Raw genomic sequence first — 72,089 nt, 5'->3', positions numbered from 1 at the left:
AAGAGATGTCTCATGAAAACCTTTGTTTCTGACTTAAGACACTTTCTTCAATTTGGAAGTTCCTGTCTTTACTCTTAGAACAAAACTTGGAGCACAGATAGGGGAGCTAACCAAAATGAAGTAGCAATTCCAAAACAATAGTTACTTGAACCTCCATGAAATCCAGCTCACTTTATTTCAGGCGAATTAAATCCCTAAGGAAAATATGGATTTCAGTTTTCACATGGTTTCTGCACCTTATTATCAACTCCTTTCCTAACTGAAACACCACGTTAAGATCCTCGGTTTTGGCATGATTGGGGTCATCCTTCCATGAATGGTCGTATTATACGAGTCCAGAGATTACTGATGAAGTGCTAACGGAGGATTGATGGAGGGTGAGCTAAATCTTACAGGAGAGGGAGAGAACATTGTGCAAATTTAGATGTTCAAATTATTCAGGACTTCAGATCACCTTAGCTCTCATTTTCATAAGAAATTGAAATAGTTCTTTTAGCTTGATTAAAAACGATCAAGTTTGCATTTTAAAAACATCTAATTTATAACTTTTTCTGATATTCGTTAACCTTGAAAAAGCCTTTCAGATTGAATTACATTTGTGAAAGGTCCTAAAACATATGTTCCATGATAATCAGGGCTTTTAAAATCTCTCTTCCACTTGAGTGGTGGCCTCTAACTTCTCTCTTGGTCTCAGACGGTCTTTGGAGCAGGAATGGTCCTTTGTCTGTGCTGTCTCCAATCTCCTCTTCACCTCGGGGAAATCTGTCTTTCTCAGTCTCTGTTAATCTAACATCAGAAACGAATGGAAAAAAAAAATCACTCCTATGCTAAAATAAAGTGAAAATGACCTTAATGAGGTGGCTTAAGCCCCTAAGCCCAGGGAATTCGGTGACTGAGAGCTTTGGCTCCATCCTTCCTGCCACGTCCAGACCTGGGTTCCCCATGGGGCATCCTCTCAGCTGGGGGTGACTTCATCCTTGTGGGAAACTTGATCAGGGTCAAACTTCCGCAATTTCTCATCTTTCCCTGCCTTCCTCTTCTCTCTTTCCTCTCTTCTTCCTCTTTCCCCAGCCTGTCCCTTATTGTCTTTGTATTCAATACAACAATAATGTAAAATATTTATTTAGTCGTTCTTAATATATATACATGTATTAAATGACAGTTTTGCTGGGGATTTTACTCCTTTTAACTCCTTCCCAAAATTTTAGATTTTCAAATTTATAGGCCATTCATTAAATCTAGGAGTAAATGATAACAATAATGTTCATTTTAAGAAGCCTGTAGCTATGTATAACTTTAGTATATGGCAATTGACAGGTATATTTCCATCTACCACCTAAATGATGTAACATTTCAAAGTGCTAGTTTTAGATAAGTTGTCTTCAGAAAGGGGAAGGTGAAATAGCATGACTAATCTGATTTATACAGTGTAAATTAGCATTCTATCAAACATGGAGTTTAATAATTTCCTTATGCTTTAGTTTGCCAAGCTGCTCAAAGGAGATACCGTGAATGTGTTGGCTTTAACTATGGGAATTTATGAGCCACCCAGTCAAAACTCAGCACAAGGCAGTGTCTGCCCCCCACTCCCCACTACAGGTTTTGAATCACAAGGTTTGAACCCAACAGAAAAGGAAACAGCCACACCTCTATCTGGAGCAGCTTTATTTGCAATAGCCCTAAAGAAAGAACCAAAATGTCCTTTGGAAAGAATCAAAATGTCCTTCAATAGGTGAACGGTTGAAGGGACTCTGCAGGCCCATGCGGTGGAGGGTGACTCAGCCACCACGAGGAACGCAGTGTTGACAGGCACGACTCGGCCGGCTTTCAAAGGCTTCATGCTGAGTAAAACAAGCCAATCTCAAAGGTCACATGCTCTATGATTTTATTTATATAAGTTCTTGAAATGAACAAATTGCAGGGATGGAGAACAGGGGCTAGGAAGGATAATCTGGATGGGTGGGCGTGAGTATAAAGGGATGGAGGTACGAGGGAGACCTTACGGTGATGGAAGAGTCCTGTATCTTGGTTGTGGTATAGTTACACGAGTCTACATGTATGTGATAAATGACAGAACTGCATACGCCCACTGTGCCAGTGTTGATGGCTGGTTTTCATACCGTGCTATAACTACATAAAGTGTAATCAGTAGGGGAAATGGGTAAAAGGTACATAGGACATCTCTGTACTATTTTTACAACTTCCAGTGAATCTATAGTTATTTAAAAATTAAAAAGTTAAACAAAACAAAAGTCAACATTATACTTAGTGGTGAACACTGGCTAACTTCCAATTAAAATTAGAAATAAGTAAATTTTATTTGCTATCAACATCATTCTAATTTGTGCTGAAATTCTAGCAAATGCAGAAGAATGAAAAAAATTTTAATAGAAAGAAGACACTATTTTTGAAACCTAGCAGTTATATATCTGCAAAACTAAATGAATCTTAAAAAATCTTAAAATTAAAAAGCAAACTGAGTAAGGATAAATAAATATAAAAATACATTTCCAAATTCTGGTAATAGTAATTTTGAAATATTTGTGGCAAAAGACTGACAATTTTAATCAAAGCAAAATGGAAATCTCACTTTAAGAAAATATTTTGTCAATAAAGAAAAACATGACTTTACTTAGTAGTATAAAGAGAGATTAAGCAATAAAACTGCATAATATATTTTTAGATACCAAATTATAAGTATAAATAACACAGTGTTCCTTAAATTTTAGTTTACTACTGATGAAATTTTGGGGGTGACTCAAATGATCCAAAAATAATCTGAAAGAATAGGGAGTAAATATGATTTTTGACAGCTTTATTGAGGTGTTTACACACCATAAAATGCTCTTAATTTAGGTATACAGATCAATGATGTTTAGTAAATTTACAGTCATGCAACTGCTTTCACAATCAAGCTTTAGAACCTCTCCATCACCCCATAAATAAATTTCATGCCCATTTTCAGTCATCTGTTTCCACCTCTGCCCCAGAAAACCACTAATCTACTCCCTGTACCCGTGAATTTGCCTCTTCTGAACATTTCATATGAAGGAAATCAGGTCTTTTGTGTCTGTCTCCATTTACTTAGTAAAATGCTTTCAATGCTTCTCCATGTTGTAGCATGTACTTCGTTCCCTTTTATTGCCAAGTAATATTCCATTTTATGTACTCACTGCATCTTGTTTATCAGCTCAGGTTGGGGAACATTTGGGCAGTTGTACTTTGGGGCACTTGTGAATAACGCTGCCACAAACATGCACGTGCTTGTCTTGGTGTGGATGTGCACTTTCGTTTCTCTTGGGTAGATCCTGAAGAGTGGAAATGGGTCATATGGTGAATCAATGTCTAACGTTTTAAGAAACTGGCAAACTGTATTTCAAAGTGGCTTAGCGTTTTCTGAAAATGATTTTTTAAATGTAAAAAAAAGATGGAAAATGATCTATCAGATCCTAAAATACAATATGAAGCTAAAATAATTAAAAGTTTGTCAATAGTACAAAAATATACAGGCAGAGTTGTAGCCTAGACGATGTTGCCTAGAAACAGACTCTGGGGTACCAGAGTTTGAAGGTGGAGATAATAGATTGCTCAACCAATTGTGCTATTAAATTGGCTATTTTGGGAAAAATCAAGTTAGGATCTCACATTGCTGTAAACACTGAAATAAGTATTCAGTAGGCTAATGAGTCAAACATTCTTCAATGAGAAGAAATTGTAGATGATCTATAAATTACCTTGAGGGGGTGAAAACTTTCAAAGAATAAATGAAATGGATCAAATCAAAAGATAATTAAGTGATAGATTTGACTTTAAAAGAATTTATAGCATACAAAATCTTTAAAATATCAACAAATATCCCATTCAAATTACAAGACAATTTAGAAATAGGACACATGAAGCACAGATGACAATAAAATATGTTACTCTTAATAAAACAAAGAACTCTTCTTAATCTGTAAGAAAAAGTGTTAACATCCCATTTTTAGAGGCAAAAATGCAGTTTACACAAGAAATTCAAATAGACTATAAATATGTAATAAAACTCTTCAACCCCAATTTCTATCTAGTTAAACTAACAATATAAATACTGTTTTTCACCTGTAAGATAGGAATATCTGTTGATAAATTTTAAGGATTATACTCCATGGTGGTGAAGGTGTAGTAAGGTAGACATTTTAGATACATGTGGGAGGGAGGGTAAATTTGCAATAGGGAGACCTTGGCTAAAAACGTTCTCTTTGATTCAATAATTTCCCTCCTAGGAATTTATCCCAAAGAAAGTATGAGGAATGTGTTCAAAGATTCATGTACAGATATAGTCATTGTAGTATAATTTGGGAGAGAAAGCTAGAAACAATCTAAATATGCAAGAATAGAGAAATAGGAAAAGAAATTAAGGCACATTCATTAAAACATATTTTATAGCTCTTAAAAACCATGCTTTCAAAGAATACTTAGCGATGGTACAATACAGCATAACATTAATAATACAGTATAAAGTATGGAATATAGTAAGATCCCAACTTTATAAAATAAAATAAAAAGTATATTCATAATTACCTCTACTTTTTCTTCCAGATCATGGAAATACATTTTCTGAACAAAACGCTGGTTATTTCTGGGAGGAAGAATTGTGGATAATTTTTATTTTCCTCTTTATATTTTTCTATATTTTTCCAATTTTGTACAATAAACTTGTGTTGTCTTTATACTTAGCAAACAAGTCATTAGAAAGAAAGACAAATAATCATTTTGCAAGCTTTTTTAAAAGTACATATGCCTTTTTATTCTGAAAACTTGGAAAATCACAAAGGAAAATTAAATATCCTTAAACCCCGACAAATAAAGAAAGGTACAGAGTATAAATATAATTGAGTCCTGACCACAGCTAAATAAAAGGTTGGAAAGAACCGAAAAGAATGAGAAGGCAGGAGGGAGTGACCATGTTCATTGTGTGTGTTTATATTTGGGGGACATTTTTCTTTCCTGAGTCCTTCTGTTGATTTCACTGCTAGTCGCTTTTGCTTTCCTCCCTGGCTTCACGCTGTGTAAGGTGGGTGGTGATGCTTACTTCGCTCCTGTGTTTCTCAGGTGTCTGCGTTTTTCCTGCCAGCTTCCCAAGTCCCGCGCGTGCCCTGCGCTCCTCTCCCGGCTGTGGCGGGAGTCCCCGGGGCCGCCCCGTCCCGCCCCGTCCAGGAGTCGCGCACACGTCCAGGCGCACAGCTCCCCAGCGCCCTCCAGCCTGGGGACCGCGGGGCGCCGGGAATTTACGGGAGGGCGGTGGGTGCCCGCGCGGCGTCCAGCGCGATGCCCAGCACGGAGCCCCCGCGTCCCGGCGCGTTCGCGAAGGAAAACCAGGCTCCGGGCCTCGTGGGAACCGGGCGGGCCTCGGGGGCGCAGGGCGCAGGGCGCAGGGTCTGGGACTCGCAGCCACCGCGGCGCCCACCCCGTCCACGCCCCGAGGGCCCAGCCCGCGCCCCGACGGCTTCCCCTTGGGCCTCTGTGTTCCGGCCTCAGGCGGGAGGGTCAGTCCCCCGGGAAAGGGCATCTTCTCCAGGTGCTCACCGATGTCTGAACAGGTGGGAGGTGGAGGCAGGGCCCTGGGACAGGTGCAGGGGGCGGAGGAGAATTCTCTGATTTTCTGCCCAGAGCCACTCCGGGCCTCCCCTCTCCACCTGCTTTTCCGTCCTCAGAGCCCCCGCCGCGCAGGGCTGACTCGGGGAAGGGCCGTGTTGGATTGGAGGGTCGTCTTGTAGCCACAGTAACAACGGAAATACATTTTGAAAAATCAGTTTTAATAAAGCCCCAGCACTGACCCCAGAAACGTAAGTATTTATATTATTGAGTTCTGTATGAGGTTATTTGTTACGAGGGAAAACCGTCTTTCTGCTCTTGTCTTCAGACCTGAGGGGAAAAAAAATAACTAAAATTAGAGAAACTGGAGACATAAACGCAGTGAGTAGAATATAGCAAAAATACCTCTGGGGTGTCCGCCTGCCCTGGCAGTTCTTTCTTATCTCATCTGTTATATGAATGTGATAGTTCTTTCCTTTTTGATAGTACCATTATGTAGACTCTACAGATTCAATTCCATTTACAAGTCAATGGTGTGAGATTTTATGAGAATTCTTTTTTAGTGGGTTGATTCTGTATCATCCTTCTCAGTAAGGAGGAGAAAACACCTAAACTAAATGGCTGCCTTTCCAAGCTCTCAGGAGAAGGGTCTTGACTCACCAGATGTTTTTTTGTTGCGGATGCCTAGAGACCAAGTCTGGTTAACCTCCCTGGCTTTCTGTGAGGAAATAATATGCAAATGTACAGGCCTGGAGCATGCAAGGAACAAACACTGTATGCTATGTAGGTAGCAGAACTCATGGCCCAATTTTGAAAAAGGAAGGATAAATGAAGAACTTCAAGGAAACTCTGATAAGGGGGACTTACTGATCCTGGGGTGCAATTCCCTAAAGGGCAGTGATAAAAACTTCTTTAAAAGGTGGGGAATTAAATCCCTCCACAGACCGATCAAAATAGGAGCCTCGAGAGTTACAAACCCAGTGTGCAAACTAAACTCTGAGAGAGGGGGAATTCAGTGATGAAAGAATCTGTCTTTGGGGTGTGGGGTGGGTGTGCAGAAATCCTTGTAGAAGAACGTAACATTTGAAGTGGGCTTTGCGGAAGAAGTAGGACTTGGCCAAGGGGGAGGGTGCCAGGTGGGGGAAGCCAGTGGAGCCTCTGAGGGCGTCAGGTGGCTGTGCTTGGGTTCGAATGCAGCAGTGTGAGATTGTTCCGGGTGTAGTCTGAGCTCTAGCTGGACGCTCAGGGTCTGTGTGGCAAATGTTCACGGAGCACCTGTGTTAGGTTTCACACCTGGGACAGAAACATGAAGCAGATAATGCTGTTCCAGCCATTAAGACACACACTCTAGTGGAAGACGGCAAAGCAAATGAATCCTGGTTCCCGGTGACAGGGGCTGCAGCAGTGAAGTGTCAAGTGGCTTCAGAGAAGATGAAGAGGAGGGCGTGGCAGGTCTCCAGGAATGGGCAGGGGGTTGTGGGGAACTTAAGGGGCAAGTGAGGTTCCAGAGAGGAAGAATGGTATGGACAACGGAAGGAGGCCCTGGGAAGAGTGAGTTATGACAAAGCAGAAGAGAGAGGCATCCGAAGGGAGGTGACTAACACTGGGGGTGGAGTGAAGGTTCTGGAAGGAAGGGCATTGGGTTCCAGGGATAAGGACACAGAATTCACAGAATTTAAAGTTGTCACAGTGACAAAGTTTCATTGCATTTTCATCTTAGTTAACAACATTGATCCCAAATTTAGTTTCATGACATTTAGGTGGATTTTAGGATGGAAAGAAAATTAAATAAAATGAATTCTTTCATTGTTTTATGCTTGTAGAAAAGTCTTATAATTTCCACAAAACTGGAATTTAAAATGGATCCCTATCCCCCCGATTTGGAGCAATAATAAAGATTGATGTTTTTCCTAATAAAAAAATAACAATATTGTTGCTTGTGCCAGAAAATATTTTTTTAAATGAATGAAGTGAGTACATTATGGAAGTCAGGTAGTTATGTGCTTCTATGACTAACAAATTGCAGTGTTGATTTACAACCCAATGGTCACGGTTTTCCATGCTTTTTCTAGCTATTAGCCTTTTTGTTTACGTTTTCCTGTTTCTTTTATTTGTTGGTCATGGAAATTAGACTAATGGGCTGCCAAAACTCCCCTCACCAGGCACTTTGAGGGGTGCAATCCAAACTGACAAGGTGTTTTAAAAATGTTTTAAGAAGCTCCTAAAAAGCATCTTTATACAAATGTTGGTTGTTTTCATTTCATAGAAGACATTTTATACATGATGAGTTTCATGTCTTTCATGTGCATTTCATACTCAGCATGAAGTCCCTTCTGTTTCCACCCCAAGCCCTGGACACGGCCGTTCCACACGCAGGGGCTGGAGTGGGGGTCCTGGAAGGCTGCACCCCCCTCAGCTGAGAGCCAGCAGGCCACGGCTATACCTGGGGGCCACCCAGGAACAACAGCTGGGCCAAGGAGGAGGCCGAGCAGAATTGGGGAGCACCCCGGCTCCAAATCCTACCCTTCGCTCATCCCTGGCTGCTCCCCGGCTGGTGGTCGGGTCTCCGGGATGACAGTGTTGGGGCGTTCCTCGCGAGAGGAGCGAAGCCACCGGTGGACTGGCTCGCCCGCTTCCCCTCCAGCACACCACCTCAGCAAGTGTGGAGACGTCCTGACGCACGGGGGTCCTGGGTGGAAGAGCAACCCCCACAATTCAGGTCTACCTGGAACCTCAGAATATGACTTCAGGTGGAAATCGGGCTTTTGTAGGCGTCTAGTCAGGGGAAGATGAGGTCCCACTGGATTGCGGTGGCTCTCACGCCCCTAAAGGATGGCCCCACTGCTTAGGGCAGGGAGAGCAGATCCCCATGGGCACAGGACATCATATGCAGCCAGGGGGTCCCCTTCTGCCGCCACCACCCCTTCCCCCTGACCACCGCGTGCCCCTGCTTGGTTCACTAGGTTTGGCCTCCCTGCTGTCGAGCTGGGTCGTGGGGACACGTCCTGGGATGGTTCACTTTATGTATTGCCTTGACTGGGCTCTGGTACCCAGTTAGTTACCCCATCAGACATGAGTCCGGCTGTTGCTGTGAAGGTCTGTTGGCGATGTGGTCAACATCTACCATCAGGTGACTTTAGTGAGGGGATCATCCTTGATAATATGGGTGAGCCTCATCTCATCAGCTGAAACACTTAAGTGCAAAAACTTTCCCAGAGAAGACGAACTTCTGCTTCTAGACTTTAGCATAAATTCCTCCCCGATTTTACAGCCTACAGATTTCAGACTTGCAAACCTTCACAATCATGTGGACCAATTCCTTAAAATAAATCTCTTAATGTATATACACATATATACATATAGAGACAGATAGACAGGCAGACGGATGGATGAGTGGATGGGTGGATGGATGGATGGATGGATAGACAGACAGACACATGTCCCAGTGGTTCTGTCTCTCTGAAGAGCACGACTGACACACATCCTTTCCTTACAGGGATCCCAGGCCTTTGGCCAGTATTTGGTGGAGGGTCAGGCACACTTCCCCACCCTGGCCGTTAGTATCATCTACAATTTCTTCAGTGTGTCAGACATTTGCATTACTTTATTCCTTACTTCTTAGGGCAACCACCTCCTATAGACCTGAGAGAAAGCCAGCCTTTTCAATATATTCCCAACAGTTGAGGATGGCTTCAGCTGCCTGAAGTTTACTCCAACTTAATTCCCCTTAACATGCCCTGGATGTGCCATCCTAGGGTGAAATCTCCTCAAAGAGGGACAAGTGTCAGTGCTGTCAGTGTTTATTTTTGATTTTGGAGCATCAGTTATCCTGTAGCGACGGTACCCGAATTTGGGACCCTCCTCTTGCTGTTGCCTTTTGAATGAGGCTTGAGCTACACTTGAACGAGGGCATGCCAAGATGGGGGGCTTTCTGTGCGTTCTGACCCCTTCATCACAGAAATGGGATCGGAGATGGCCGCCCAACCCAAGCCAGGTTGTTAGAGTCTGTGGCATCATTTCAGGACACTGGCTGGGATGCTCCTGGAAGAGAGCCGCCTTTTTCCACTGGTCTGGATCCCATCCAGCCTGCGACTAGTGGGGCTGCTGTCAGCAGGCAGGCTGCATGGACCAGGAAGGTCGCTCAGATGCCCGCTTGGCAGGTGGAGCCCTCGATGCCAGACCCCAGTCCCCAGCCCCCAGCCCGAGTCCTCCCAACCCCCAGCCTTGGACAGCCAGGCCTGGTAATCTGCTGTCCTGTCACCCCAGCACCTAAGTCCAATCTGGGGGTTCAGTGAGTCCCCTGCCATATGTCCTACACATGCCCGACTGCCTTCTCCTTCACCGACCCTCCCGTGGGGTGACACTGTGACACGAGTCAAGAGGGCAAGACCACGTGCAGATGGCACCAGCACCCACTCTCGAGAGGAGGGAACGGAAGATCGAGAGGGTGGCGTCCTGCACAGAGGCCACGTCTCCACGTGCTGGGTCCTCCTGGTGGCACCACTTCACCTGCGAGACACCAAGTCAGTGCAGGCCTCACTGCACTGCTGGGCAATTTTAGAAATGCATTTAGAAATGTCAACAATGGTGCCATGTATCTGGTATCTGACGCTACCTGGGGCCATGCCAGGCTTGAGGTATTTGTGTTTAATTTTCTATGCATGGCAACTTCTTTGTTGACTAAAGCATCACAAAATTTAGCAAAATAAAATATGTAAGGGACACTATCATTAGTCTCTGTACAACAAAGTTAAATCTTTCTACAGATTTTTCTATCTGGAGCTGGAATTAGGTCTGAATTACGTAATTTGTAATTATACTTTCATTTTTCTTTCATAAGACTGTTTTGCGAAAACATTGGGAAGTGAAAACATTGGGATGAAAAGTGAAAAATGTAGATCCGTTCTTCATTCCATTCCACATCTGTGTATTTGGAAATATCAAGATGGACTACAGTTTTCCTTTTTCTTTCAGAGGTTTAGCATTAAATGCAGTTTGTTTAATGCCACACTGTACAATGGTTCTCATTTAGTTTGCAACACCAAATTAGACATTTTTATCATATTTTGTCTTTAAAAATACAAATAAAACCACTAATAGTCTTACCAATAAGGTAGCTTAATTGTCTCAAACATCATATGAATTTTTAAAAGCCATTCTGTCTGGATATGTAAGAGTTAATGTAGGTCAAGCTGAAAATCCCTTCTATTGATCCATACATAGATTTTCTGGACCATGTTGGAAGTCTGTACATGAGAAGAGATTTCCCAGACACACAGACGTCATTGTCATGAGAACAAAGCTGCCCCCCCTCAGCCTGGCACTGAGAACTGAGACCCTCCAGCAGTCCGCTTACCGTGACTTTGCTGTTTTACCAGCTTCTTAGGCAGTACCTTGCTTTTCTGGAACTCTCCTGCCCAGGAAAATGGTGGGATTGTCCACTGCAGGAACTTCTTAAAAGACCCATCAACTCGGCCATGGAAAGCATCAGACAGTTTGAGTCCTACGAGTCTTCGAATTTCCCCCTTGCTGTTTCCACCAGTCTTTGGCATGGCACCTTGATCGTTACCCAATCTGAATCAAGGTCCGCCTCAAACCGAATTTCTGATTCTCAACAAGTTCTGACCCTACCTTCCCCCCTCTGAGATACTGTCAACGTTTTGTGTAGGTGGTGTGTTCCCTCACCGTGTTAAGCAGAAATACAGCTTTGCCTGATCAGCAGGTTGTGTTGGTGCTATTTGGGGAGCTGATTTTCAACAGCCCTTAACATCACCCAGAATCAGGGCTGAGCTTACAGAGCAAGATGCAGTCCTTCACTGGTGTAGGGGCCCTCGGGGTGGGCTGCCTGCGGGCCTCCCAGCCTCTGCCACTTTGCCTGCTTGCACCCCTAGTTCTGCCATGTGGAATTGTTTGTGTTATTCTTCTTTAGGACAAGCCTTTGCCATGGGGTGTCCTCTGCTCTCCTAAAGAACTGCTACTCAGGCTTAAGAACCCAGAACAAGTATCAATTCCCTTTTGAAGACTTTTCTGACCCATCCCACACTGAGACGGGGACAATCATTTCCTCTTCTTCACCACTGCTGTTTCATGCCCACATAGCTATCATCAGATGAATAAAACATCCCCTCTGTAGCCCATCACACCGTATTGTAATTACAGGTCCCTCTTTCCTTGAAGTATGTGAGATCTGAGACTGTGTTTTTTTTTTTAAATTAATGCCTATGTCCTTAATGACAGATATAGGAAATACACTTCAGTAAGTGATTCAAAGTAAAGAAAGATCAAACAACGGACAAATGAAGAAACAAATAGGATGGAAGCAAATACAAAGAAAGGAGGTGAAATGCTTGGTTGAAAATTCAATTCATTTTCTCCAACATTCGTTGCCTCATTTAATGCATCAGCCAACCCACTTTGATCTTCTGCTGTTTGTTTACTCTTCATAACAGACCTGTAAAGTATTCATTGTACAGTTTTTTTATTCCCCTCAAATAAAGCAGCTGTAAAACCTAGAGAGATTAAAATCAAATGCCAAAGGTAAAAGCATTAGTAGGTGCTGGAGTAGGGTTCCAAACAAACAGCATTTGCAGGTAAGTAATAAATCGCAGGTTGTTTGCCCACTTGTTTTTGTTCAGGCACTATTAGGTTTTAAGAAAAATCTAAGAATTGAAATGGTGGAACTTCAACCCATAGCATTCTTTGAAATTTGCTCTATAGCTACTTGTTAAATTTTAATTTGAAAGTTATCATCTTTTTGTTAAAAAAAAAAACCAATAAACTAAGGTGGTTTTAAAAGATACAAAGTGCATAACATATAAAGAAGATGAACGAGAATAAACACACACTCATCTCCAAATCGGGTGGTCACTGGGAAAGAGGGAAATTTGGGCCCTTACAAAATTCAATACAGTAAATAAAAGCAAAATGAATACTTCAAAGCCCTTCTGCCACAAGACCCCAAGATTAGAGAGAAGGTCTCCCCAGTCACCCAACCCAGGCAGTGTCCTCATACAGGGACCTTGAGAGATGCTCCCCGATGTCCTTATCACGTTAGCACAAGAGGCCCTCGGTTACAGCGGGACTCCGCTCTGCTCCAGGGTGTCCCCCAATACACAGCTCAAACCATAACCAAGGAGTGGGAGAGAAGATGTGTCTGACCACACCCCTGTAGGATAGACTTCCCTAATCCGGTGTCAAGTTTAGAATATCTGGAGAAATGGACACACTATGATTCCTTCACGTGTAACGGGGGAGAAACGAAATTCATCAAAATTATTCTTGGAGATGGAAAAAGTGTGATATGCTATTTAGGTGGGGGGAACCCCAAGGGCATACCTGGCTAGAAGACGGCTATTAGACACCTTTCTAGGAGGAGAGGATGCTATCTAGGAGATTCTTAGTTTCACCAAGCACTGGATGCATTTGGTGAGCAGAAGCTGTGACTTCAAGGACTGTCCCTGGTCAGTAGCCCGTCTGTGTCACCAGTTAGATGGGTCAACAGTCTGCCCAGGTCTGAGGCTGAAACAATTCACCAAGTGCCAAACGAGTGGCACAGACAAGAGGGGAACCAAAGGCGTGTAGGAAGGAGTGATCACTCCAAATGTGGGATTTCTGTGGGACACAAGATGGGCTAGGATTAAAGGTCCCCGTGGACAAGGGGGATGCTTTATGGGGAGTTGAGTATGGCCCACACAGATCCAAGAGTTGTCCATTTCTCTCATGAAATCCATTCAGTCTTGAATATCCAATCCGTAATCTTCCCGTGAAACTCTAGCTCTCAAATAGTCTGGTGCATTATTCATACATTTATTTTCAAGCCAGGGAAACACACAATCAAAAAAGTTTTAAATGTAATTCCACTGGCCCCACACACCACCTGTGAGTCGAGCGTGAGCACAGAAACCCGACAGTGCTTTTCGGCTGAGTGCGGCTGTAGCAGTCTTCAACCTGCCGCCCAGGTAGGGTATGGGAGACACTTCGTGTTCCAGGGCACCCAGCTTGACCTGGCTCCATGACTTCGAGGTGAAAGTATTGCAACTTTATTATTGTGATGAAGTTTCCTTCTCCTGTTGTAAAAATAACATTTGGTTTTCTAACACTATGGTAATTGGGAAGAGGCCCACGGCATTTTCTGGATAGTCACTCTAATAACATCACCACATGGAGAAAGGTTCTACGTGGACAAATGTATAAAGCGGTGGAAAGTAGGAGGGCATGAATTTGGAAGAAAAATTCCAAGTCTGGGTCGGCCCTGCCACATACTAACTTTAGGAAAGTCACTAAATCACTTACCCTTACTTCTTCATCTCTGAAAATCAGTTAATAATTTATGTCCTGACTACCTCATGAGGATATTATGAGAGCCAAATCAGAGGACATACATTAATGACATTTTTAAAGCTACAAAATACGATTTCAAAGCAAGGGCTTTTGAACTAATTTTGGATGAAATTGTTTGATTGAATTGCAAGATGGATTCAATTGGCTCGATTGAGATTGCCCATGTGATGGACCAAGTGTCTGGCAGAAGGTGAGCAGAACAAGGATGAAAGGTGATTCTGCCCTTGGGGGTTTAGGCCCCACCCCCCCACCCCCCAAGTCCCACTGAGCTGCCCCCCTAGGCATAGTCTGTTCTCTGGGCTTCTCTTGAATGACAGACCAGGGCCCTATGTCCTGTTTCCCTCCAGATGTTCTCACAAAGGGGGCAGGTGGCGTGGGGATACCCAGGCTATCCAGTACGCATGGTGCATCTTCCCAAAGATTCAGTGTTGTTTGAAGATTTTTGAGAAAACACACACACACACACACACACACACACACACACACATTACATCCACTATATATATATATATGGGCTTGTAAAAGTCTGTGAATTTACACATTTCCCTACTTCAGTTCTGGGGCTTAACAATGCCCAGTGCCTGGGCAAGTAGGTTGTCTCCTTGAGGGGGCAGATGGGGTACGCTGGGCAGTGCCAGGGCCCTGATGGGGACCCAGGACCCCAGCTTGGCCCCATGAGAGGGTAGATGGGGAGGGGGCTCTGGGCAGTCCCTGGTGAGCATCTCCATGCCCAGCTCGCGCAGGACACACAGCTGGCTGTGCGGGTGCCTGCTGGGTGCTTTTGGGACACAGCACAGTGCCCACCTGGGGTCTGGTAGCTTCTTCCTAGACCCCTGGACCCTGTTGGAAAGCCCTGTGGAGGTCCCATTCCTTCCCTCCGTTCTGGGGCCCCCTCCTTCACCAGCCTGCCGTTACCTCACCTCTGGGCCCGGAAGAGCCTCCCCTTGCGGGCGTCCATCCGATCCTTCCCTCGGGGGAAGGGGCCTTTGGGGTACACTTGTAAGAATGTGGGGAGCAGGCCAGAGCCACGTATAATACCTGGGGACACCATTCGACCAGGAATGCTGATGTTTGAGGGCTCATCTTCCAATGTCTTATTCTATCTCTCTTATTTTAAAATATTATAAACCTTCTTTCTATTATTATGAATAATTATCCATTTCAACCAACATTTTTGAGTAGCTCCCACATGTTAAGCTCTGATATGGACCCATGTGGGGATATAAAAGTGGAAAGGACGAGTGCTCACCCCGGGGGCTCCCCGTGGCAGGGGCAATGCACACACGGCGAGCGTGCGACAAGGAAGAGGGGTGAGCTGTCAGAGGGCCCACGTCTGGAGGGAGCCCGGGGAATGGACCGCGGATGGAGAGGCACCAAGGAGGGGGGCTTCTGAGGGGGGCCTGATGTTTGTCTCAATCTCTGGAATCTTTTGACCACTGACTTCCACTTCTCACGGAGAGTACACAACACTCTGCCGCCCTCCCTGCCCTCGAGCACCCCCCATGTGTTCTCTCATTGCCATCTCGCTCTAGAACACGTCACCGCAGAGCCTGCACTGTCCCCGGCAGAGACAGGCCATCTTACCGTTTCTTGCCTTTCCATTTGGTGGGTGGCTCAGCTGCACCCAGACTGGCTGCAGCGATCAGACGGGCTGCACGTCCAGGCGGCCTGGCAACCATCATTTTGGGGATAGAAGCATTGAAGGCCCACTCGAGCTACATTTAGTCCCCACACAAACTGTGCTGAGGAAATTCTCCTCTTCCTCTCTCTTCCTCAATTAAATTCAATGCACCAGCTCTGAGAATGCCCCAGTGTAAGCAGCAGTAAATCCCTGGATGATTTCATTTATAACCAGCGTTTCGGCAATCGTGGAGTTAGATTCTCCGTGTCCAAGGCGCCTGGTGAGCCAGGACTAAGCAGACTGGCAGCCCACAGGAAACGCGTTTTGGGCTCTCTGCCAGCTGACCCCTTGGTGGGTGCCGTGTCTTCGGGTCAGAGTGACGTGCAGCAGGGCCTGTACCACGGGTTAACATGAGCGTGGAAGGGACGTCGTATGCAGACGTGGACTTCTGGGCTACCACAGAATCCCCCTTTTCAGGACTTGCTTCTCAGCAGGGAGTCAGTGGACCAAGTTCATGGAGGCCAAAACACCGAAAAGTTCTCATGATCTCAGCACGAGAGCTCACGGAGCTCACGGAGCGTGGCGTGGGGGTGGGCTGGGGGTGGGCTGGGGGCTGGAAGGAGTAGCTGTTTCACAGCCTCACGGATGTAATACAGAGGCTGGTTGGCGAGTCGCTTGCCGTAGGTGGAGGAGCTGGCTGGCTTCTTCCTGAGGGGGTCAGGGGCTGGGTTTCTCCTCCATGAGACCTTTCCGGGGGGCCCAGCAGCTCTCTCATCTAGAACAGCCTTCCTGGCCTTGTTTCCTTAGGAACTCTTTTTTCCCCTCCTCACTTTGTTTTCCTGGCATTTTCCTATCTGCGTGGTAACAAATGAGAAAACTATTTCCTGTATCATATCTACAAAGCATAAGCCACAAAGATTCAAGCTCATATTTGCTTGGGATGACAAAACTGAAGTAAATTATATAGATCAAAAGAAAGAAGGAACTTAACCAAACACTCTGTGCTCACTTTCCTGAAATTCTGAAGACTATCATTTGCTATTAGCTTGAAAATATAGCCCTGCTCGCCTCAGCCAGAGGACATTTTGGGTCAACTCAGTGTTAACCGCCGACGACCATAAAACAGGAAGGCCGGCGTGTGCACACATCCTTCACCAGTGTGCAGAATTTTTGAATGTGCTGAAGAGTTATTAGAGTGTAGAGTATTTTAAAAATACAATTACAATCTGCTCCTCTGAGCAAAGCATTTTATGTCCTTGGGGTTGGTATCTATTAGAAAGACACACGTTTTTAAAAAGGGATAAATATAGTTGGGACTTTTACTTGTTTATGCTAAGGTTGTCATGGAGCACAACCCAGAATGAAAACATAGAAATTATAATATAAACAAGCCTACTAGCCCGGTGACAAGTTATTTCTAAAATCAAGATGACATTAATTTTGATCAGTCCTCTGAGAACTTTAGGATAATCCGAAGTCTCGTGGCATCTGCCATTCAGGTAGGGAAAAAATGCAGATTATTTTGACAGACTGGGAATAATGACCTTTCCTCTTGCCAATTAAATGAGACAGGAAGCAGAGGAAAGTAATTATAATATCTAAGGAAAAGTAACACTTTGAATCTGGTCACAGAAAGATCTGGACAAAACATGAAATCCCTTGGTTGTCGTCAACAGCAAAATTCCCCGAGTTAGTCATTCATCAAGTCATTGAAATTCATCAAGCCTCATTTCAGCGTGGTCCAAGGACCAATGAATAAGAATAATCCTCTTTTCAAAAATCCAAAGCATAAAATCCAGCTAATGTTACTGCAGCCAGCAAGGAACGAGGTCTGGTTTTGTTGCCGTGAGGGAAGAGGGAGGGACAGAAATGCTTTCTGTAAACATCATCTCATAAATTACCCCCAGCATCCATGAGGCGGTCACGGGGGTTTGGATTTCACCGGGTGGGGGGCAGCAGGACCCCCCAGCCCTCTCCGAGTGTCCCCATCTGGCAGCAGCTCCCTGGGGTCCCCAGGCTGCCCGGCCTGCCCGGCCACGCCTGCGGACGGCTCTGCAGGGAGAGGGAGGGAGAAAAGGATTTGGCTGGCGGTCAGAGCAGCAGGAGCAATTGCAGATGCTGCTATTTACACTGTTTTCACATTCTGAAGAACAAAGAGCAGGAGGCTGCCAACAAATCTTGGGGAGTGCGCCTTCGCCCTGCGCCCTGGCTCAGCCAATCCCGGGCCCCGACGCAGGCACAGCGGCCGCGGGCGCCTTTGTGCGGAGTCGGGGAGGACGGAGGCCGGCTCCCCACTGGCCCTGCCTGGGGCGCTCCTTGGGGAGCGGGGGTGCGGTGGGCAGTGCGGAAAGCCCCTGGGGCGCCCCTGCCCAGGTCCCGCACGACCCCTGTGGTCGGGGCTGCGTATTGCTCCCTGGGAAACTCAAGGCGCTGCGTAAAGACAGAAGGTATTTATTCTGTGACCGGATTACCACAAATTAGCTCCTGGACCGCGCCCAAGGGAGCCCACCCCCACCCTCAGCGGCAGCCGCCTGAGGACACTCCTGGGTTTGCAGACGGCGGCACATCCCGGGGGAAGCGTGTGTCCCCGCTGACGCCTGGCCCCGGTGGGAAACCGTCACCAAAGTGGAACCCCCTTGGCGAGCCCCGAGAGAGGCACGGGCGTCCGGGGCGCTTGTCCGGGTGTCGCACTGCTAGGTGGAATCAGCTTGTCCTCCCTGTTAGCAGATCTGTTGAAAGCATCACAGTGAAAGTTATTTAAGTTGCACGGTCTTTAATCTTCCAACAAAATATTGTACCCATGCCAGCAATGAATCATATCGTATTGTTGTGCCTTTTTATAGTCTGATAATCTGTATTGTGTGTTTATAACCCTTGCATGCTATATTTTATGGAGGAAAAAATAACAATCCCTACAACCAGCAACCCACAAACCATGAATTTCCTACCTTAACTACTTGGATTGATGGTGAGACATGGAACAGAGATTTAAATGCGTATGGTTAAAAAGTGATCTCTACCTCATGATTACTTAACTCAGAATAGTGGTGAAGGTCCTTTGCTGTTTGCTCTACACTCCAGCACAACAGTTTCCTTAAGGGAATTTTTCCCAACTCTAACTACTAAAAGGGGAGTGTTGGGTGAACTAGATATAAATCAGACGTTTTGGCTCACACCTAAGGGACACTGTCCCTGAACTACCCATGCTAGGTGTAGCTCTCTTACTTTGGTTTGGCTTAAACAATAGGAATCCATTCACTCACAGTTTTGAGGCTAATAAAAATCCGTATTAGTCAGGGTTCTCTAGGGAAACAGAAGCAACAGGAGATATCTGTAAATATGAGATTTTATGAAAGTGTCTCATGTAACTGAGGGGATACGCAAGTCCAAATTCTGTAGGGCAGGATGCACGAGTCCAAATTGCATAAGGCAGGCAGCAAACTGAGAACTCCGATGAGGGTCTTTGATGAACTCCCAGGAGAGGCTGGCTGGCTGAAGAAAGAAAATGAAAGTTCTCCCTTTTTCCTTAAAAGTCTTCAACTGAATGAATTAAGTCTAACTAATTGGATTCTCTTATTGCCGAAGACAATCCCTTGGCTGATTGTAGATGTAATCAGCCACAGATGCAGTCAATTGACTGATGATTTAATAAAGCAGCCTTCTGGTTTATTAACCAGCCATGAAATGTTCTTGCAGTAATGGTTAGGCCAGTGCTTGCTTGACTGCACAACTGGGCACCATCACTTGGCCAATTTGATACATGAACCTAAGCATCACAAATCCAAATCAAGCCGTCATCAGGGTGATGGATGCTTTCTTCCCTAAGTCTGGCCTTCTGGGGCTGGTGGCCAGTGGTCCTTGGTCCTGGGCTTCTCTGTCTCATGGCAATGCTCTTGGAGGCCTTTCCCTTCTCATCTGGGTTCCATTGATGTTTGGCTTCTTTTTTGTTGCTTCCCCTGCAGCTTTCTCTGTCTGAGTTTCATTCCACTTGTAAAGGACTCCAGTAATAGGAGTAAGGACCATCCTGGTTGAGTTGGGCCATACCTTAACTGAAGTAACCTCATCAAAAGTTTCTGCTTACAATGGGTTCACATCCACAGGGATGGATTAGTTGAAGAACTGTTTTTCTGGAGTGCATACAGCTCCAAACCACCACGGTCACAGAGAAGTCACTTCTTGAGGGGCAGCATATCAATTCCTCTCTGAATCTTGGTGGTGGGCTGTCCAGGAGAGGCCACAGTGGGCAAAGCTGCCCTCAACTTCTGTGTAGTTCAGCCACCATTTTGTTTTCTAGACGAATGTTTCTAGATGAAGATGAGTGACCACGGGTAAGCGCTCCCCTCCCCAGGTACTATGGTGGTAGCAGTTGGAACACAGTCTGTTTGTTCTCCTCCCAGTTGCTCCATGGCCAGCAGTGATAATGGAGACCCCAACTCTAAAGTAGTGGTCTCTACAGATTGGTCCAGAGCGTGGCAATTGAGGGAGTTGCAGAGGCTTGGATCTCCCAACTGGGAGTGCTCCCTGCTTAGCAGCACTTGGGATTTCTTCTGAGCACCCTTGGTGCCAGCTGGGTCCTTTTTGTCCCCTCCTAGCCCATTGTCAAATGGCAACTGAAAATAGCCTGGTGTCCCCAGGCCCAGTGTCTGTGTCTTTTGGCAGTGTGAACACACACTTGTCCCTCCCCTCTACCCTCACAGGACATCTCCTTAAGTATTTACCTGCAAACTATTTATGGGTCTACCTTTCTAGCAGCCTTCCTGGCCAGTTTCCTTGGAGAAACTTGAGTCTAGCTAGAGTATTTGACTCTCCAGCTTCTTTCCTGTGAGTGTGTTTTCCTAGGACTTTCACTTTCTCCATCAGTGCACTGATGCTTATAACTACTAGTTCCCACATCCCAACCCACATTTTAAAAGCCCACAGATTAGAGGTCTTTCATGTTAAGCTTAGTTTGGATGAGCCAGCCTATCCTAGGCTCAGCCCCTCACTGGTCGCGGCTCCTGCCTCCTTTTCGAGCAACGTATCAGCCAGTGCGGCTGCATCTGTATTTGGCCCACCAGCCTCTTTATCCACTACCACCACCTGTTGCCTCCGATCAGTTTCCTTCTCTTCTCCTTTCTCCTGCTTCAAGCTTACAGGAAAAGACACATCTTTAATAAGGTGGCTGCTTTGTGGATCCAGGACCTCGTAATACCCACCCACATTTGTTTCTGCTCGCATGTAGATGCATTTGTACATCTCACTTGTCAAACATTTATTGAACCACTACTGTGTTGCAGGCACTCTGCTAAGCACCGAGGTGGTTCACATAAATAATAACACCTGGTCCCTGCCCTATAGTAGCCCCTAGATTTGTAGGGAAGGTATATAATTGCAATCGAATGTGATGTGCTGATAGAAGTGTGAAGTGTGGTGAATTCTGGGGAGTCTGGAATATCACAAATGAAGCTTTCACTACAAGGAACAGTACACCAAACTAATGGGAATATATGATTTAACTTATAGGAAGTCTGCAGAGACAGGCTTGATGGGTCATCAGTGTTCCCGAGAGCCTGGGGTCTCTCCTTCTTTCCCTTGCTCAGCCATCCACCATTTTGCTTTGGTCTTTAGGTTTTGTCAGCTTCCAGCCACAAAATGACTATTGCACTATAAGCACCAGGCCCTCATGCAGCTCACTGAAAAAAGGGAAGGGGCACTTTGCTCTGTGCATTTCTTTTCCATAGTAAAGAAAAACAAAAATATCTCCAGCAGCTCCCACAGGCTTTTCTTTTGGTCTCCATTGCCAGGGTTAAGAGTTCAGGCCATGCTCTCACTGCAAGGGCATCTGGGAGAGTGAAGGCCTGGCAGGGTCCAGTTTTTCAGTGGAAGATCGGCCCAGCCAGGGGTGAGCGGGAGAGGAGAAGGCGATGAGATAGGCTCTGCCAGCTGAGAGCACTTCAAAGGGGAGACCTGCGCTGGCTAAACAACCTGGGCACTGGGTGAGTAAAAGGATGGGGATTCTGGAGGAGTGTGTGCATGTCCATGTATGTGTGCACATCCATGTGTGTGCATATCTGTGTGTGTGTGTCTCTGTGCGCATGTCCGCATTTGTGCATCTGTCCATGTGTGCATCTGTGTGTGCATATCTGTGTGTGCATATATGCATGTCCATGTGTGCATGTCTGTGTCTGCATGTCCGTGTGTGTGCATATCTGCATGTATGTCTGTGTGTGTGTGTCTGTGTGTGCGTGCATGTCCATGTGTGGGTCTGTGCATGCATGCCTGTGTGCATATCTGTGTGTGTCTATATGCACATCCGTGTGTGCATGTCCGTGTGTGCGTGTTGTGTGTATGCATGTCTGTGTGTGCGCATGTCCATTTGTGTGTGCATGTCCATGTGCATGTGCATGTCCATGTGTGTATGTCTGTGTCTGTGTATGCATGTCCATACATGTGTCTCTGTATGTGTCCATGTGTGCATGTCTGTGTGTGCATATCTGTTATGTATGCATGTATGTGTGTTCATGTCTGTGTATGCATAACCATGTGTATGTGTACATGTCCATGCGTGTGTCCGTGTGTGCATCTGTGTGTGCACATCTGTGTGTATATACATGCATGTCTGTGTATGCATGTCCATGTGTTTGTGCATGTTGTGTGTGTATGTCTGTCCATGTGTGTGTGCATGTCTGTGTATGCATGTCTATTTGTGTGTGCATGTCCATGTGCATGTGCATGTCTGTGTCCATGTCTGTGTATGTGTCCATGTGCGTGCATGTCTGTGTCTCTGTATGCATGTCCGTATGTGTTTGCATGTCTGTGTGTGTGTGCACGCATAGGGATGGGTTTGAGGAAATGGGACCTATGAGGGAAATGCGGGAGGTATGGGAGATGGGAGGAATCTGGAGCTGTACCCATGCCACAGCTATAAAAGGGAAGAGAGGAGGGATCTGGTGAGAATTTTCCAACAATGGCAACTGGGGATAGCAAGGGAAGGAAGAAGTTATGGTCTTTCTTAATATCGGGTGTACATAATTCATAATTTTCTTCAATGTTATATTCTTTTTCTTCCTTTGGCCAGCTCTGGAATGGAGTTAGTACGCCCATAGATAAGGTCTGAGACAGAGCAGTACATTTTAGCAGAGTTTCATTAGTTAGATTTAGATTAAAGTACATATTCTCCCTTACTTATCTACTTCCCTAATGCTGTCATAGATTTCTACTTATTTCACATGAAAAGATGCCAGTCAATTGGTTTATTATATTTTGAAAATCATCGTATCATCTTCATAAAAATGATAACCTGTTCGCTATAAAACTCTCAAACAATACAATGTAGAACGTAAAATAAGCTTAAAAGAATCCTAAATCTAACCAGCTCCTCTTAACACTTTGGTGGCTGCCCCTTAGGGCACATCTCTCTCTATGTATCATGTTCTCCCTCTGTCAAGCACCATCTATGTATCTGTCTGTCTATCTATAAATCAATTAGCAGAAACGCATTTATGTACTGAACAAATGCTGGCTGATCACCTGCTATGTGCTAGGCACAGGGAACACAGAGGGGAGCAAAAGAAACTACAGCACAGCCTTCTCTTGTGGAGGAAAGTCTTCTGGGGGAGCTGGACACTGATCAGATAAACACTGCTATGCAAGTGTCGTTGATCATTCTGAGTAAAGGTGTGAAGGGAAGGGAGAGATTCCAGGGCAACTTGAAAAAAAAAGGCGTAGCTAAACTTGGGGTCTGAAGGTTGAGGAGAAGTTTCCTGGGTGAAAGGGGGGAGGGCAGGAGCATTTAAGGGAGTGGGAAAATGTTTGAGGTCCTATGGCCTGAGACTGGAGCTTGCCAAGAATGGGATCTGTGGAAAAAATGGTGAGGCTGGAGCAAAAAGAGTAAAATAAAGAAGAGGAAGGGTGTACAATGAGGCCGGAGATGCAGACCCATGTGGGCCCTTAACAGATTTTGACCTTTAATCTGAAAGCAATTAGAAGCTATCAGAATAAAGTTTGGAGTGTAGGATGGGGTTAAGGGAGAGGATAGGACCAAAATGCACACAGAAATGTCCTGTGGCTGCAGCGCAGAGAGCAGATGGTGGAGGCCTCACTGGATGTGGGAGATGGACTGACAGCAGCTGGGGTTTGGAATGTGGGGTAGAAAAGCAGTGAAGAGATTCAAGATATTTAGGAGGGAAACCGATAGACTTGGTGGAGTATTGTATGCAGGGGGTGACGCGGAGGCACTGGGGAGCACAGTCTAGTTGAGACTGTGGGGTGGCTGGCGGTGCTACGTGCTACGACAGAGAGACTGGAAGAGGCTCGGCTGTGGGGAGAAGACCACGAGTGCACTTTGGGGCACGGCTGACGTCCCACTAGGGTGTCCCTGTGGGGGCCATGGAATCAGGAGGGTTTTTGGGCTGGAGCACAGAGGCCTCGCCAGGGCTGGAGTGGGACGTGGGATCCATCGGTCTACAACCAGGACTTGGGCTTGGCTGACCACTGGGAAAGAAGGGATGTCTGAAGACTGACCCTGGAAAAAGTCCAGCATTTGTCCACTGCATAGAGAAGGATAGGCCTGAGAAGGAGACTGCGAAGGAGAGGAGGAGAGGCAAGGGGTCAAGTGAGGATGGTGTCCCAGAAGCTGGAGGAGCAGACTGCCCCGTGCATCCACACACATCACCGGGAGGTCAAGGGAAGCAAAGGCAAAGTGAACACTGTCCTTTGCGTTTGGTGACACGGAGGCTGTTGGTGTGCCAGCAAGAATATGTTATGAAATATATGAAATATGTATGAAATATATGTGGGAGGTGAGGTCGAGATTGGTGTGGGCTCCAGGGGAGGTAAGGGTCTGCATTGTCCCCTAAGTTCTCTTGGCTTCTGCCTTGCCTGGTGACTGCATTCTCTGCACTATTTTAAAACGTGAATCAGATCAGGCCACCTCTCCACTCGAGTCCTGCAGGGGTGTCCCACCTCCCCCCGTCCTTCCTGTGGCTCCCAGAGCCTACAAGCCTGGACCACGGGGGGCTCCTACTGTCACCTCTTCCAACGAGCCACATACCCACCTCAATTGTGCTACATATGGTCCCACCCTACAGACTTTCTCCTTTCTGGAATGTTCCTTCCCCAGATAACTACACAACTACCTGGGCTCCTCCTTCAAGTCTTTGTTAAATTATCAACTTCTCAATGAGAACTATCCCGATTTTCCTATTTAAAATTACAACCTTCACCTCTCTGCACTTCTGCTCCCCTTTCTCCACTGCTGGGTTTCCATTGTGAACGTAATAGACCATATAATTTATTTTTTATTATGTTTTTAATTTATTGTCTGCCTTCCCAACTAAAATTTAAGCTCTATGAGGGCAGGAACCTGTGTTTTCAGTTCACCATTGTTTTCATGGCCCTGTAATGGTGGTTGGTGCCTGGTGGGCTCGTAATAAATATATTAGCTCAATAGTAAATCTAAGAAACTGTGGTCGCGTCTATTGCTTCGGGGGGGGGGGGGGGCGGCCGGTTGCTGAACCCTCGGCTCTCGGCGTTGCTCGGAGGGTACCGGCGGCGGGGGCTCTTTCCCGGAGGCGAGGGCGAGGCGGGGGACTTGGCCAGGTCCCCGGCGGTGGCGTGCAAGGTGTGGAGGGCGGCGAGAAGGGAAAGACAAGACACTCTTCCTCCAGTAGGGGTAGAACAAAAGGACAAAAGGGGCTTTATTCAGGGGGGTAAAGCCAAGAGCGTTTATTAGGGGTGAGCACAGGTTATATAGGCTGGCATAGAGGGCGGGGGTTGTTACAAGCCAATGCTGAGGGGATAAAGGCTAGGATTGGTTCTGAGAGGGCGCGGAGGTTAGGATTGGTTCTAAGAGGGCGCGGAGGTTGTTTGAAAAGGGGCGGGAGTTGCTCTGGCAACGGTGTCTGGCAACAGTGTATGTGCACTGGTGGTGGCGGGAGTTGCTCTGGCAACGGGGGGTGTGCGGGCAAGATAAGGGGGTGGGGAAAAGGCGGTTCCCTCCGGCAAGCCTCCCCTAACGGTGGTATTTTGGGTGAGGAAATGGGGCCTGCCTCCGGCCTCACTTTCTCAGGCCTGGGGGGCTGTGGAGGGCGCTGTCGCCCGTGCCCACCACCCTCCCCAGGGGCGGATCCGGTCCCCTGGCCCAGGCCCGCCAAGTTGAAGCACGTAATCAGTATCCCGCAAGAAACAAATGGCCTGATTTTTCTGAGAAGTGAAGATCCATATCAGAAGGCAGGAGTGTTCATCTTAGCTGTGAATTACCGATCATTTAAAACGTACCAGTTCACACAACCTTTCTAAAAGGCAATTGAGTGAGATAAAACGAAATGTCATGTGGGCATAACTTTGAATCTGCAGCCCAGTTCTAGGATTTTACTTGGATGAAATACTTGCTTCAGTGCAGAAAGATGTTTGTATGAGGCTCACCACTGCAGTGGTGTCTATGGTAGTGAAAACCTAGGAGAAGGTGGTCGTGTTACATAAGTTACAGTAAAGGGACACAATGGAATACTCAATAACAATTTAAAAACACTGTGCCTTGAATGGAGGTGTTGATAGTGAAGGAGGTGAGAAGGGGTTGGATATGTGTATGTATGTGTATGTGTATATATATATGAATATACAGACTAGGTAGATGGATGATAGATAGGTAGATAGATACTCAAACTTTCTTTAGAGATTGGATATGGAATGTGAGAGGTCAAAGACGAATACAGAAATCTTTGACTTGAGGAACTGGTAGGTAGGATTCCCATCCAATGAGAAGAGGACTTGTGGAGGAGCATATCTGAATTGGGATGATCGGAATTTCCATTTGGACCTGCTACACTTGAAATCTCTAGGAGACATCCACGTGCAGACATCAAGAAGTCAGCTGTAGATATTATTCTCGAGCTCAGGTTGGCATTCTCCATGGGTGCTGCATTGAAAGATGACACTGGGAGTCATGGGGCTGGATTGAGAGAGAAGCTTTGGGACACCAATGCCACAAACTGAAGAGGGGGGAAGTGGTGAAGGGCATCGAGGGGGAGAGCTTGGCATCCTGGAAGCCGAGCCTAGAAAGCCTGTCGGGGCATGGGGACGGTATGAAGAGGGCCGAGGACATCATGCCCCCTCCCCACCCAGAGAGGGCAGCTCAGGGGAGGGGTGGACAGGCTGACTTAAATGTCTTCACAGAGCACCAGAGGAGGGGCCAGGATGGCGAGTAGAGACAAGGAGTTTCGCTGCGAGAGGCAGAGGGGAACGGAGCCATAGCAGGTGCATGGATGTGGGCAAGAGGCAGATTTTTGCTTTTGTTTCAGTTTTTAATGGGAGAAGTAGCAGCATGTTTTTTTATGTTTTGGGAGTGGTGCGTGGAACGAGGGGATGGTTGCTGGAGCGCTGGCCCAGGAAGGCAAGGAGCAGAAGTCAGCGCCCAAATAGGGGGCCCGGGTGTGGGTGGGGGGATGGAGGCTGCCTCTGCAAAGTCCACAGACGCAGATTCTGGGGGGGCTGGAGGAGGGGGCGACTGGATGTGGCAGTCAGTGGAACTTCTCTTCTGATTGCTTCAGTTTTCTCTGTGGAGTAAGGAACAAGGTCATCACTGAGCGTGAGGATGGGGGAGGAGGTGTTGAAAGTTTGTGGAGAGAGGGAAAGGTGTGAAGTAGTTGTCTAAAAGAGTTAATTTGCCTTTCAGTTAATGTGCAAAGGGATTTTTTTAATTATAAGAAATTCAAAATAGAGAGAAATACAGAGGCAATATAATAAATGCCCAATATAATAAACACCCATAATACAATATACTAAGAACTAACAAATGCTAAAATGTTGTCATATTTGCCCTAGATCTATATTAAGCAATAAAACATTAGAAATGAAATTGAATTATCAGAGTTTAAAGTTAATTATTTCTCTTCTCCATTTCTGAACAAGTCAAGGAAACTTAGAAAGCTTTAATTCTAAACTGCCACTTTTTGTCTTTCCCATTTTCATTTCCTGTGTTTAGTTTTGTCTTGATTTTAACTTGTTGGATTAGATATTATTTTCTATGGTTAATACTTATCTAGACTTGTCAATTTCTTTTTTAATGTGTTTGTGTGCTTTTGTCCTGTGAGTACTGCTGCATTCTGTTGGATTCAATTTTGTGTTGTCTGAAGTTCGTCCTTTGGTAGTTCTTACACTGAGTCAGTGATCAGAGGAACCTCTTGGCCTTTATATGGGTGGAAAGTGGCAATTTTGACCCTTACTTACCCTGCTTGTGAGACAGCTCCCCTTAGAGTTGGGCAAACAATGCTAGACTGACAGATTTTTTTTTTTTTACTAGTACTTTAAAATTATTATTCCAGTCCCTTCTGGGATATAGTGTAGCTGATAATTCTTTTGTAAATTTGATTTGTTCTTTCATGGGACTCTGTTTTTTCTCCCCAGTAGTTTTTAAGGTATCTTCTTGAGTTTTCATGTGCTTTGTTTTCCTTTTTAATTTCAATGACTGTTTTGTCTTTGTACTTTTCTATTTGTTTCATTTATCCTAATGCTGGGTTTTAAATGTGTGGCTTCTATTCCTTCCTTTATTTTATTGAGAATTTTAAACCCAAGTTGATTATCAGTCATTCCTGGGGTGGAACTCCCCCCATTTGTTGTTCTCACTCTGATGTGTCATTTCTGACCAAGAGCTCATCTCCAGCATTGTTTCCCATGAGAGTTTCGTGTGTCCCAGGTTGTAGAATCATCTCAGTGCTGTGGATTTGGGTTTGCTTCTTCCAGAACCCTACAGAGGTCACTGATTTCAGATAAATTTTTACCTTGATGATCTGACCTGTTCCCCCTTTCCCCACCACATAAGTCTGGCTGCCTCCCCTAGCATAACAGAAGTTTGTGGCTCTGATTTCTCACCAGTGATTCTTTTACCTCCGTTGGCCCTCGTGCGGTGTCCTGCGGCTGGTGCGGGAGTTTCCACAATACCAGCGTGAGAAGGACAGAGTAGCTCTTTCAGCAGGGGCCTGTTCCAGGTTTCCCCTGCACATGGGGCTGCTAGCTTGGACATCTTCTCCGGCTATTGAAATTCCAGCTTCAAGTTGTTCCGGGGGCTCCGATGCCCCATGGACCTTTGTGCCTTAACTCTGGTTTCCCACCCTGTTTCAAATCTCCTCTTTGGGTCTGAGATTTGGAGAGTCTTGTTCCAGCTTCTGCTATTTTTCATCTGGTATTTCCATGTTTGGAGTGGGGTACGGGTGAGGGGGTCACCTCGTTGCTATATTGGCTCAAGGATGTTTTATTTGCTGTTAGTTTTGCTTTGGTTTTTTCCAGGCTACTCTCTCCACTTTCCCTTGTTTACATCTCCTTGTCCAATTATCTTAAACCTTTCTTCCCTTTCTCTTCTCCCCTTCCTCTTATATTTCCTTTTTTTCTTTCTTTCCTTCCCTTCTTCTTTTCTCTAACATATGTTAAGTATCTTCTGAGGTGGGCATAGGGTTCAAAAGTTGAGATACAGCCCATTCTTCTTTTCATTTTGTGTGATGAGTGAATTAAAAAAGAGAGAAGCAAAAAATTTAAAAAAGATCAGAGTTCCTTTAATTTTAGGTATTATTTCATTCATATTACCAATAATCCTCAATGCAGGTCAAAATTCACTGAACCAGTGTTTGAGTAATGGCGTGTATGTGCCAGTCATTGTGCTAGATGCTCAAGAAACAACCATAAATGAGAACAAGGCAATTCCCACTCTCTTGGCTCTTACAGTCTAACATGAGATATATGCTAAAAATAAAGACACACTCCATGTACAAAATACTTTGGAATTATGGTGCTTGGGCAGGAAAATTCAAATGATACAGTCGACACTAATGAAGGGGGGACCTACACCTGCATAGACATTTGCCTGGGTATCTAGATGGGGTGATGAAGGAAGGCCTGAGAAGGTGACAGTTAAGAGAAGAATCAGGGACAATCCTTCTAGAGAGCCAGACTTTACAGACCATAAAACATGGCCACGTAGAGGTTTAACTGCTCAATGTTTTTTTTAATTTGACAAAGCAATGTGCTGTGGTCAGATAGCTTTCTAAATTTCAGCCCCAAATCCAAAATGTTGGACCTTGTAGATGGGGTTCCTAAAATACTAACTTCAACTCAAAGTGCCCCATCTTTCTATAGGGTAAAAAGCAGGTAAAATGGTTGCAGTCCCCAAATCAATGAGTATTTCTCTCCCTCCCTCCCCTCCTCCTTTCTTTTCTTCCTCCCTTCCCGCCCCTTTCCTCTTCCTTCTTTCCTCTCTTGCAAGCTTTGGTTTCCTAGAACATGATCCCAAGGGTATAGGGGAAATGCAAGGAGTTTGCATGGTTCTCATTTTCTTTTCAGCTCAACAATAGGAAACTGATAAATATAAATTCCTTTTTGTGGCCTCTTCTGTTTTGCCTTTTCCCTCCCTCCCTCCCTTCCCTGCTTTGTCCCACAGTACTCTTTTCTTTTATTCTCTTTTTCTTGGTCATTCATTCATTTATTATTCATACCTAGACTATTTCCAAAAAGAATTAGAGGCAGTGTCTTTTCCTGTGCAATTTTCCTTCCAACCATTTTCCTTCTTTCTCTTTTTCTGACTTTCCTAATCATTTTCCTTTTGGCAGGACAATGTCAAGATAATTAAAGAATGGTGGTTCCTGAGCATTTCACTAAAATTGCCTTCTACAAAATAGAACTTCCTGTGTATTCAATGAGACTGTGTGAAAATAACTCATCTTATGGCTCAGCTGTTCAGGGTTCAGATTCAATTTGACTATCCATCCAAAAATTGAGATTTTTAATAAAAGCTTTTACAAACCACTTGGGTATTCAAAAGTTTAATACATAACAAACAATAAAAATCATACTTGGAAATATGGGGGAGTAAAAATGCTACAAATATTCATGTGTGTATATAATCTGTACTCTCTTGGACTTGGTATTGAAATTTGAGAAGCACATTTTAAATTCCATTAAGCATATCATATTTACTTATGTAGTTGTTGTCAGAGCAAGATTTGGGGGAAATGTGAACTTTTTTCATGATTTACATACCTCACACACTTCCCTTGCTCTATGCTGAGTTAGAAATTTTGACATGATTCTGTATCCTTTTGGCAAGGAAGAATACTGAACTTTGAAATAGGTTGTAGAGCAGTAGAAAGCACTATGGATTCTGGTTCTGCCCCTGACGCTGTCAGTTATTGTAAGCTAGCCCTGCACTTCCCTTAGCCTCTCCTTACTCATCTGCAGTATGGGAATGACAACATGCCTTAAATTTTGTCCTAGTGATTAAATGATGATATATATTGAAATGCTTTGCAACCTGTAGTCCAAAACAGCCTCGTTTGTTCATTATGCCTTTGACAAACAGTAAGTGCCATGTACTTGTAGAGTGATACTGAAATGCCATCAAATAAGTCTAATAACTTGATTTATGAGCTGGAAGTCTATACAGGGTGCAGGATCACACGTAGAGAGGAATCAGTATAATCTTTAGCCCTCCTGTTACTCCTCACAAATATTCCAGAATCCCCTTGCCTGCCGTTGACCTAGGCTGCCAACCCGACTCCTTCATTCAGTTTTTCAACACCTATTTATTGAACACTGTTATACATTAGATACTATTCTAGGCACAGATTAAAATCCCCACTCTTGTGCATTTTCTTTCTTGCAGAGACAGAGGATGGGTAATGGGGACCAAATTGTGTAGAGACTTAGAAGTAATTATAGGAACTTGAGCTTTTATTCTGAATGGAAGGGCAAGAGTGGAGGGTATGGGAAAGACATGAGACATTTTAATGGGATCACTTTGACTTCTGTATTGAGAAAAGATTCTAAGAGTTCAGGGTGGAAGCAGGGAGACCAGCAGGGGACCCCCACCATAACGCAGATGCGGGGACACGATGGCTTGGACTAAAATGGAGATTGCCGATGTGGAGAGTCACAGTATATTTTGAAGGTAGACTTCACAGAATGCAATAACAAATTGTGCGGTCGCGGTTACTGCTTCTAGGGGGAGAGGCGGCCGGTAGTTAAGCCCTCAGCTCTCGGGGCTGCTTAAAGGGTACCGGCGGCGGGGGCTCTTTCCCGGAGGCGAGGGCGAGGCGGAGGACGTGGCCGGGGTCCTCGGCGGGAGGCGTGCAAGGTATGGAGGGCGGCGATAGGGACAAGACACTCTTCATCCAGTAGGAGTATGCGCCAAAGAGATTTATTCAGGGGTGATTACAGGTTATATAGGCTGGTAAGAAGGGCAGGGCTGGAAAGGAGGTGAAGCAGCCTTAAATGGCAATACTGAAGGGATAGGGGCTAGGATTGGTTCTGAGAGAACGCAGGAGCCGTTGCAGCGGGGCGGGGGTTGTTCTGGCCACGGTGCATGCGCGCTGGCGGTGGCAGGAGTGGCCTTGGCACCAGGGAGTGTGCGGGTAAGATAAGGAAGTGGGGAAAGGGCAGTTAGGAGAAAGGCGGTTTCCTCCGGCAAGCCTCCCCTGCCAGTGGCATTTTGGGTGAGGAAAAGGGAGCTGCCTTGACCTCGCTCCCCAGGCTCGGGGGGGCTGCAGAGGGCACTCACGCCCGTACCTACTACCCTCCCCAGGGGGTGATCAGGTCCCCTGGCCCAGGCCTGGCAAGCCGAGGTACAAGCTCAGACACCCGCAAAATTGGATATGAAATAGAGCCAAAAGAGAATTGAAGGATAACTTGACAGTGTTTGCCCTGAGCAATGGGAAGGATGGAATTTCCAGTATCAGAGATGGGTCCTGGTTTGGCAAGAGAATATTGGATTTCTGTGTTGGACATATTGTGCTTGAGAAGCTGCTAGACCTCTGAGTGATGATGTCGACCAGAGGGGCCCTTTGCAGCTCCCACGTACAGCCTGGGTGTGTGGTCCTGGGGGTCCTTGGATCAGCTCTTCAGGGTCACCCAAAAGACACATTCTGGCATATTGTCATCCTAACACTCCTCGGCAGACTTAGACTGCACAGAATGCGCTAAAGACTCAACCAGTGGGGCTCTGAGTAGTGGGAGAGGAAAGTTTGGGAGGCCTTTCATGACTTCCAGTTATCACAGGAATGGAGTGATTTCTGGCATTGAGTTAGAGGAAGAGACAAGATGAGGTTCAGTTATAAAAACAAGAGTCAGGGATGGGATGACAATCAGCAATGGTGGGGAAGCTTCAGGGAAGGGGTGAGGGAGACTAAGCAGATATTACTTAGATATTTTAAAAAGCTGAATTTTTGGTGATTTTGTTTTCAGGGTTATGAAATGGATGTGAATGCATAATATCCACAATATCAAAACGGCTGAGTGAACATATGGTGACCCACCAGGGACTGTTGGAGACGGCCTGGCACTGAGTGTGTGCAGAGGTAGGAGAAACCCCAGGGAGGTGACGGGCAGGTGCAGCTCCACGTTTCCCCTGCGCTCAGAGGCCCTGGTGTTAGCCTGGGCTCCCGCTTCTCGACACCTTCCTTCCGACCTCCTGCTGCCTCGCGTGCTCTGAACACGCCCAAGCCCTGGCGTCCCCTGTAGCATAGAAGCCGCAAGGGCCCACAGAGATTACTGCTTAACTATCAACACTGCACAGTGGCAGGAGTCATAAACAAGATTTACTAGACATAGCTGTTTGTGCGGGACAGTGTGAGAGTTGGTTCAAACGCAATAATGCATGAGTAGCATTCAGTGCAGGCGTGGACGGGAGTCGGCAGAGAACATTCATCTTTGAGGATGTGCATTTGGGGTCTCAGGGGCTTGTTCTGGCTCAGAAAAGAAAACCCAAACAAAACAAGAGTGACCCTTCAGGACGCAAACTCCTGTGACTACTAAGATAAAAGTTCAGGACAACGTTACTGGGTGCTCTAGAACGAATCTGGATAGCACTTTACAGTGTACAAGGTTCTTCTCCATTACCTCATGTAATTGTTCCTTCCGACTCCTCTGTTAGTGAGATTAGGCGCCGTAACGTCCTGTGGGGTTGGCATGGCACAGCAGGGTATGTGCTTTGCTCCCCGAACTCCCCTTCTCCATTCTCATTCCTGTTTCCTTTTGATCCCCCCTTCCTGCCTTTTCTGGAGACTTGACATTCCAGGGAAAGAGGAGAGAGGCACAGCCTTTGAAGGAAGCAGGAGAAGAGCAGAAAGATCGTCGTCATATGAGGAAGAGGTGGAGACTGCTGCGGGCCAGCCGTGGCTGGGGCAGGCCCTCTCCCGGGCTCCTGGTGTCACTCCAGGAAGGAGGCGAGACTGCAGCGTGGGGTGGTTAGCTCCGGACACTGGGTTCCTCCAGCTTCATGGAGAGTCCTGGGTCCCTGGCGTGTCCAGAAGTGGCAAAGCTCAGATTGCTGTAGGAACGCCTCAGCTGTGTCAGTGACCCTCTCAAGGGCCAACAGGAAACTGAACACTAGTGGGGACTCCCATGTGACTCAAGGAAGCCCCAGTAATAAATTTCTTCCCAGTCTACTCCTTTGTGCTTAAGAAAACTTGCTTTTAAGGAAAAAGCCAGACATATCCCTCTGCCCCACCAAGACGGTGTCCTGCCCCAGAAACTTTGAACAACCAGCAAGAACTGGCAGAAACATCTTTCTCAAAGCTCCAGAAAACAGTTAAAGGACTGCAGTAACAGGGTAAGCACTGAATCAAAAAAATGTCTACTTGAAAGCGGTAGGAGAACCTGTGGCGCCCTGCCTGGCTCCTCCCCAGCCTCTCGCTGCCTCGGCACCTGTGTGAGACCCTGGTCCCAGCTCTGGAGGTAAGAGTTCCCCTCATTCTCAGTCTGGGAGCTTGTACGTCCAGCCCAATCTGTCTGGCGGTGGCCCAAGGGACCTTCTGTCCCGGAACCTGCCCGGCCTGTAGCAGGCAGCTCGCCGAGCCTCCTGCAGAAGGCCGTGGAGGTGCAGACACGTCCTGCTGCCGGGGGCAGGGGCTTGCTGGCTGGAGCACACACCGCAGAGCAGTGCCCAGACTGTGAGGGAGCTGCTTCCTGGGGAAGAGGGGCATTCGGCACTGTGTAAACAGGGGAGCCCCTAGGGCCACACCAGCATGCTCGAAACAAGAGGCACGTGCAGAAAGTTGTCAGGGAAGCCCCTAAACTTTGACCTGGAGCTGCTCTCCAAACTCACTGTATGGAGAAGCCCTGAAAGAGCGTATTCCCAGATTAAAAAAAAAAAAAAAAAAGCTGAGGGAGTTCATACCACAAGACCAGCCCCACAAAAAATGACAAAGGGCATTCTGCAGGTTGAAAGGACACTAGGCAATTGACCAAAGCCACGTGAATAAAGATCTCTGATAAAGACAACGACATGGAGAATAGAAACAGCAGAACATTCATATTTTTGGTTTATAACTCTACTTGTTTTCCTTCCTACATGATCAAAAGCAAATTCATAAAAATGTAAAGACAAATCAATGGCTTTGGACTTATGGTGTAAAAAATTAGGCAATTTGTAAAAGAACGACATATAGGTGGGGGATGGAGGGGTGTAGGAAGAGTTTTGTATACTATTGAAATTAACTTGGTATCAAACCAAATGAGGTTATTATAGATTTAGAATATTAAATTTAAGCCCCATGGTAGCCACAAAGAAAACATCAGAGAATATGTAAGCTTACAGTGCCAGAAAGTAGAGTACAGGCTATCAGGGGTGGGAGGCAGGGGCAATGAGGAGTTAATACAAAATTGAAGGAGGTTTTTCTATTTGTGGTATAGGGAAAATTCTAGTACTGGATGGTGGTGAGGGCACTGCAGCATTGCAAATGTGATTGATCCCACTGGAATGTATACTTGGGAGGGTTTGGGATGGGAAGGTTTATGCTGTATATATGTTTCCACAATTAACAATAAAGAGCAACTAAAGAGACAATGATAGTGAAATGCAATATGTGATCCTAGATGGGATCTGAGAATGGAGGAGAAAAGGCTCAAAGAGGCATTATTGGGACATCAGAAAAATTGGAAAATAGAATATAAGCTTTACATCAATGTTAAATTTATCGAACCTGATAACTGCATGTAAGTGAATATCCTTCTTCTTTGGAAACATACATGCAAGTATTTTATTTTCAAAGAGTTGGATGTGTACAACCTGCTGTCAAATGTTCAGAAATTAGATAAGATAAATGACAAATAACTTTTGGATAAATAGGTAGATAGATGGATAGATAGAGTGATACAGCAAATATGGGAAAATGTTAAAATTGGTGTATCTGGATGTCTGGGGTGAGGGTGGGGAGATATGTTGGTATTCTCTGTATGGGGTTTTTACTGTTTTTGTGACTGTCCAGTAAGTTTGACATAATTTCAAAATAAAAAGATTGAAGGAAAAAAATAGCCCAGAAGTTCCACTTTTCTTGCCCGACAGGTTGGTTGTTGTACACTCATGCACCAGGATAGGTTCAGTGACTTGCCCAAGGTTGCTTAGGGTCAGAGGTGGGACAAGAGTGGGCATGTGCTTTCTCATTTCAAGCCTTGCATTTTCCTGTGCACTGTGTCTTAAGAGGTTGCATAGGACTTTGCTAATGGAAAACCATACAGCATGTAGAAATAATAGGATTTTAGGACTAGCTCAAAATACTGCAATGAACAATGTAGCTCTGTTCCTGCTCTCAGTTTCTACAGTAAATGAGGTATTTTATTCTGTCCTGGACAAAACTTCTCAGGGATTCTCCTGGGCTCAGCACCTTCTGGAAAAGGCAACAAAGAGACTACCCTTAATTTGTTTCATTGACTGTATTTTATAGGAAACACACTGAAATCTCAGCCACCCCATGATCAAGTTTCTCTATGTAAAATTCTAGGAAAGAAAGTCTTAGTTCACCAGCTATGGGTAGGAAGCATTAGCAAAGATAGGGGCGTAATAATAGTATTAACACTTTCCATATATATATAGGGCTTGACCCCTTTTGGAGTGATTTGTAGGGTAGCACCCCTCATCCAGTGGCCATGGATTTTCGGTTCAGATTCTGCTTTACACATTCAAGTGTGTCCGTGCGGCTCGTTTTCTCCAGCACTCCCCACCCTCCGCAGCCGAAGCTTCCCCGCGGCGCCTCCCCGCCTCCGCCTGGACATCCCCGGTCACTGCCCCGGCTGAGTCCGCGCTGTCTGAGCCTCTTGGGGAACACCCAGTGGTTTTCTCAACAAACACTGTCAGCTTTAAGATCGAATGCCAGGTAAGGACCCCACGGCAGGGCAGAGCCAGCGTCGGACTCGTGTTTGTGGGTCTCATTCACTGGTCACCGCTGTCGGAGCAGGGCCCGTCAACGTGGACGAGCCATACGTCTATGACAAGAAGGATTCGGGTCAGGCCATCATCGCTGAGCAGGAGAGAAGTGTGGTGCCCAGGAAAGGGGCCTCTTCACATCTGCATGCTGGGTGCGGCGTGGAGCTTAGAGCCCCTGTGCATCTGTGAGGAGTTTATATCTATAAAGAAGGAATAGGAGGTAGGTGGGGGAACGAATGCCTTTTTATCCAGAGAGCTTTTGAAAAGTTGCCTCCTTCACAGAGTTTCCCCAAACAGTTACAATTAAAGAGGCATTTCCCTTCCTCCCACCCGCCGCTGAGTGGGGGTCCTGGTATGCGCGTCCCCTGTTATCCCTGGTATTGGGCTGTGGTGCCTGCTGGTCAGGATTCCTCAGAGCCACCCACCCCGGGGGAGCCTGGGGGCCTCGCACCCTCTGGTTACTGCAAAGCCCCCCTCTCTCTGCTGCAACAGCCCACCATGTCCTGATGGAGCCCTGTGTGACCCTAAGTGGAGTGCCCTGTCCCCTCTCCCGGTCTGTGAGGTGTGTGACTGTCCAGTGACAGGTGTTCTGAGCCCAGCCATCCCCCTGGCCCGAGGGCAGGCACCCCTCCCTTACCAGTGGGGCAACAGGAGGCGAATAAATAGGAGCCTCCGTTCATAGTTACTAGTCGCAGGCTTTTCTGTGAGCCCCAGGCCTTCCCTGGTCCGCTATCTACAGGGGAGTGAAAGACGCCCGTGGGAGACAGAGTGGCATGATACCATGGCGGGCAAAATGAGTGTTTCTTCAAGGAATACCTTGAGCGTCATATTTTGATGATGTTCTGACCTCGTTGGCTTCGTTTAGGCAGAGTGCTGCTATCTGAGCTGTTTTGGTGACCCATGTTAAAACATCCCCCGGCTTACTCTAAATAACCATCCAACCTGGGGCCAGCATCGCATGAGTCAAGCACAACCTGAGTCAGCTTGTTGGTGAAGAAACCAAAAATGGCAGTGGGCAATGCTGTGCTTCGGATGTGGGATAACAGGGCAACACTAGTAGGGTGTGGTGCTGGAGGGAAAGGGGGGGGGGCTTTGGGGCGGGCTGGGGGGATATGCAGACCCAGGAGTCAGTTTGGGGGCTTTCTCACCACAAGCATAGCTTGGGCCCTGCAAACCAGGCGGCCATTGATCCAGAACACTCAATGGCAGCACCACAAGGCAGGGAGGCCTTGACGATCCCTGGAGACACGCTAACACTGACCGCCAAAGCAACTGACCCAGTGGTCCAAGGCAGGATGGTCAGCCACAGGCGAGCAGGTTCCCCAGACCCCCTCAGCCATCTGGTGAGCGGAACCACCCTACAACGTATCAGCCGGAGTCGAACAAGAACGACGGCATTACATCGTGCGTCCCTGCCGCCTTCTCTGGAAGCTGACTTAGGGAAAACAGGGCCATCATAATAGAGTGATCTTTCTGCAATTTCTTTTATCTGAAACCGCACATAACTTTTGAAGATGTAAATCTGTAAAACGTCATGCTTTATGTATTGCATTTTTGGCATCTACTTTAGTTTTTAAGAATGGATGTTGTCTAATTATGCCGAGGAGCTTTGGATGAGGAAATATACTAAGTGTGCATTAAATAGACAACTTTAAATAATGGCACTTGTGCTAAGAAGTGTATTTTCTGGCAAGCAACTAATTTATAATGGTCATAGATAAATGCATTAGTGTATGAGATGCTTGTCTTTATTTATTGATTTGAAGGGGCAGTGTTATATTTTTGAATATGTCTTCTTTATTGGGTCTGTTTTCTATCTTTTACAAAGTCACTCATATTTCATGTTTGTTGACATTCACTGCACTCAAATGTTGGAAAATGAAAGCAATTTTACAGTAAAAAAAAAAATCAACATTAATACAACTCACCCCTTGCTTTCTGACATGAGGTAAACAAATAAGGGCAGAACTGTAGCTGCATCCCTTTCTTTTGCCATTTTTCCAAGAGCCTTGCATTCTTTTTTTGAGTGTGCACATCAGAGTTAAGGAGAATGGGATTAAATGGCCAAATTTACTGCAGTCTGAGTGCATAAACCACTACCCTAGATGTTTCTGAGCCAATTTAATTTTTAGCTTTATTCTTGGCCTAGTGCAATGTTTTAGTTCATTGCACTTTTTGGATGTGCAGAAGCAAAGATAATGTGTTACACTACATTCATTTAATGTCTCATCAGACTTTTCTGGTGTATCTGCCTTTTGCTTGTTTTAGAATGCTTCATCCTTACCGCTTCAGTCAGGAAGTGTGGATTCATTAAATTGCCGTGTTGGGTGGCTCCACATAGCAGCCTGTTTGAAGATGGAGCTCCACTTCGGTCGCTGACACCTGCCCAGCCCTGCTGGCCTGACAAGTCCTTCACAATGCCCATGCTACATGTATTTCTGTTTAAAAGAAGCACTTGTATATTCTACTAGCCCAGAAAGTGTCTAGGGCTGTGGGATTTTACTGAACCCCTCAAAGGCATAAGACTCTGCCAAACTCCCCTGAAAACTCGACATCGGATTTGCTCTCAATTTGAAACAACCGTTGGAAGTCGTTCCTCAGGAATACAAGTAACCACAGCCATAGTGCCTTACATATATTTACTGTCTTATGTGTTTAAAAATGCTTTTACAAATATTACCTCAAGAGCCATTTTTCCAGAGTCGAACGGATTGGAAGGGATGCAGCCATGTAGACAGAGGAAGACTCCCATGGGAAGTTTGCAGCCACTGTGTACTCACCCAGCACTGAGTTTTCATGTACATCCCCTGAAGCCTGGTATCTCCACCAGAGGCAGCTCTGCCTTAGACCAGGGCCAGTTCCTCATCATTGTCAAAGATGGTGGAGTGGATTTCTCCTCCTTGGCTCAGAAAATACATGTGGCTTAACAAGTTCTTGGGCCAGCGTGGCAGGTAGAAACAAAGTCACTCATTTCGGTCATTTCCTTCTTGTGACTTATTACACAATGCAAGATAAGACATTTATTGCCTGGAGAAGTTCAGCAGTTCGCAATCAGTAAAAACAAGTGCATCCAACTGTAAATGACAATCTCCTGGCCCATGATCATCAGATATTAAATTAGCCATGCTGTAAATCAAGCGTTCTGATTGGAGAGTTGTGAAAGCCAGTCAGCAGGCCACCTTCTTGTTTAGCATAAGTGGGAATAAATATATATTTATTTTTTAAGCAGTGAAATGTAAGACTTCCCTGGTTCTATCCAAAACTAGTCTGCTAGAGAAGCTGCCAGTCCAAGGACTTCTCACCATCGGCCCTTGCATAAAGGGGAGGAAAGGTGCCGCAGCAACTGGCAGGCTCAACCCAAACCCGAATCCATCTGAGGAGACTGGAGCCGGCGGAGGTACTTTGTGTTCAAGCTGTTTCTGCAAGACGAGACCCGAAAATAAACACTGTGGCCCTCTATTATTACTGCTTCGTTACCACTTTGGCTAAGTGCTTTGGCCAAAGAGACTGGGTTTCAGTGTGATGTTGAATTGTTCCAGGGCAGCATGCAGTAGTTCTCGACGGTTCTGTATCCGTAGGCCCTCTCTTCCAATTGACATATCCAGCTCCCAACCGCCCCCCACACATACACGCATGCACACACAACCACGAATAAACACATGCAGATTTGAGACTGTGCATAAAGAAAAGGAAAAAAGAGGAAGAAAAAAAAAAACCCGGGGAAGCTATTTAGGGCAGCATTCCCATCCGGTTTCTCTGCAAAGCAGTTTAACTGTAGTTAGTAAGTGCTTAGTGTAATCTAATAAAAGCCATTTTGCAATATTAAGCAAAAAACATCTGCTACCCAGAATTCCCTGATCATTTTTAACTAGCTGCGATCGCTCTCTCTCCCTCTTTCTCTTACAGACATGTGAAAAATAGCCTAATAAGGATCCTCGTGGTAAAATCAGATGGAAAATGGGGAGGAACAGTTCCGCCGTCTCCAGCAGCTCATTTGAAGCAGCTCCTCCGAGTTTCACAATAATAATCAGTGCTGGCCCAGTGCCGCTGGATTATTTTGTATATTCATGAAGGCGCTCATCAGCCGTCAGGAGAAAGTGCAGTAATCCTTGGATGAAATAAGGCCAATCAGTGGAATAATGAGGAAGGTAATATCTCCCAAGAGGCCTGGAGTGGGTTTTCATCAAACCGGGCTGTAACTCTCCAACTATTTGCTCTACAAATGCAGCCTTTGATCTTTGATTTGGGGAGAAGAGGGGGAGACAGAGCCTTGCACTGTCCAGTCTGCAAGGAGAAGGAGCCAGCCTGGGGTGGGGGGCGGGAGGGGAGAACCCGCCTCTTAAGTTATCAGTCAGCTCCTGTTAACCTCACGGCTTCCGCGCACTGTGCCCTGATCTATAAGGACTCACTTAGCAGGTCGATGGCGAGGAGGTGTTTTTTAAATCTTCTCTCTCTATATATATTTATATATGTGAGCCATGAGCCATCTGGAGGTATTGGGCCTCCATAAATCCCCGCTCTGGTTTTTGTTTTGTTTGCTTGTGCTTTTGCCGGAAACCAAAGAGGACTTTCTAATGAACCTGGCAAAACCCTATCCATTGCGGAAAGATCATGCGGTGAGATAAAAACGGAATCGTCTCAATTATTTTAATAAAGTCTCATTTCGTCTTCATCACGGCGAAAGAACAGAGCCCCAAACAAAAAGAGGCACAGATCAAACAAATGTGGAAAAGCATTCATATAGTTTTCCTTTTACAGAATAGATCATATTTAGTCAACAAGGCAAAAAAAGCCACACCCGGCGTCTTCTTGTCTGCGTTGCTTGTGGGCGGCAGCGGCGGCTCCAAGGGGCCTTTGGGGAGCTGGAGGCCGGGCGAGCTCCGGGCAGGGCCGCCGGGGGCACGGAGGGCAGATGGCTCTTTACCGTGGCCCGTGGTTCGTTACCACCCCATGGACGTCACCGTGAGCCAGCCTCCTCCTACTTCACAAATCTCAGTTTTTTTCTCTCTTTCTCTATCTTTACATAGCAATCAAAATAATAGTATTTTGTATTAGGTAAAGAGACAAGTTAGTTGAATGTTGAGTAATGGAATTGTAATGTTCATCTGAATTGCACCTTTGCAGGAAAAAAATGTCCTTTAGTAATCTACCTTATTAGACAAATTGCATGTGAGACAAATAAATGCATATCCATGATCCACTGCCATGAGACAGGTATCATCTAACTGTCTAACAGGAAGGCCTGGCACACCCAGTGCTGTCACCCATCTCTCCTTCGTCTGGATCGAGAGAGGAGACATTTACATTTTCAGTATAGTCTTTAATGAGAAAGATTTTGTTTAAAGTTTATTATGGATTATTAAGCCTGAAGAATTTCCATTAAACAAGCTAGTGGCATACCTTGATTAGGGGTGCAATAAACCTTATTTTGTAAAAACATATTGTAAATTTTGGTGTCTATTAGGAGAGACATGTTATTAATAAGGGTTGCTATTAAAAAGAAAGAATATATGGGCTTTTACTAATATTAAAAAAAACTAATAAGAAATTGAGGAAAATTTCAGTATATTAAAAGCCCTTCTTTGAAAATTAAGTACAATGAGGTGTACAATAAACAAGGTCAAACAAGTTAATTTGGAAAGATGAAATGAGGTGAGAAGGAATTAAAGGAGATTGCTGGAACAGCTTTATTCACTTCCTGTATGACAACGCCATTAACAAATGCTTGTGCTGCATTAGGGGCAATTGGCCTTACCAGCAGCACAAATGGACTTTTCACAGAGGAGATTTCCGATTGCCCCAGTGGGCTTATTAATTGTATGTTTCTTACACCTTGCAACAAGCCAGGAGGATTTCCTCAAAGCATCTGAAGCGATACTGCCTTTGAAGCTCAGTCCTTGAGGACGAGCTGACTTCGGCGTCCCGCTTTTGATGCCATTGGCATCGCATGTTAGAGCGAGACTATTTTAGAAATCCGTGAAAGGGCTAAATTTGACATTTGAGTCACCCTGTTCTGGGATTTTAAACTGTGATGATGTAAATTGGTTTGAAACCGCTCTTTCTTCCATTTTCTCTTTTCAAAATGTAATAGAGTTAAATGACAGAGATTAATTACTAAAGTAATTACTGTTGGAAAGCAAAGAGACAGTTGTACGAGGCAGTCTTTCTCCTGGTGACCAAGTCTCGTGACAATTGTGCTTAATTCCAGCAGTGACTTTCCTGCGTGGCAAAGCCCAGCCGCACAAGGGCACACACGCCTGGGTGTGCTCCCACTCAGGGAGGAGTGGGGTGAGCCATTTGATGTGACTGAGATGCAGCCACCGCCATTCTCGGGGTGTCCCTGAGACGTTCTTAAGGGCCTGTATGACCCCCCACCTTTGGTTGCCTTCCCCAGTTTCTTGCCTCATTGACTGTCCTGGGCTGACACTGGGCTGACCAACGGTTTTGCATAGAAATGTGCATAGGAAGTGTGATGGGAAATCTTTCTACTTTCCCTTCCGGCTGCTCTTTTAAAGTATGTTTGATGGATCTAAGTGCAAAAAGAGGGCACCAACATGGAGTCCTCATCTCTGCTACTCGCATCTGTAAGAGACACGAGAGTGGGCCATGGCAGACATATAATAAAACTCTGAAATTCTAAACACTTGTACATTTCCCTGGGAGTTCATGTTGGACCATCATAAAATAAATGATCCTGGAGTAAAGGCTCCATGATCATTGACTGAAATCGTTGGCTCGCAGTTCTCAGGTAGCACTGGGCCGCCTCTGGCTCCGTCCTCCCCCGGCCTGTGTGCAACTGCTTCCCGGGACAGACTCAGGAGGTGCAGTGAGCCCCAGCCCCTCTCAGGGTCTGCAGGATGGGCCACAGTGCCGCAGACGGCCTGCTCCATCGCTCAGGTGTATATGAAGAAGCCAGGTTCAAGAGCCCCAGGCCGAGAGTGAAGACGCGGACGGGGTGGGCGTGAGGGCAAGAGACGGAGAACAGGGAAGAGGGTATCCTCGTCAGCAAACACTGTAAGGTGCGCACGAAAAAGGAGCAAATCTGAAAAGCTTGACGACTGGCTCGGGTTTGCTACCGTGCAGTTACTTCCGACGACGCTGTGCTCGGGCCGTCCGAGAACTGATGATGCCTCTTTCCTGAACGACAGGAGCTGGGAGCACGAGGGAGCATGAAGCAGTGGGCAGGTGAGGAGGAGCGTGGAAGGGCCACTGAGAAAGGAGAGTTGGGGGAGAACGAGCGCGGGGCGAAGGCAGGTGGGGGGAGAGGAGTCGAGCCAGCGGAAGGCGTCGGGCGCCGCTGTTTCCTTGCAGGTGTGGTTGCGGCCTGATTTCATCCGTGAGCCATAATCAACTTCCTTAATGAAATACGTAATTAACATATTATAATTGTGGCAAAGATGATTTTGACAGAAATCATTTTCCATATCTAATACTATGCTAATTTAATCTGTTCCTCACTCCCCAACATGACCTTTAGTGATTAAGTTTCATGGCAGAATTGTTTTTTTTTTTCTTTTCTTTTGATGGATTCATTTATCCACAGCGATTGAGACCCTTTTCTGGGCATTGCTGCCATTTTTTTCTCTCTTAAAAATCTCTCACCAATATATATGTCCTTCTGTCTCACAGGCACACATACATATACACACAGAGAGAAGAGTAAAGTATGCACGTAGCAAATGAAAGCAAAGCTGTCTTTCTTCATGAGACTTTGAAAAAGCTGATCAGGAACAGATACTCGTAAGGTAATATGAGATAGACCCAAATCAAAATATTTCCTTTCTCCTAACCTCCTCGGTTCTGGTGCATCTATTTTGAATCATGTGGGTGTGGCAAATGTGATTAATATAATTAAAACAAAGCAAATCTGTCAAACAATTTGATTACTCAGTGTATAAGAACATGGAAATTCAAATAATGTATTTATTTTAAACCAGTTTATCTATCTTGTGCTTCATTTAGTTTTATACCTTATCTATCAAGTTATGTTATCTCGAAACAGCCTTATTGAATCATTTTATAATGATATAGTATACACATATGCGATTAACTAGATGTGACTGAATTTTCTTCTTCTGTTATTTCTGACATCAAGAAATAAATTGCTTAAAAGGATCCAAAGAGTTTAATGATGATTTGGAACATGTGGAAAATGAGAGTCCAATGGTACTTTATATCTGTATTTCATAAATACTTTCACATAAAGAAGTATTTACGTGAAGTATTTCACATAAATACTTCAACACAAAATGAGAAAGATATTGTAAAATGATATTGTAAAGTGAGAAAGATATTGTAAAATTGCAAAACACATATATCAGAACTTCACTAAGCAATACTTATTCTTAATATTCAAGATTCACTGTGATATTTTCTAGTTTTCTATTCTATTCCATTCTTTTCCATTGTATTTAATTCCATTCAGTTAAGAAAATGCTGAGCAAGACCCAGAAAATGGAATACACTACCTTCTGTGTCACTCCAGACTGATAGCTGAAGCAATCAAGTTCCATCAGTACATTCTTTGGCATTTGCATATGATTCAGTTCTAGCCAATTCCTCCAATGATGACTAAAGGCTGTTTATTATTGATTTTGTCACATTTAGAAGGGGTAGAGGAAGAGCTTTCAATTCTGGTTCAACTCAGTAGTTACATAGATGGAAATTGTCAAGTCATTCACAATTTTTTTTCTGCTTTCTTTTCCTCACATATGAAATGAATCCCAAATTGTCAACTTCATACCGGTCACATTTTAAGTCACAAATAAAGAAAATGATTATGAAATGAATTACTGAGTTGGATATGTGCAACATTGAAAAGATAAACATTTGGAAATACTAAAATTTGGTAATAGCACCAACCTTGTTTAGTCTACATCATATTTGGGGGGCGGGGTATGTAAAGAAGAAATTGATTGAGGTAATTATGAGAGTGGCATTTAGGAGCTGAGCTGATTGTTCCACATATCCTTAAGATGATCGAAAGTTCATTCTGCCCTCTTTGATCGTACATGGGAACATCATGAAAAAGGCAAAAATGTACCTTTTATTTTCTGACGGAATGCAGTATCTACAAGTATATTAAAATTATATGAAGAATTCATTTAGAAGTTTGCCTTCTGACTAGCTTTTGGATAAACTGATCATATTCAGCGGTTCTGAGAAACTGAACACTCTGCCTTCCATATAAAGAAAGGGAAGTGAGAACGGCTATGAAAGTGACAATCACAAAGGAGGTGGTGTCTTTCCGTTTGGCATATGGGGATATTAGCTTAAAAACACTTTAAAGACTTAAAGAAACTTTCCACCCTCCCAGAACCATGGTCTCATGCTCTTCTCACGTATGAATACTCTCTGTACTTTCATATTTCATTTAAAAAGGAATCAAGATTGGATTCAAACTGCATAGGGTTGGGAGAACTCACTTTTTAAATCTATTTTCCAAAAATCTCTGCTTCTTTAATGGAGTGCTTAGCCCATTCACATTTAATGTAATTTTTTCTACATACATGTACATGTATATTACTTGTACATCAGACATTTTACCATTTGTTTTCTATATGTCTTGTCTTTTTTATTGTTGCACCTCATTTACCACATTCTTTTGCATTAAGCAAGTAGATTTAGCCTTATAATTTAATTTCTCTGTTGACCTTTTAACTTATATTGATTAATTGTCATTTAGTTATTTCTTAGTGGCTTCTCTAGGCATTACATTATATTATTTGTCATAGTCTACTTAAAATTAACATTGACATCATTCTGATAAAATATAACAATTTTGCTACAATATAACTCCATTTCCTTCCCCCTCCTTTGTGCTGTTACTTTCATAAAGATTACATCTATGTATGTTAAAAAATACAAGAGTACAATGTTATGGTTATTGCTTTATACAGTATTACACTTTATTTTTAAAGAAATTAAAAGAAAAGGGAAATATATATTTGTACCATCTTTTATGTTTACGCAAATATTTACCATTTCTGGTGATCTTCATTTATTCCTAAGGATTCAAGTAACTATCTGGTGCCATTTCCTTTTAGTCTGAAGGATTTGCTTTATTACTTCTTGAAAGACAAGCCTTCCAGCAATAAATTCTCTCAGTTTTGTTATCTGGGAATGCCTTTCTTTCATCTTGTTTCTGAAGGATAGTTTTTCTGGACATAAAATTCTGGTTTGACAGTTGTTTTCTTTTTCTTTCAGCATTTTAGATTTGTCATTCCACTATTTTATGGCCTCCATTGCTTATGATGACACCTTAGCTGTCTATCATATTCTTATTTCCTTACATATAGTGAGTCTTTTCTTGTGGCTTTCAAGTATTTTACCTCTGCCTTTGGTTTCAGCAGTTCAACTCTGATATCTAGGTATAGATCTTTTTCAGTTCATTCTGCTTGAGATTCATGGAGCGTCTTGAATATGTAAATTAATGCTTTTCACTAAATTTGGGAAGTTTTCCACCCTTAGCTCAGTTTTCTTAAATCTTTCTTCTTTCTGTTTTTTTGGATTGGATAATTTCTATTGATTCATCTTCAAGTTCACAGATTATATTTTCTGTAATGTGAACTCTGCTGTTGAGCTCATTTAGTGAATTTTCCATTTTAGTTATTGTTCTTTTTTTAACTGCAGAATTTCCATTTGGCTCTTTTTCATAATTTCTATTTATATGTGAGATATCTTATTTATTGAGTCATCATCATCATTTTTCTTTAATTCTTTAAATGCAGGTTCCTTTAATTCATCGATTTGTTTATAATAGCTGCTTTGAATCTTTGTCTTCTCAACCCAGTAAAGTCAGTTGCCTTTTCTCTCTCAGTATGGGTCACATTTTCTTGTTTCTTAACAGGTCTCATATATTTTTGTTGTTGTTGTTGATAGATGAACACTTTAGAAAAGAGATTGTAGCTACCGTGGATTTTGATTTTTCTCCCGAGTGTTTTAAAAACATTTTTCAGTAATTTGTTGGTCTTAAAGTTTGGAGTATCTCTCCAGTGTGATGAGCAGCCACTGATTTTTGCTTATTCTAGTTTTTATTCTAGTCTGGATTCCTTGGGATCACTTTGTGCCCGCCTAGCTAAGGGGTCAGCCAGTGTGTCGCCTGGTGCCTTGTGTCCGTATGGCTTCCACGTCCGCTGACTGACCCGTGTGTGTGAACTGTGGAGCGTGCAGACTCAGGCAGTTCTTTGACGGATCTGCTGTAACTTGCTTCTGAGCCCTCGTCAGGCCTCCCTTGCACATGGCTTGCTTGGCGTTAGACAGGGATGTGCGGAGGGTTAATCTCCACCCTTCATGTCGCATTTCCAGGATCTCCACATTGTCTCTGGATGGGCTACTCTTCCTCCCAGCTGGGACTGCAAACTTCATCTTGAAGTGACGTGGATTTCATGTTCGTTTCCTGCCAAGTTTGCTACTTGTACTGACTATGCCACTTTGGAGTTCTGGCCTCCATTCCAGGTCAGGGGTCCCCCTGTGGCAGCAAGGCTGCTCGTCACGGTCGGCCCTGCCCTGGCAAACTGAACGCGGTAGAGAGGGGAGGGAAGCGAGTCAGAAGGCACTACGGATTTTACCCAGTTTCAGTAGTTTTTCATGATTAAATACTTCTCAATACGTTGTTTAAATCTGGTCAATTTCCAGAGCTCTGAAATGATTGCTTTATGCTTGTTCATACTTATTTTTGCGGGAGGTGATTTGGCAGCCTCTTCACACTGCCACTGCCAGAATTCCCTCTTTCAAAACTGGGCTTAAGATTTTTATTATATTAAGGAGAAGGAAGGACATGACAATTACTTATCCAGTTACACTGAACTTCCTCTCTCAGGTTCTTCCCAAGGTCAAATATCTGCACATCCGTTTAATTGTTTGCTTTGTGTGTCAAACTTTAAGGTGCTCTAATACCTTTCTAGCATCCTAGGCCTTCTATCTTCAACTGGGAAAAATCATTTTTCACTTTCCATCAGCATATGCCTGAGAAGATTGAAACTTACCTTTCACTCAGCCCCACCCGTTACACAGGAAGACAAAATAGGTCATTAAATTTTTTCTCTCCTGTAAGTATAGAGAAACCATGACATATATTATCTTAAGAAAGTGATTCATCTATCATAAAGATTTAAATGAAAGTTGTATCTTCTTCTTTCATGTTTTTTTTAAATTCTGTTGTTGCCTAAGAGGAATTAAAAAGCACTCTGCAGAGTACAACATCACGACACTTATTTTGATGGTGATCTGGCAGGAGGGAAAGGAATGATAATAGGGAAGACTTGTATTCTAGAACATGATGAAATGCGACTAGAGGGAAACCAGCCATACATCAGGGTTTTACTTATTGTTAAATTAATCCTCAATACCCATAATTCATCAACTTAAAATTAAAAGCAAATAAACTTTCATAGTCTCCCATAGTAGACTTTTCATATAAATATATTGACAGATGAGAAAAAAATCCATTGTTAGACTATGTATCTTGATTTTGTATACATATATGTGGTAAATATGACTACAGATAACACCAGCAAGAGAAGCACTCAGAGAAATTGGGAACTGACACTGCAGGATCTTTATTTTCTTCTTCCCCTGGAATGTCAAAGTGGGATCAGAATAATTGAACTTTTCTAAATTTAAAAAATAAATAGACTTCAGTTCAAGCAAAAAGAGGAAGGCAATGGCTGAGATCCTTTTTTAAAAGAAATTTTATTAGAAGTTATATCATGCAGAAAGTAAAAGTTCATATATACCCCCTCTCACATACACAGTTTTCCCTATTGCTAGCATTTTTTGTTAGTGTGGTAACTGTTAAAATTCACAAACAATATTATTGTAATTATGCTATTAACTTTAGTGTGCTTTTTACATGGCGTTGCACAGTGTATGGTGTGTGTGTTGTTTGTATGTGCTTGGTAACTTATATACCACCTAAAATTTCCCTTTCTTCCCCTTTATGAATATACAATGCTGTGGTATTAATTGCATATGCAAAGTTAAGCCTCTATCCCTGTTGCCTTTGCCAAAAGTTTTCCATTACCCCAAACAGAAAGTCCATACCAATTAAACATTAATTCTCCATTCCTCTTCCCCTCTTGGCCCCTGGTAACCTGTATTCTAGTTTCTGACTTTATGAATATCTTTATTTTGCTCATTTCATATCAGAGAGCTCAAACTGTGTTTGTCCTTCTATGTCTGACTTATTTCACTCAGCTTGCTGTCTTCAATGTTCATCCATGTTGTAGCATGCATCAGAACTCCATTCTTTTTAAGGCTGAATAAAATTCCATTGTATGGATATATCCCATTTTGTTTATTCATACGTCTATTGTTGTACACCTGGGTTGCTTACAACTTTTGGCAATTGTGAATAATTAGTATGCAAATATCTGAGTCCCTACTTTCAATTCTTTAGGGTATATACCTACAAGTGGGCTTGTGGGTCATAGGGTATATTCTATACATAACTTTCTGAGGAATCACCATACTGTTTTTCACAGTGGCTGCACCATTCTACATTCCCACCAACAATGTATGAGTGATCCTGTTTCTCCACATCCCCTCCAGCACTTGTATTCTGTTTTTTAATAGTAACCATTTTAGTCGGTGTGAAATGGTATCTCATTATAGTTTTGCTTTGCATTTACCAGATGCCTAATGAATTTGAGCATCTTTTATTGGCCATTTGTGTATCTTCTTTGGATAAATGTTTAGTCAAGTATTTTGTCCCATTTTCTATTTGGGGCATATGTCTTTTTGTTGTTGAGTTGTAGAAATTCTTTGTAAATTTCGGATATTAAACCCTTATCAAATATACAGTTTCTCTCCCATTCTATAGGTTGTCTTTTTACTTTCTTGATAAAATCCTTTGATGCAAAAAAGTTTTAATTTTGATGCAGTCCATTTATCCATTTTTTCTTTTGTTGCTCATGATTTTGGTGTAAAGTCCAAGAAACTGCTGCCCATCACTAGGCCCTGAAAATGTCTTCTATTATTTCTTCAAGGATTTATAGTTTTAGTTCTTACATTTAGGACTTTGATTCATTTTGAGCTATTTTTTCTTTATGGTGTGAGGTAAGGGTCCACCTTGAACCTTTTGCATATGAATGTCCAAGTCTTCCAGCACCATTTGTTAAAGAGACTCTTCTTTTCCCTCTGAGTGGACTTGGCACCTCTGTCAAAGATCAATTGGCCAAAAATTTCAGGGTTTATATCTGAATCCTCAATTTGATTCTTTTGGTGTATATGTCTGTCCTGCATCAGTGCCATGCTGTTTTGATTACTGTAGCTTTGTAATAAGTTTTACTATCAAGAAGACTGAGTCCTCCAACTTTGTTCTTATTTTTCAAGATCTGAGAAGATTCTTGATCTTACACAAATCTATTTGTGTTTTACGTGACTATTCAGGGTGGTCTAGGTCTCAAGTATATTAATCAACATCTCACACTCTTAAATGTAAATTTATTTGTAATAGGGTAGTATTTTGAAATATTGCCTAATATTTCCTTTTATAATTACCATTTATAAAAGGTAATTCCTTTTGCCCTGATCCTTCCCTCTATTGAACCTAGACCATGAGTCTGGGAATATTCTCATGAAAGGAGGAATATCACACACACACAAATCTAGCAGAAATAAGATTCCATTTCTTGGTTGAGGTCCAAAATATGGTCTTAAAAACCATAACTTTCCGCTGAATTGCAAGTGCTTCAGTGGAGAAGGGCTTTTTTCTTCTTCTTCCTTTAAAAGATTTTCTTGAAATTTCAAGAAGAAAACATAGTATATAATGGCTATATGTAGATAGTCAAACAACCACACCGTGAAGAGATAAGAAATTTCTCTTTGCTGTCGAGGAGTCATAGAAAATGTGATCCTGAATGGTACCTGCCCCTTCAAAAGCTGGAAAGATTGGGCAGAGCAGGATAAAGTGGGTGGAGAAGCAAATGAGAGACCTTACGTCTTGTCACTTCTTGACATAAAAGCCAACCCTAAGAGTGTGCAACCAGGGCCAGTTCCAGTCTTTAAAGATGGAAATACCATCCCTTCCACCGTGATGAAAACCATATCCCAAAGAAAGAGAAGTTAGCTACTTTATAAAAACACTCCCACCTCAGCTTTGGAGCCTTTTCACTATCAGGGGCTGATCTTCCTGTATTTGCATAACCAAGAGGGGCCATGCACGAGATTCTTCCTACGTTGGGGGATTTATTTCAGACGGTTTGAGGTATCCATCACAGTCATACAAAACACTAGCGTTTCAGTCTTTGCACTGAGGCAGGCATGCTGCTATGTACCTAAAACTTCAGAACGTGATTTTTTCGAGTAACATTGCCTTATTTACTGGAGGGAAGACCGCATGCCACTAAAATAGTGTAAATCCAACACTAACTCCTCAGTGAGGTCTTCTCTAGAATTGACGACCAATATAATGATGAAAAATTATAAATAAATAACCAGTTTACATCATCTAGAAGGAACAATACATGGGCTCCATAGTCCTCAGGTATAAAACATGTGATGGAAATTGGAAGTGCCAGCCAGTGTGACTTAATATCAAGGGCCTGAAGTTACTCTCTTTTTTAAATAGCTGATGGACGAGGTAAGGGAGATTTATCACTTTTTAATTAAGTTCACGTCAACTTGTAAAGTTTATTCCAGCACAAATCTGTTGACCAAAGTCTTTTTTGAAGGAACTGCACCTTGTTGAAGCTTAGCATTCATGGAAAATTTCCCAATAAGCATAAGCTACTCTTTGGGCTTAGCTGCCACATTTCAACCAGGAGTGACTGTGCATTCTAGTGCTTTCTCTGTGTCTAGTGTATTTATGGAATGAGTTTAAGATCAATCTCTGTTGTTGTAAAATTAAGAGTAGCAGATCGCACTGCCCAGAGAAAAAAACGAATGCTGAAATCAATCTTTTGAGTCTCCATTTGAACCCCAATCAAAATATGCTGTGCCCAGAACCTAATTGTTGCTCTATACTTAGAAATTGGAAGTCTGTGAATCCAACCAACAGTATCATTGATTATAAGGAAATAAATTAAAATGTGGATTGTGTTTTTTATTCCTGAAGTCCAATAGTTTTCCTTTTAATAACAATCCAAACTTTCATTAGGGTTTGGAGATGAACGTTGGTGTGCCTCTGGTGAATTGCAGATATTGGGGACAAAGGGAAACTCTTTGCCAAACTGTTAACCTGATTTCAATAATTTGGGAAGTTATTAAGAGTATGCATTAAATCCAGATCACAGTCAAATTTATGCAGATCTGAAATGACTCCCTCTTGCTTTTCAGATGCTGCTTCCCATTAAAAAGGCTGATTCAACTATTGTGAAGATCCAAAATAACAACCAGAGTCTTTAATGAGATCTAAATGGAGGTCAACAATCTTATAAATGGATGCATTTGGCGTCAGCGGGAGAGGGCGGGGCTGGGCCTTTGGATTCGAGAGGCCTCAGCACACAGTCCACTTTCTCTGAAGTCCTGGGGATGCCCTCAGGGTGCTGTGCAGCATTAGATGTTCCCCCGAGATCCATGCCCTGAGCTGGCCCCGACACTGTCCAATTCCTACTTCCACCCACCCATCTTCTCCAGTGGAGTTTTACTTCTCCCTCCACCTTTGACAGCCCCATTTTCTGCCTTTATTGTTTCCCGTGGTTTCTCTGTGCCCATCACCATTTTCATCTGTTGATTCTCCATGCAATTTGCAAAGCCCACTTCTACCAGGGAGCCTTGTTGGAAAGCTCCGTGGCAGACCGAAGGTTTCTTATTGCCCTGATTTATGAGGCTGCTCTGTCCTTTCATTGCTGGGCTGACTGAGGTTCTTCACCCCTCAACGGGACTGGAGTGGGGGTGGGATGTGGGGTGTGGGCGACACCGAGCTGCAGAGGGTGGCAGGAGTGAGCTCCTGGAGGACTTGCCTTGCACTGTGTTTCCTCCCCATGAGCACCATGACCCCAGGCCCTCTTCCTTGAGCTCCCAGCTTCAGTGAAAATAACCAAGGATGAAGACTGGTGATCAGCCATACCTCGCCTCTCCCCAGCCACACCTCCCACAAATAAAACAGGGGCGTCCAGCTAAAGGAGCCGAGAGCTTTACAGGGGTGCTGTGCGTGCGGGGTAGCGGGGCCGAGAGTGGCTCAGATTCTTGAGAGTGATGGAGGGAAGGAAGGGCTCCACAGATGCGCTGGAATTGGGTGATAGAAGATGGTCCAGTCCCAGTTTTCCAGGGCTGCTGCCACAAAAGCACAGCCTGGGTGGCGGAAACAACAGAAATTCATGCTCCCACCGTTCTGGAGGCCCGAGATCCAAAGCTAAGGTGTGGGCGGGCCACGCTTCCTCCTAAAAGGGGGGCCCTCCCTCGCCTCTGCCCAGGCAGAGTGGGGCGGTGTCCCATGTCCAGCTCTGCCTCCACCCCCTGTCTACCTCTCTGTCTCTGTGCCCCAAATTCCCTCCTCTTACGGGTGTGCCCGTCACATCGGCTTGGGTCCCCCCCCCACCCAGTTTGGCCTCCTCTTGACTGGTAACATCACCAAAGACCCTATTTACAAATAAGTTCACGTGCACAGGACCAGGAGTTAGGGCTCAAACATGTCTTCTGAGGACACAATTTAATCCCTAACAGCTGATAAACAGTTGGGAAGAGAAGTTTCAGCAGAATGGTGGCTTTAGACGTCATCTCGGACGGCCCAGGGATTGGGGGTAGGAGGCAGTCAAAGGAGCAGTTACAAACTACTCCTTCGAGAGGTGTGAAGGGAAGGTAAAAGGTGAGCAGGAGGAGGGTCGCTGGAGGGCAAAACAATGCCAAGGGAGGATTCTGAGGTGATTTTTATTATTGAACAAAAAATGAAGAACCTTACACCCCAGGTTCCAGGTGCTAGGCTGCAGGAAGGGCCTGTCCTGCCGTCTTTGTCTCGGGCCCTTTCAGACTCTCTGGGGGAGCCCAGGTTCTGCCGACCCCACGGGGTAGCTTGTTATGACCTCATATAATGATGATATACAAACCAGGATTTTAATAAACAACAGCATAATTAAAAATGTCATTATTTTTGCACACTTTCCTAATTTAGGAGCAGGTGGAAGGGACAAATCTGCAGGCAAGTAAATACTGCCTTGTTGTTAGAGGTGGTTGTTTTTATTATGAGTTAGGGCATTTCATTAAAATTGATCAGCCAGTTTTAATGCAGGATTGACTGCTGTGAATTTGAAAATTTACCTTAAAGAAAAACCAATTTGTGTCAAAAAAAGTCTACAAACAAATCACTCAAGCAACGATTGGAATGTGAATTTTTCTACCAGGTTTGAGAGTCATTCAGTGGGATAATATTTAAATACCAGGTCTCTATGACAAGAGATCATGCCAGAAATGATGGGCATGGAGAAGTGTCAGAGCTGGGGCTGACTCGGCCAACTCTAATTTTTTGCTGACTCTTTTTTCTCTGAAAGAAGACACCTCTGTCTTTTTGCTCACCAGCATCAATCAGAGGAGGCCTGGATGTTGGGTACCACATGCCATGTGGTGTATTGTTGGAAGACAAACAGCATCCATTTACATGTTAACTCTTCACATCCGCACTAGAGAACAATGTTGCATTTAAGGTGAACACGCTTCTGGTACAGTGGGAAAGCAAATCCGTTTTCCTCTTACGTGGCGAGACTACATTCCTAAAGAAATTACTAATAACACTATAAGCTTAAGAATTATAAATAAATTCAAAGGACCAATGCACTATTCATTAATTCCATTTTGGCTTTCATCTTACACCTATTTAGCTTTCATTTTTATTTTTCAATCTAGATCCTTTTCTATTATTGAAATCTACAATTATTTGTGGAGTTCATAATTTGAAGGTAAATCTGATTTTAAAAGGATATGCATTTTGTACAGAAAATCTCAACGTGAGTTTTGTATTTTAAAGGATGTTTCTTAACATATTAATTTATCAAAAATGATCATTTTTCCCAACACATACCTCTGAGACCTAAGTAATATATAAATGGCTTGTTAAAAGCCATTATAACCTTTATATCTTTTAGATATGATGACATAGATGCCCAGTTGATAATTGTGCTTTTTTTTTTTAATGTTCTATGTAATTTTTGCCCCATTTCAGTTTTGATTTTCTAAATTTTCCTTGGAATTTACCAAGGAAATGGCAAGCCCATGGGGATTTCTAATTATCTAAAATAAAAATTTGAGAATGGATCTCATAAATGTAAATGAAAACTTTGGACTGTAAATAGAACCTGTGTAGAAGCTAAAATGTAAGCCCTGTACTAGGTGAGACTATTGCTTCTCTGCCAGATTTGCCCAGTGGTGCTCACCGTTTATTGAGACATTTAAGAAACATGGCGTCTCTTTTTAAATGGAAAAGGGTGCCTTTCTGTTATTTTAAATGCACTGATTTTATTTTTACTATTGCTAATCCGATCTGAATCTGATTTTTAAATTATCAATTATATATGTATTTGTATATGAATATGCATATATATCCCAGAGAAATAATAAAATTATCAAACACTTTTGAGGTTTGTGGCCACTTTTCTCCAAACGTATCTAATCAATTATATAACATCTCTTTTTGTCTTATCATACATGTAGTGATAGCCAAGTGGTGGGCCTGAGCTGATCCAGATGCTATCTGAATATTTTGTTAAGAAGGATCGTTGTGGATTTGGCACTGAACGAATAAACCAGAGCAGACGCTGTTGGCTGTCCGCGCCATGCCCAGCCCTTCCCTGGCTCACTCTGCAGACAGGCTTGCGCCCTTCCTTTCCCCAGCTCTGGTGCTCAATCTTGATTAGTCTGTGCCAATCAGGGAACAAACATGACCTTCGATTTGTAGGTCGTCACATCGTCTGTGCTGGCTGGTGAAACTTCGGTTTCATGGAGGATTTTGGGAAGGGTTCCTGTGCTCCTGAGTTGGAAAAAGAGGAAGCAATCCCGTGCTTCCCTGGATGTTCTCTTGTCCGCCTGTGATGGGAACTGCTCTGACCACCTCACCTCTCAGGGAAGCCTGAGGACAAAGCCTCAGGGGAGTCTGGCCCGGCTACCTCACTGAGCGGCTGAACCCACCAGCCCTGGACCCTCAAAGCTTCTTGCCAGGGCCTTACTGTTCAAGCCATTTTGAGTCACGTCTTCTTTCTTGGGTCAGAAGATATCCTAATCGAGGCATGTCTGCTTATACTGATCACAGGCCTGACCATAAACACTGACACCCAATTGGGGCTGCTATTTTCTAACATTTAGTGACGCCTACTAGAATGGAAAAATGTCCATTGATTGTATCGATGATGTCATTCTCTGAGGACAGCTAGCAACCTGGAAGAGAGGCTTAAAACCCATGATGACCTTGGGTTGGGGATTTTAAAGAGCACAATTATAAGATGGAACACTATATAAAACATCCGAGGTGGCATGCATTTGTAAGTTGCTTAAAGTTAAAAAATGAAAATGAATCAATGACAGCTCAGGCTTAGGGTGTCTTGAAACCAAGTGGAGTTCTAGGTGCTTTAAACATGGTAAGGAGGACCAGCAGGTGAGAGATGAGGGCCCCACAGCACCTCCTGGTTCACACCTGGGGAGGCTGATCCTGGAGCTCGTGCTCCTCACCTGTGCACTAAAGGGCTTCCCAGCACTGTGGTCAGGGGATAATGGCCAACCCACATGATCCACGCAAGAGGAACTCCGTAACCCATCTTCTCACGAAGCCACTTGGAGAAGATGTAGGCAGCCCTCTCGGAGAAGCTTTGGAATGCATCCAGGAGAATAAAATCAAATGAGTTTGAAAACATTAGAATGTAAGGATCACTTATTATAAGAAAACAAATTGCAAAAACACAAGGGATTACATTTCTTAAGACTACAATAGATTAATTCTGAGTTTTTAAAAATGGAAAGGTCTGTTGCCCAAAAAATCATGACCGACTATTCTCCACAGTAAGATAAATACCATATATGGAGCGTGTACATTATGCCAGGCACATATTTTTCATATAATCATTTACATTCCACAGGAACCAGACTGCAGCTTCTGTCTGCACAGCTCTTTGCATTTCTATTCTATTTTTGGTCTGAGGGTTATTTATCTCATTTTTATACTAGTTTTAACATCTTTATTTCAATTTTAATCTATAGTTATGTATATTGTTATAAACATCAGAAGTATGGTTTCTTAAAAATGGGAGTATTAAAGCCACATTTTACTGTGCCATATTTAACAGAAGTTGTTGGGTTATTTGGTATAAATAAAAATAACCTTTATATTACTCATAAAACAATTATATGTTCATTGTAGAGAAATTAGAAATTGAAAAAGGAAAAAAATAAAGGGAAAAATTAAGCCAGTATAAGTTCAAAGATAATCATTGTTGACTCTTTAGTTTACATTGATTCAAAGATACATGTGTGTGTGTATCCCATTCTTAAAAAGATAGACTGATGTTGTACCTGATGTTTTGTAAACTACTTTTTTACTTAACTAAATCTTGAAAACCTTTCATATTTCAGTAATCTGTTATTTACAATATATGTTGTATTTCTCGTCAGTGGGATATATAACATGTATTTTGTTCAGTCTTCCAATATTGGACATTTCCCTCTACTAGTTTTTAATGTTATTAAGATATCTGAGTATAAATTCCTGGTGACCAAATTTTTGGTGTATCTATGCTCTTTGAATACAAATTACTCAAAGGAAATTTAGAAAGGCAAATTGTATATTTTTAAAACTGTTGATAATAATATGCTCACTGGTCATTTGTGTTTCTTGTTTTTGAATTGTCAGCACATGACATCTGTCCACTTTTAAAATGGAAGAATGTGTATTTTGTATGAATTTATAATACCTTTTTATATATTAGAGCTAATAATTCTTTGTCCTACATTGCAAATATTTTACTCATTTTGTCTCTTGATATTGAATTTTTTTTTCTAGTCTTTTGACAGAGACAAATCTATTGGAAAATTCCTTAATGATTTCATGTATTCCTTTTTTTTTAGAAAGAGCTTCACAATTCCAAGTTTCTTTACATATAAATGTGTATCTTCAGTCTTTGTATGTTTTGATTTCCTGATTATTTTCTAGCTATTTCTACCATTGTTGCAACTGCTTCATTGGTTTTGAGATTATCAACTGATTTCTGTTGACTCTGTGGGGTTTATTAGATGGTCATATAAATCAGGAGATAATAATTCTGGTTTCATTTAAATTCTGATACCTCTTCTTTCTTTTCATGTCCTATTACATTTGTTAGAAAATCAACATACAATATGCAATAATATTGATAAAAGCAGACATTATTATATTATTCCTAACTTTAGTGGAATTCTTATAATGCTTCCTCTTTAAATATTATATGGGCTGTTGGTTTCTTTGTCATGCTAAGGAAGCATCATTCTATTCCAAATTTACCTAGCATGGATGTTAAATTTTATCAAACAGCTTTTTGGCATTATCATACGATTAATTATATTTTTTCTCTTTTTAACCTATTGATGTGATGAATCATGTGGATCATTTTTTAATTGAAATGCATTCCTGAATTTCTAGACTAAATCCTATTTACAGATAACCTATTATTTTATTACTATTCTGGCAAGATCTGCTAGAAGTTTTGTTTGTCTTTTTATAAGGTTTAGCCTGCAGGACTTTTGTTTTGTTTTGCTGCCTTTTTTTTTTTTTTCTTTATTTCCCTGTATTTTGTCAATATTGGAATTAGGATTATAAATAATATATATAATAAACATAATAATACATGTTTCTTTATCCTGTAATATTTTGTATATTGAGGACAGAATCTATTCGTTGGAAGTGTGAAAGAAATTGCCAATATATTCGTTGGGATTTTACATCTTTGTTGGACAGTATATTCTCTCTCTTTGAAAACTTACATAATGTCTTCTACACTTATGGGCCACATTTAAGCCTGATACATCTTCTTTTGTCTCTTTTAGTAATTAGCATTCAACTGATAAATTTAATTAGCACAGAATTGTATACACTATTTGTCTTATTTTATTAATCTTGTCTATATCTGTTTTTATGTCTTCTCAATCCTCTTATGTAAAAATTTTTTATTTCTTGATTATACTTGCAAGAAGTTGATTTTGTTCATATTTTTAAAGACTTTTCTTGAATTTGTTTATTAATTAGGCTATTATTGGATTCTAAATTATTTTACATTTAATTATAATTCTTTTTATTTTGATGCCAGGTTTATTTTGCTTTCCTTTGTCTAACATCTAGATTTGACTTAGTTTATATACATAAACTTAGTGTGTAAATATATAGATAGATATAAGCACCCACTTTTTATATATATATACACATACATTACATTTATACTTTCAGCAATATATATACATATATAATTTTATTTTAAAATGGAAGCTTTTAATGATTTGTTACCATATGCATCTAGCACTGTCTACATTCAGACACGTAGCACCTGCACTGATTTCTACCCATTCTATAACTGTGGTTTGAATTCTTTGCTCAGTTATGTGGGAGAATGAGCTTGATTTAGTTGTTTTAATACTTGTTATTCGTTTCTAGTTTATTTCTAATGTTTGTGTTTGTGTGAGTTTGTGCGCACAAGTGTGGTGAAACAATGTAACTTACGTGATTTCTACTTTTGGGGAATTCAATAAAAATTTTCTGGCATAATATGTGATACATATTTATACATTTTAAGTAATAGTGTATGGAGATATGAATAAGAGTATCTAGATTCAACACTTCTTTTGTTCTTCTATGTAATTAAGTAGCGATATCACTCACTTGTCATTCATTCGTGGGTTCATCCATTCCACTGACAGATAATGTAAGTAAGGAAATGCAGAGGTGAACAAAGTGAGTTCATGGAGCCTGTGGTCTGAATTGACCTCCGTCTGACTCCGACTAAGAGAGGTGTTTTATGTCTCTCATCACTATTTTGTATCCATAACAAGTTTCTATGAGTTTTGCTCTCCATGTATATGTGTTGTTATTCAGTGCCCATCTTCACAGTAAATTGAATGCTCTGCTTTCTTTTTAATGCTTCTTTTTTGGCCTCCTCTCCTTTAATCTCTGTCTGTTTTTGTATCTACTTTTTATTTCTTGTTTCATGAGGTTCAAATTTCATGCAGAAGTTCTATAAAATTTTGATTTCCTTTTCTGAATGCTTTTGTTTCTCTCCAGCCTGAGAGCTATTTCTTATCATCTTTCCCCTTGACTTGTGTTTGAATGAGGTCCCCCGATGCCTACCACACATCATACACCGGGTCGGAGGTCTTGCTTGGTGGCCATCCCTCTCCCATTGGTGGCTTTCAGGAGGCTCTCAGATATTACATCGGATGATTGAAAGGTTCCTTTGTTCCATTATTTATTTTTAACAAATATGTACTGAACAACTATCATGGGCCCGGAACTGAGCTAGGAGTCAGTGTGAGTCCAACAGATAAAACCCCAGCACTCATGGGGGGCAGTGGGACAATCATAGGTAAAATCTACAGTCTTCCACAGACACACACATATGGAGGGAAATAAAGGAGTTGAGGTGGTAGGGAGGTGGCATTTCCAAATTTAATGGAGTTGTCAGGGAAGGTCTTGTGGCAAAGGGACATTTTAGGTAAGATCGGAGAAGGTGAGGGAGTGAGCTATGATGCCCTCCAGGAAAGAACTTCCCAGGCAGAGTGACGAGCATGTGAATATTTTGACAGAAGAGTCAATAGGATTTGCTGATCGGTTGGATATGAGGCATGAGAAAAAGAAAAGAATCAAGGGTCAAGCTTGGCTTATTGGAAGGACGGGATAGGTGTTTCCCGAGAGGTGGGAGGGGCAGATTTCGGTCTGAAGCAAGAAGCTTGAATTATCCTTAGTTGTTTCAATGGAGTTGTCAACTAGGCAGTTGGCTTTAAGAGTGATCACAAGCAAGGATAAGTACAATGAAAGCTAAGAATTGGCCGTTGCGTTTGGCCTGTGGAAGTTATTGGCGAAATTGTAAAAGCACTTTCGGAAGTGTTGAGGGTGAAATTGGCCAGGGAGGACTTGGAGGCAGCTAGTTTAACCATTTCTTTCAAAAAGCTTTAGAAAAAAAAAGGTAGTAGTAGTTAGAGGACTCATGAGTCAAGAGGGTGTTTTATTTTCTAAAATGTGAAAAATAACAGCACGTTTTCATACTAAGAAGAACAATCTGGTGGAAAGGAAACAATGCTGTGTGAGAGAAAAGGAAGAGTGTCTGTAACTAAGCGAACACGGTGGGGCTTAGTGCATGAGTGGAGAGGTTACCTTAGCTGGAAGCTCAGCCAGAGCCACCCCCGTAACAGTGTCAAAAGCTGTGGTTGTGGGCACAAAAAAGACAGGAACGTGCTGGGGGTGGTGGGAGCTTATGGAATTTTCCTTCTAGCTGCTTCTCTTTCCTCTATGTAACAGGAAACAATGCCAACAGCTGAGAAAGAAAATGCGAGAAGACATCAGAAGCAAAGGTGTGCAGCTGTCATCCAGAGGCCGGGGAGGGAATGGACAAGGGGCACAGGTGTCCGTTGGGGGGCACTGAAGTCCCCGCTCGATGAGAGCACTCAGCAATTTAAAGCGAACCCAGTGGTATGTGACGTGTTTTTCTCTAGTCATTATCCGCTGTGTCGGAACAGAAGCCAGCTAGGTAGATTTAACCAGGTTGGGGTTTTGCCAGGAAAGAATATGAAATAAGAGTAGGGCAAAAGAGTTGAAGATGTATGCAAGAATAGCTTGATAGGGATAGAATAGGGAATTCAAGACTGATAAGGAGGTGAGGCACTGGAAAGGGTGAGTGTGGCAAATTTGGTGACCAGCATCCTTGCAAGAGTGGGGAGGCAGCTAGATGGACCTGCAGGGGCAGTGAGGGACTTCTGTCTCTGCACTGCTGCTTCTCCGTTTTGGGGAGGATGCTGGCTTTGCCTTCTGTCTCCATAGTCCTTGTTCCATTCGGGTCTGAGCAGATCGATGGCCATGCTCTGTCCTTCCCGCTTCCTTCCGGACCTGCCCGTGAGGCCGACCCCGGCCACGCTCAAGCTGCGGATTCTCGATGCAGGAAGAGAGCGGAGCCCAAAGGGCCTGTGCCCTGTCTGTGCCTTTGCCCACAGCCCTTAGCCTCTGCCCTCGCCAGGTAACGCTGCTGCCTCGGGGGGTAGGAGTTGGACGCCACATCTCCTGGGTCTGCCTCTCTGCATTCAGCCTGGCTCTGCTCGTCCTCTGTCTGCCCACCGCTCCCCCGTCATTAGGGCAGAGTGATGGCGCCTGCTATGTTTTTAGAGTGTTATTGACCATTCTGGCAGAGCCCTGAGTGCGGGCGAGGTAACTGCCTGCTATGCTAGACAGTGAATTGTTAAACCCCATGGAAAAAAATGGCCACACTCACTGCCTAATCTCAGTTAGCTCCGACTCATCCTCAATCCAACATAATCTTTATCTTCCCACACCATTTTACTGAAACCTTTCTCCAAAACAACACCAGTGTCTATCATATTAGATATATTTAATTCAGGAACCAGAATATAAAATCCATATCCAGTTATCGACCACATATACTTAAGCCTAAATATAGTGCATGCTTGCCTTGTTCAGCAGTTGCACCCATATCTTTATCCACTGTGGGAGCCTAGAGATACTGAACTGACTGCTTATTTGACTTTGATGATCTCTTCCACACTCTGAATTTGAGGCCCAGGCTGCAAATAGGCTGTAGTAGGCTTTGATGCATCTTTTTTTGTATATGATGCCCAAAATATTTTATTTCACAAATACAGTATAAACCAGGCCAAACTTAATAGTGATGCACAAGAAGATGCATCTGAGAAGTTTAGGATTCTCTAGTAGCTAGGGAGCCAAAGCAGCTAGATGAAATGTAATGACTTAAAGAATATGGACATTTATTTCTCTCAAGCAAAACTCATAGCTGGGCAATGCAGGTCGATTGGGCAGCGTTGTCCTCTGAGGTCATTCAGGGACCCAGATCCCCTCCAGTGTTTGCTCTGCCATGCCCTGGGCATCGTCAGTCACTATCCGCAAGGGTAAAGCTCCATCAGCACCTGGCTTCCAGCCCGTGAGAGGAAGGAAGATGGCAGGCTGCCCTGAAGTCTCAATCCCCAAATCCAGAAACGACATACATCACTTCTAGAATAAAATCCTTCAGGTCTTAAAAAATAGTGATCTCACTGTTCCCTGCATAGATTATGTATCTCCTACATTATATATTATTTAAAATTTGGGTATCTTATTTTAAAGGTGATAGTGCAACCAACATTGTTTAGTATTCAAACATGATATCATGCCAAATGCAGCTAAAAGGGATATTCAGAGTAGAGGAAAATAAGACTAAAGGAGAGTATTGTTACTATCTAAATTTCATGAAAACCTCTCTTATAGAAGAGAAAGCAAATTAGAAATTGACCTGAATGTCTATATGATATCTGCTGGCATGATGCATCTTTGAAAAATGGTCATCATTCATCATAGCCTCAGCATTTATTGAGGTTCTACCATGTGCCAAACCAAACCCTTCGCTAGGTACAGGGCATACAAAGATGAAATGTGATTTTGATGCTTTAGGAGCTCACATCTCATCACATAATGGTGTGCATATTCTCAACTACCTTTTCTTATCTTCTTCAGCAGCTGAATCTCCTGCATCTGAGAGCATTTCAGATTCTTTCCCTTTGTATTACCTCAGTTGAACTGCTGGTCTTTAGTTATTTCATTAATGGGTTATCATAGGGTAATCTAAAATGGAGACTTTATCAATTTTTTCTGTTTATTTTTGTATTAATATGTCTACACTTTAAAATTTTTCTTTGAAAATGGGCAGAAAATTGTGTTTTAAGTACCTGATTAGAGAATGCAATCTAAAATCAGGTGGTGAGGCCAGATTTTCAAAGGACCTGGAGAATTTATTCAATCTTGTTTCATCTTGAATTTTAAACCTGACCTGTAGGGCTCAAGGGGATTTAAAAATGCTTTAAAATGCACATAGAATAGAAAGTGTGGCTTTTATGTGAAATGCCCTTTTCAAATTTGTACTTCTTTTCCTGCTTTGTATCACTGCTTATTTTTGCAAGGTCATCATTACTATTCACCACAGCAAGACAAAAGAAAGGAAAAAATAGTAGTACTTCAGATGTATAAAGTACCCTAATTTTAGTTACAATCATTTATAGAGGAAAAGAAAAAATATAATGAGAGAAACTTCATGTGAGAAATTCAAAGCTTCTAATTTATCAGTCTAAGTGAGGAAATCATAGGTCATTTTATTCCTTGTTTTTTTATACATACCTTCAGGTAGAAATGGGCAAAGAGGAGAAACAAATTTTTAAAAGGTTTTAAAAATTTGTTCTCTTCCTAAAAGAAGTATACTATAGGTATGATTTTTGAAATTATTGTTTTATTCTACTTTATATTAAAATGCACATATACTTACAGTAATTTTTAAAGATACTTCAGAAGTGCATAGGCATTTTCTATGTGAAAGCTTTCTGGAAAGACCTTTCTTTTTAGAATAAGATGTCGGTATATTTATTCGTCAAATTAATTTAAATCTCCAAACCTCATGAAAGTGCTAATTCATCAGTCTCCATCGTAGGTGTGCCCTTCACATCTGCAGAGGAAAACGGCCGCTCCCTGGGAAGTCCATCCAGCTCACCACTAAGCCCGTTTCTCCGGCAATCTCCTGGGAGCGGAGGCCTTCGTCTGGCTTGGTCACCATGGAGTCCTCAAGGCCAGCCACGGTGAATGGCACGTAATAAAACTTAAGTGGACGCTTGCCGCGGGGACACATGAATTGCTGCATTTAGAAAAGATGCTGGGCCTCCTCAGTGATTCTTCACCCGCTTGGTGTTCGGCTGAAGGAGAGGGGCAGTTCCTCTGTGCCACGACACAGGAGCTGGGATCAGGACAGCCAAGTGCTTTTCCTGGACAGACACGCCTGCCCTATGGGTGGGCACTGTTTGGGGGGGGGTCTGAGACAGCCCCTGGTCTTCTCTTCTTGGCCCTACTAGAAACCCCCACCCTACAAATGAGGTGGCAGGGGGCGATTCAGACTCCTGCACCTGGGGTAAATCTTCTCCCCTACAGGTGGGGGAGGGAGACCCTGTCCTCCCAGCCACGTCTGCCTGTAATGGGATTTCTGCAATCAGGGCCAGGGAGAGGGGGCGTGAGAAACACCGGTGCTTGGCCATCCCCATAGCCTTAGACTGAGAGCTGGGGGCAGAGGGGGACCCTGCCATGTTTACTGCACCTGCCAGTATCTGAGCACCTGGGGTAGAGCTTCTGGAATATTAAGCTGGGCATGATGGGGGTGGTGGAAGGACATGGGTCACATCTAGAACCAAAGACTCTGTCTTCTTACCAAGGGTTACTAGAATTTATTGAAAGAGTGTTTCACCGTTACTGTATGCCCTTAGGACAATTCCTGGAGATGTTAATGGATTGATTTTTATTGTTTTCATCAGCTAAATGGCCCTTAGCTGGGGGAGGGTTCACTGCCACCCTCACACCAGCATTCCAGAAAGCCTGCTTCCAAGCTCACTGGTTTTTGATGCCTTATTCTTAGGAAGACACCACCATGCAGAGAGAGGCCCCTCCCAGAAGCAGTGGTCATTGGGATGGAGCCCAAGCCCTTTGGAAGAACAAGCTCTTCACCCGGAGCTTGCTCTCTCCAGCTGCCTGCTCCCAGCTGCTCATCACTTTGGGTTCCCAGGGGCTCACCCAGGCTTGGTTATTGTTCCGGAGCATGTCACTTGTATCGTTATGCCAATTACACCACTCTCACTCCCAAGTGATGCTGCTCAATCCTTGATCCCTTCAGGGTCAGGTGCCTAGGTTATCCTACATCACAATAAAGTCAATTCATAAATGACTGAGTTCTCCTGTACTAACGGGAAAAGCCTGAAGGAACCCTGAGCACACTCTGCCCCCTTCCAGGAAGCATATATACAGCCTAGTTACAGGATTTTGTGGGGGACACTCCCCTTTTTATAGTATTACACAATGGTTTCAAATTTTAGTGACTACGGTAATGCTTTCCCCAAACCAAGAAGAAAAGAGAAAAACAATGACAGGTCTGGTAAGCTTTAATGAGGCTAAATATAATCAGTTTGAAGATTGATTCTGGGCATACACCGCTCCTATATTGTTAAAATGAGCTTTCTCTAATGAAATGTTGACTGTAGTAGATGGTAGTTTGGCTTTATTTAAACTTTTATGCAATTTTATTGAGATATATTAATATACCATGCAATCTTCCAAAGTGTACAATCAATTGTTCACAGTATCATCATTTTGTTGTGCATTCATCACCACAATCAATATTTTGAACATTTTCATTACTCCAAGAAATAAAAATAAAAATAAAAGTAAAAACGAACACCCAGAACATCTCATACCCCCCTCACCCATTATTCATTTACGTTTTGTCCCACTTTTTTCTACTCACCAGTCCGTACATCGGATAAAGGGAGTATTGGCCACAAGGTTTTCACAATCACACAGTCACACCATATAAGCTACATAGTTATATGATGGTCTTCAAGAATCAAGGATACTGGATTGCAGTTCAACAGTTTCAGGTATTTCCTTCTAGCTATTCTAATACACTAAAAACTAAAAAGGGATATCTATATAATGCATAAGAATGACATCCATAATGACCTCTCGACTCTATTTGAAATCTCTCAGCCACTGAAACTTTATTTTGTTTCATTTTTCTTCCCCCTTTTGGTCAGGAAGCCTTTCTCAATTCCACGATGCTGGGTCCAGGCTCATCCCGGGGAGTCATGTCCCACTTGCCAGGGAGATTTACACCCCTGGGAGTCATGTCCCCTGCAGTGGGGAGGGCAGTGAGTTCACCTGCAGAGTTGGCTTAGCTAGAGAGACAGACCACATCTGAGCAACACAGAGCATCTCTGGGGGTGACTCTTAGGCACAATTATAAGTAGGCTTAGCCTCTCCTTTGTAGTAACAAGCTTCTTGAGGGCAAGCTGCAAGGTCAAGGGATTGGTCTACTGCAATAGTAGTCCTCAGTGCTTGTGAGAACATCAGGAATTCCCCAAGTGCAGTAGTTTAATATTTCAATTTTCCCCCAGTCCCTCAAGGGGACTTTGCAAAAACTCTGGGATATATCAGGGTTTCATGCTAACCTGTACAAACAAACCAGATCTCAACCCCTATTCCAGATTCCATGTTATTATGGTGTTTGAGTAAACTGACCATGCAAGTTACATTATATAGCATGCTACAGAAAATATAGATTTTCTACCAAATTAACATCTCTTCCTTTGGTCTCACACAGAAGTCAAAGTTTTTTAAAACACAGTCAATATCATCCTCCTCCCTTTAGTCTGGTCTACCCTAGTCCTAATTGTGATGGTTAGGTTCATGTGTCAACTTGGCCAGGTGATGGTACCCAGGTGTCTGGTCAAGCAAGCACTGGCCTAACCATTACTGCGAGGACATTTGTGGTTGGTTAATAAACCAGAAGGCTGGTTTATTAAATCATCAGTCACTTGGCTACAGCTGAGACTGATGACATCAATGAAGGGCGTGTCTTCCACAATGAGAGAATGCAGTTGGTTGGGTTTAATCCCATCAGTTGAAGACTTTTAAGCGAGACAGACAGAGGACCTTCACTTCTTCTCCCACTGACCAGTGAAGCATTTCCTGAGGAGTTCGTAGAAGTTGCCAATTCAGTTCATTGCCTGCAAACACATTCATCGGAGTTGCCAGTTTGCTGCCTGAGGAGTTCATCAAACATCTTCATCGGAGTTGCCATCTGCTGTCTGCCTACGGAATCTGGACTCGTGCATATCCACAATTGCGTTAGACGCTTTTATAAATCTTATATTTATAGATATCTCTTGTAGATTCTGTTTCCCTAGAGAACCCTAACTAATACACTAACCAAGTCCATTTTGTTCATATCTCTAAATAAATCTCATCTCTTCTTCATCTTCTTTCACATTTGCTGTATTCATAGCTGCCGAACTCTGGCTCTGAGTCTCAGGTGTCACAAAGATACCCAAAGTTCCAGGGTCCAACCAGGTTATACACAAACAGCTCAGCATCTCAGAATTTAGAGACAACCGTTACAACCGATGAATAGATGTGAATGCTGTAAGAGTTTACAGTTTAGTAACCTTTACCATAAGCCTTCCCCTGATAACTTGTGCTCTCAGATTCAATTCTCAGAGTTTGCATATTATAGTTAGTCCATATTAGTGAGGCATTATAATGTTTGTCTTTTTGATTCTCTTATTTCACTCAACATACTGTCCTCAAAGTCCGTTCACTAGTTGTATACCTCACAACTTAATTTCTTCCTGCCACCACTCAATATGCCATTGTATGCACACATCACATTTCACCACTCTGTTTATTGGTCGATGTACCCTTAGGTCACCTCCATCCATTGTGAATCCTGAATACAGCACCATAATCACCGGTGTGCAATGTCCATTCATGTCCCTGCTCTCAGTTCTTCCAAGTATATACCCAATAATGGGGTTGCAGGACCATATGGCAACCCCATAGTTAGCTTCCCGTGGAACCACCACACTGCCCTCCAGGTGGGCTGCACCATGCTACTTCCCTACCAACAGTGGATAGGTACATCCCTCTCTCCACATTTTCTCTAGCACCTGTATCCCTCTGTTTATTTTTAAACAGTTTTATTAACACAATATACAATCCACTCTAAGTAAACAATCAATAATTCCCAGTATAATCACATAATTACACATTCACCACCACAATCTATATGAGGACATTTCCATTTCTTCTGCAAAGAAAGAGGTAAAGGAGGAAAAAAATGAAAAAATAGAAACAAAAAATACAAGAAAAATAAAATAAAATACAATGAAAAGGTCAGACAACACCACCGCCAGGAATCCCATATCACTCCCTTATATCCCTATCTTATAGACATTTAGCTTTGGTGTATTGCCTTTGTTACAATTAATGGAAACTTCTCACAGTATCACTGTAACTGTAGACTCCAGTTTTCATTGATTGTATTTTTCCCCTATACCATCAAATTTTCAACACCTTGCAATGTGGACATTCATTTACTCTCCCTCTTTAAAAGACATTCTTACATTTGTACATTTATCACCATAACTGACCCCTTTAGGTTTCACTAAGTTATACAATCCCCAGGCTTTATCTTTCCTTCAGGTGTCATACATGCCCCTAGACTTCCACTTTCAACCATACTCACAATCATCTTTGTTCAGAGTACCTATAATATTTTCCTGCCATCACACAGTATCATGCTATCCATTTCTGGATGTATACAATCAATCCTGTTGAATCTTATAAACTCCTTCAGCATTGAATGCCCAACTTCTAACTTCTTTCTACTTCCTGATAGCCTATGTTCTCAACTTTAGCTCTCAAATTTTGCTCATCAATGTTAGTTTATATTAGTGAGTCCATAGAGTACCCGTCCTTTTGTTTCTGGCTCATTTCACTCAATGTAATGTCTACTGTCTACCATTTTGTCTTTTGGATTTTATATGTCATATCTTATTTTTTTTTTCTCTCTCTCTTTTTACTCTTACTGGTATTCTTCATTTCTACTCTCTTCTCCAAACCTCTCTCTCCTCTCTTTTCCTATATGCCTGTACTGCTCCCTTTAGTATTTCTTGTAGAGCAGTTCTCTTGTTCACAAACACTCTCAGTGTGTTTGTCTGAAAATATTTTAAACTCTCTCTCATTTTTTTTAAATTTAGTTTTATTGACATATAGTCATATACCATACAATCATCTATGGTGTACAATCAACTGTTCACAGCACCATCATCTGGTTGTGCATTCATCACCTCAATCTATTTTTGAACATTTTCCTTTCACCAGAAACAGAGTAAGAATAAAAAATAAAAGTAAAAAAGAACACCAAATCATCTCCCCAATCCCACCCTATTTTTCATTTAGTTTTTGTCCCCATTTTTCTACTTATCCATCCATACACTAGATAAAGGGAGTGCGATCCACAGATCACACTGTCACCCTTTGTAATCTACATTGTTATACAATCGTCTTCAACAGTCAAGGCTACTGGGTTGGAGTTTGGTAGTTTCAGGTATTTAATTCTAGCTATTCCAATACATTAAAACCTAAAGATGGTTATCTATATAGAGCATAAGAGTGTACACCAGAGTGACCTCTAGTCTCCATTTGAAATCTCTCAGCCACTGAAGCTTTATTTCATTTCATTTCACCTTCCCCTTTTGGTCAAGAAGATGTTCTCAATCCCACAATGCTGGGTCCAGATTCATCCCCAGGAGTCATATCCTGCATTGCCAGGGAGATTTACACCCCTGGAAGTCAGGTCCCACCTGCTAAAGTGGCTTAGTTAGAGAGAGAGAGAGACCACATCTGAGCAACAAAGAGGTACTCAGGGGGAGACTCTTAGGCACAATTATAAGCAGGTTTAGCCTCTCCTTTGCAGTAACAAGCTTCATAGGGGCCAGCCCCAAGACAGAGGGCTCAGCATATCAAGCCATCAGTCCCCAACATTTGTGAGAACATCAGCAACAATCCAGGTGAGGAAGTTCAACACCTCCACATCCTCCCCCAGCTCTTCAGGGGGGCACCGAATATATATTTTTATACTCTACCCAAATTACTTTGGGATGTGTTGCTATTTCACTCTAACCTATGCAGACCTACCACATCTCACTTCCTATTCAAAGTTCCATGTAATTGTGGTGTTTGAACAAACTGACTGTAGGAGTTATATTGTTTAGAAAATATAGATTCTGCACCAAATAAACATCCTTTCCTTTGGTCTCACATGGAAGTTGAAGTTTTAACACACAGTCAGTTTCAAACTTTACCCTTTGGCTTGATTTACCCTAGTGTTAACCAGATCTGCTTCATCAATATCTCTAATTGAGGTCTGGGCTCTTTTTCAGCCTTTGTTTTTTTAATAGGTGCTATAACATATCTGCCGAGATCTAGCTCTGAGTTTCAGGCGTCACACAGATACCTAATGTTCCAAAGACCAATCAGGTTATACACCAAGAGATCAACATCTCGATTTGGAGATGGCCATTACAATTCAGGAATAGATGTGACTGCTGTAAGAGCTTACACTCGAGGGATCATTACAATAATCATTTCCCTGTTAGGCTGTGCTCTAAGATTCAATTCTGAGTTTACACATTCTAGTTAGTCCATATTGGTGAGGCAGTATAGTGTTTGCCTTTGTTTCTGGCATACTTCACTCAAAATGCTATCTACAGGATCCATTCACCTCGTTGCCTGTCTCACAACTTCACTCCTTCTTGTAGTTGCTCAATATTCCATTGCATGCATACACCACAGTTCACCATTCTGTTCCTCAGTCTGTGTACCCTTAGGCCACCTCCACCCACTGCAAATCATGAATACTGCTTCCA

At 43.2% G+C, this 72,089-nt stretch overlaps 1 long non-coding RNA gene across 1 annotated transcript; it reads left to right on the top strand.

Annotated features, from left to right (window-relative positions):
• Positions 1-17,791: 17,791 nt before the first annotated feature.
• On the top strand, positions 17,792-34,683 carry LOC119511715. Its single transcript, XR_005212234.1, has 4 exons — positions 17,792-17,982; positions 21,319-21,510; positions 32,741-32,853; positions 33,559-34,683. It is a non-coding gene; the product is annotated as an uncharacterized LOC119511715 (long non-coding RNA).
• The last annotated feature ends 37,406 nt before the right edge of the window (positions 34,684-72,089 follow it).

This window comes from Choloepus didactylus, chromosome 16 (assembly GCF_015220235.1).
Source record: "Choloepus didactylus isolate mChoDid1 chromosome 16, mChoDid1.pri, whole genome shotgun sequence".
NCBI lineage: Eukaryota > Metazoa > Chordata > Mammalia > Pilosa > Megalonychidae > Choloepus > Choloepus didactylus.
The sequence above is the reverse complement of the archived record's forward strand: the minus strand, read 5'-3'. Positions and strand labels throughout refer to the sequence as shown.